General features: G+C 35.8%; 3 protein-coding genes across 7 annotated transcripts; 1 reads left to right on the top strand and 2 right to left on the bottom strand.

Moving 5' to 3' along the window:
• The first annotated feature begins 10,047 nt into the window (after nt 1-10,047).
• LOC145062036 (alpha/beta-Hydrolases superfamily protein) lies at nt 10,048-20,491 on the top strand. 4 transcript variants are annotated; one of them, XM_079009649.1, is made up of 6 exons: nt 10,048-10,288; nt 10,697-10,767; nt 17,847-18,484; nt 18,551-19,003; nt 19,216-19,275; nt 19,345-20,491. In XM_079009649.1, the coding sequence occupies exons 3-6, from the start codon at nt 17,873-17,875 to the stop codon at nt 20,278-20,280; spliced, it is 2,061 nt and encodes a 686-aa protein (XP_078865775.1). In that variant the 5' UTR covers nt 10,048-10,288; nt 10,697-10,767; nt 17,847-17,872; the 3' UTR covers nt 20,281-20,491. The 4 variants fall into 4 exon arrangements, with proteins under 4 accessions (XP_078865775.1, XP_078865776.1, XP_078865774.1 ...); XM_079009650.1 differs by lacking the exons at nt 10,048-10,288; nt 10,697-10,767 and adding an exon at nt 17,625-17,727; XM_079009651.1 differs by lacking the exons at nt 10,048-10,288; nt 10,697-10,767 and having other exon boundaries at nt 17,644-18,484; nt 19,345-19,761; nt 19,837-20,491.
• Nucleotides 20,492-22,160: 1,669 nt separating this feature from the next.
• Nucleotides 22,161-24,520, bottom strand: LOC145062282 (Zinc finger (CCCH-type/C3HC4-type RING finger) family protein). Its single transcript, XM_079009908.1, has 4 exons — nt 24,170-24,520; nt 23,433-23,553; nt 22,515-23,359; nt 22,161-22,377 (listed from the first exon to the last, which is right to left on the bottom strand). The coding sequence occupies exons 2-4, from the start codon at nt 23,470-23,472 to the stop codon at nt 22,273-22,275; spliced, it is 990 nt and encodes a 329-aa protein (XP_078866034.1). The 5' UTR covers nt 23,473-23,553; nt 24,170-24,520; the 3' UTR covers nt 22,161-22,272.
• A 10,435-nt stretch (nt 24,521-34,955) lies between these two features.
• Nucleotides 34,956-38,455, bottom strand: LOC145062982 (DEAD-box ATP-dependent RNA helicase 31-like). 2 transcript variants are annotated; one of them, XM_079010578.1, is made up of 9 exons: nt 38,251-38,450; nt 36,945-38,177; nt 36,811-36,866; nt 36,274-36,705; nt 36,091-36,177; nt 35,915-36,010; nt 35,623-35,838; nt 35,378-35,560; nt 34,956-35,302 (listed from the first exon to the last, which is right to left on the bottom strand). In XM_079010578.1, exons 2-9 carry the CDS (start codon nt 38,119-38,121, stop codon nt 35,075-35,077), a joined length of 2,475 nt encoding a protein of 824 aa, XP_078866704.1. In that variant the 5' UTR covers nt 38,122-38,177; nt 38,251-38,450; the 3' UTR covers nt 34,956-35,074. The 2 variants fall into 2 exon arrangements, with proteins under 2 accessions (XP_078866704.1, XP_078866703.1); XM_079010577.1 differs by having other exon boundaries at nt 36,945-38,455.
• Between the last annotated feature and the right edge of the window lie 29,790 nt (nt 38,456-68,245).

The following is a 68,245-nucleotide window of genomic DNA, read 5'->3' as shown; positions in this document are numbered from 1 at the left end:
TTTGGTTGCGCGAGGTGCAGTTTCTTGGGCACCTCGTCAACCAGAACGGGATTTCAGTACACCCGGCCAAGGTGGAGGCCGTGATAAGATGGGAGGTTCCGAAGTCTCCATCTGAGATTCGGAGTTTCCTAGGATTGGCGGGCTACTATCGGAGATTCATTCAGGATTTCTCCAAGATAGTCGTACCCCTGACACGATTGACTAGGAAAGTCGTGGTCTTTCGATGGGGGCCTAAGCAGCAGGCAGCGTTTGAGATTTTGAGGCAGAGATTATGCGAGGCGCCGATCTTAGCCCTGCTCGAGGGTGTAGAGGATTTTGTGGTATACTGTGATGCGTCGATCTCAGGTTTGGTCGCAGTATTGATGCAGAGGGGGCATGTCATTGCTTATGCTTTGAGGCAGCTGAAGCCACACGAGGCGAACTACCCGACACTTGATTTGGAGTTGGGGGCGGTGGTTTTCTCCCTCAAGATTTGGCGGCATTACCTCTACGGGGTTCGATGTACCATTTACACGGACCACAAGAGTTTGAGGTACCTCATGGATCAGCCGAATCTGAACATGAGGCAGCGTCGGTGGTTGGACGTGGTGAAGGATCATGATTGCGAGATCCTTTATCACCCGGGGAAGGCCAATGTGGTGGTCGATGCACTTAGTCACAAGGCGGCGCCGATCAGGGATATTTGCATGAGGATGACTGTGGTGACTCCCCTGTTGGAGAAGATTCGGGAGGCTCAACAGGAGGCTATGAAGGAGGAACATCGGAAGAGTAAGCGAATAGTGAGTTAAGTCACCTCCTTCGATTATGATAGTCGGGGGTTGTTGACACTACACCGTAGGGTGTGGGTGCCGTATCATGGAGGCGTGCGCCAGATCTTGATGGAGGAGGCGCACAAATCCCGATTCTCCATTCATCCAAGAGAGACGAAGATGTATAGGGATCTTCGTCTAGACTATTGGTGGACCTGCATGAAGCGGGATGTGGCGTGGTACGTCGAGCGGTGTTTGACCTGCAGGAAGGTCAAAGCCGAGCATCAGAGACTGCATGGCAAGATGCAGCCGTTGGACATCCCGTTGTGGAAATGGGAGGATATTACGATGGATTTTATCACAAAGCTTCCCCGGACGACGCGAGGAGTGGATTCGATTTGGGTCATCGTGGATCGATTGACCAAGAGCGCCCATTTTATTCCGATTCAGGAAAGTATCTCAGCCGAAAAGTTGGCCGATATCTACATCAGAGAGATAGTGGCGCGGCACGGGGTGCCAGTGTCAATGATATCAGATCGAGAAGTGCGGTTCACTTCCAGGTTTTGGAAGAAGTGTCATGATGAGTTGGGCACTCGTCTGCACTTTAGCACCGCCTTTCACCCACAGACGGATGGGCAGAGTGAGCGGACCATCCAGACTTTGGAGGATATGTTGCGGGCATGCATGCTAGACTTCGGTGGTAACTGGGATACCTATCTTCCCTTGGCTGAGTTCTCGTACAACAATAGCTACCACGCGAGTATTGACCGTCCTCCATTCGAGATGTTGTACGATCGGAGGTGTAGGACCCCGATATGTTGGGGTGAAGTTGGCCAGAGGGTCATGGGGAGCACCGAGGTGGTGCTCAAGACAACCGAGAGGATCCAGCAGGTTCAGAGCAGGCTTCAGTCTGCGCAGAGTCGGCAGAAAAGTTATGCCGACAAACGTCGATCAGACCTGGAGTTCCAGGTCAGGGATATGGTTCTCCTGAAAGTGTCGCCTTGGAAGGGCGTCATTCGATTCAGGAAGCGGGGCAAGTTGGGCCTGAGGTACATTGGACCGTTTAGGGTTGTAGCCCGGGTGGGCAAGGTGGCATATAGGCTGGATCTGCCAGCCGAGCTTAGCCAGATCCACAACACCTTCCATGTCTCCCAGCTGCGGAAGTGTCTCGTGGATGATTCAGCGGTGGTCCCATTTGAGGATATACAGGTTGATGACAGCCTGAATTACATTGAGCGCCCAGTCGCAATCCTTGACCGGAAGTCGAAGGATCTAAGGAACAAGAGGGTGGAGTTAGTGAAGGTGCAGTGGCAGCACCGAAAGGGGTCCGAGTGGACTTGGGAGCCGGTGGAAGAAATAATGGAGCATTACCCCCGAGCTGTTTCAGGATCGAGCAGTAGACTTCGAGGATGAAGTCTAAAATAAGTGGGGGAGATTTGTAGCACCTGGTTCCTGGTACGTAAAATTTATCTTAGTGTTTTTCATTTTTTTAGCCTTGGACTCGGCGAGTTGTAGGTCCGACTCGCTGAGTAGAGACGGGACCCGGAACGCGTTTAAGTTGGCGACTCGGCGAGTCCATATTCCGGACTCGGCGAGTCTTCGCTGTCTGATGAAACCCTAAATTTCAAGGGTTTGCACCCTATTTAAACCCTCTTATCCGCCCCCAAGATCGCCCCCTTCACCCTCAGAGCCCTATTCTTCGTTCAAGGCCTTGTTCATTGTGAGTTTGAAGCATTTAGTGTGTTTTCTTGAAGATTTGGAGAGGGAAGAAGAGTGGATCAAGAAGAAGAGGAGAAGACCAAGCATCTTTGAGCTATCTTAGTGTTTTCCTTGAGGTATAACTCGTTTTCCCTCTGTTTTCATGCTTTTAGTCCCTTTTGAGCTCCATGGAAGTCCTTCTTGAGTTTTTCCCAAGCTTGTTTTGTGCCTTATGGTTTGTAATAAGTTGTTAGCCTCTAGATCTAGGTGGGATCGAGCTCCAGGAGCTTAGATCTACTGCCTTTATGGAGCCATATTGCATGAAAGCCCTAGATCTACTCTTTTGGTGCATTTTGAGCCATAAAACCTTCATTGGTGAATATTTACACGTAAAGTTGGAAACTTTACGTGTTATTCATGCCCTAGGAACCCAGATCTATGAATAGCATAAGCTGGATTCAAGCAGAATCACGTGTATAGTATTTGCATGTGGCCGACTCGGCGAGTCGGTCATCTGACTCGGCGAGTTGAGCCGTGAGTCCCCGAGTTTCCCCCTTTTCGTGCTTGCGGGGTGGAGTGGTGAGTCGTGGGATAGGACTCAGCGATTCGAAAACTAGACTCACTCGTGAAGCAACTCGGCAAGTCAGTGCCATGACTCGGCGCGTTCAAGGCAATCTTCTTGCCTCAAGAACAACTTGGCGAGTTGTTCATACAACTCGGCGAGTAGGATGAAGGACTATTGGCCTTTAGTTTATAAGGAGAACTCGTCGAGTCAATGCTTAACTCGACGAGTAGAGACGGGTTTAGGGTCGGACAAGAGATAAGGACTCGGCGAGTTGGCAAGTCAACTCGGCGAGTCGGGCCAACTGACAGTTGACTTGACTTGGCTCGTGATTTGTTAAGGGTAAATGGTCATTTTACCCTAAGTTCGGTTAGTAGTATTTGACTAAGGGTTTTGTGGGATTTATAGTCGGAGGATTTCCGGAGCGGCAGCAGCAGCAACAGACAGTCAGCTTCCACGCAGATCAGTAGTTACATTGAGGTGAGTTTCCTTCCAGTAGTAACGGGTCTAAGGCACCAAGGCCGGCCCGTATAGACGAGATGTTAGTATTAGAGTGTGGGCCGAGCCCGTATCTTTTGGTTGAGTTGATTATGATATATGCCAATACGATAGAGTTGTCTATACTTGTTGTCTGTGTGATACTTGTATATTATGGGTTAGCAGCGGAATGTGGGCGAGGCCTGTATCTCTCTGAGAATGGAGTGTGGGCGAGGCCCGTATCTCCCAGATAGTGGAGTGTGGGCGAGGCCCGTATCTCCCGGCTAGCGGAGTGTGGGCGAGGCCCGTATCTTCATGAGTGTGGGCGAGGCCCGTATGTCCTAGCTGTTCATTGTATGTTTGTATGTTTGTATGTTATGAGGTATTATGGGGGAGCTCACTAAGCTTTGTGCTTACAGTTTTCAGTTTTGGTTTCAGGTACCTCTTCTTCGAAGGGGAAGGAGCTGGCGCGGTAGCGGTACATCACACACGTGCTCTATATTCCGCTTTATGCTGTCACCTGGGGACTTGTACTCTGACACTTTTATGTTTTATAAAAATGTTTTCCAGATATGCAACATCTTTTGTGAAATGATATGATTGTTGAATGTTTTATTTCTAAGGTTTTGCTAAGTACATGTTTTTAAAAATGAAAATTTTGGCTCGTATTTTTGGGATGTTACACCCTAATCCAACAGTCTCCCACTTGGATAAGTCTAAAATTATTATTGCGTATGACTCCAAAACCCGACAAGCAATCGTGGCTCTTAAAGCCGCTGTCGAACTCTGATCTAGTCAATGACTTGTCCATTAGATAAAGGATCATATATTCCTCCATTCTAGATATCATATGAACTGAGACATGGATTATAATCATTCTCTCAGTCCATTTTTTGTTTCTCGATTTTCGATTTATGACGACCGACTAATTGAACAAATCAAATCAGTCCAGGCTTGGCCAAGCACTTCGGGGTGTCATCACTAAATCATCGAGGGCCCACATATATCGCTTTTATTCCTTTAAGGGTAAAATGAATGGATAAACTTCGACTCATATGCTTGTTCTACTACTTGTTGAATCATACACAAATGCACGTTTTATAACATTGAGTTAGCAATGTGTTTTCGTGCAATCAATGTATAACCAACTCATAGTCAACAACTCATATCTCTAGGTTTGAAGAATATAAGATATTATCGTCTCATGATCACTCGTGATAAAATCCATGAAGTGAGTCAAATAAACGTGGATTTAATCTGATACTCAAAACTTATGAGCACTCATGAGTGTTGTAGCAACTCTTGTTATGTCCAACATTTTAGATATCTACAAGCCAACTTCATGATAGTCTTGATTCATATTTACTTCCAACATATGACCGACTGTGGATGGTTTAAATAGGGTGCAAAATCCTAAAATTAGGGTTTCCTTCTCAGCTGCCAACTCGCCGAGTTGAGGCACATCAACTCGTCGAGTTGACTCATTAAACTCCGCGACCAAAACAAATTCGACACGTCGATTTGAGGCTTCCAACTCGACGAGTCCTCCAAGAAAATGCAAATAATTGGAATTAAATTCATACCAGAAACCAGACGTTACACCTGTACCATTCTTCATTGGTCTAGGATGTGGGTTTGGAGGAGTCCTTGGAAAATCCTAGAACACCAAACCCATGACAATGAGTTTCAAATAAATCTTGTCATCCGCCTTGCATCATAGTTTAGTTCATAAGATCATTAGAGGTACATACGCCTTGATGCTTGTGATTTCTTACGGTTTTTGATTTGTTAGAGGGATAGTGGCATCACCCATGGTGGAGAGCTGAAGGTAGAAAGAAGTAGAAGAAGGGAGGTTCGGCCGACAATGGCTAGGATTTAGCCTTCAGCTTATGAGGATCGGAAGAGAAATAATAATAATAATAATAATAATAATAATAATAATAATAAATAAAGATACACTCATAGAGTGGGCTATAACATAAATGGGCTATACATTCTAATTAATGGACTATACAATCAAATACAATATCCAATACAATAAATATGGGCTACGTTAATACCTTGGTCATCCGTATTAATGAAGGACGATACAGAAAAGCTAGCCATATTTTACGACACGTGTCCTACGCACTGAATGCCAAGCAGGAAAGCGTTGTTTATGATTCCAGCTCCCAACGCCTTTCGAATTAAACAGCTACGGTTTACAGGCCATATATAGCTAGCTGCTGGTATTCTTAAAAAGACTGCGAAAAGGGGGCCACAATCACTAACCTACATTACATGCAACCGCACATTTGGCCCATGTTTCACTGGCATAATATATCTGGAATCCCCATAATGCCCTTTTGCTTCAATATACATTTGGATTATTCTATGGACGTCATTTGTTTTGTTTCAAGATTCTTTTAGTTTAAACTAAATTCGTATCTTATATTGGATTTATTTTGGTTTTGGAATTCCTTCTATATTTTCAAGTTTTTGTATTGCACACCTAGATGAGAAAGTTACTAGTTATATAATAGTGTTATTTTATATATATATATATATATATATATATATATATATATATATATATATATATATATATTCAAATGTTTCTATGTGCATTTACCAATCATTTTAGTTATTTTAAGAATATATTTATTGCATATTAAATGCTGAAGATTTTATTAATATTCATTATATCTTCAACAAGTAATATATATTAATTACTTTCTTAAAATAATTAAAATGATTGATCTAGAATCAATCCTACATGCATACAATAGATAGTTAGAACACAATAACATAACCGTGTGTATATATATATATATATATATATATATATATATATATATATATATATATATATATTTGATAATTGAAATATATTTTTATTAATATGCAATAAATACTTTAATTTGATTAAAAAGAACTCAAAGTCCGTTACAAATTAATTTGTTTAAAAGATATATTTGTGAAAACTACAAATAAAAGCATAGGGAAAATAACTTGACAGGCATGTTTACATTTAGGCAAAAAAAAATTGTATATATTTGAACATTTAATTTGTTAAATTTGTTGATATATTACCATTGTCATCTGCTTCACCACTCTCACCTGCTATAACATGTGACAATGGTAATATGTAAACACATTTAATAAGTTAAATGATCAACTATGAAATTTTTTGTCTAAATATGAACATTTTTTTTATAAATTTCGTAAGACCTTTTATAATTTTTTACAACATTTTTATAATATTTTTTCTATAAGTTTTTCTAATAAATGTTTTAAACTTTGCTTATAATTTTTTTTAACCTTTTTTAAACATTCATATAATTTTAATACAAGTGTTTTTAAACCAAATATTTTATAAATGTTTAAAAAATATCCTATAAGTTTTTAACTTTTTTTACATTTTCATACAATTTTTTTTATAACTTTCATACAATTATTTCAAAACTTTATTTTACAATATTTTTAAAGTGTTTCACAAATTTTGTATGACACTTTAATACTTTTTTATAGCATTTTAAAATACTTTCATTAAATATTAGTTTAAAATGTTGTATTAGAAAAATTAAAAGTTTATAAACTTCTAATAAAAAAGTATTAAAAAGTTGTAATAATTTTAAAACATTTACATTATATAGATTTTTTTTGTTTTTTTATTTGCTACAAAATATTTTTTTTAACTTTGTAAAAGACCCTCCATACTTATTGTTACATGTTTAATTTTATTGTTAGTTACTGTTTACTTAAAGAATATTATATATGCTTCAAATCAAAAGAAAAAAAATATATAAGAGGCTATATAAAATATTTCACAAAATTTTTTGTTTTGTTCATATTTTGGCAACTTTATTTTTTTGTACACATCTGACCATTTAACTTGTTAAATGTGTTCACATATTACCAATGTTATCTGTTATAGCCGGTGACAATGATAATATGTGAACACATATAACAAGTTAAATGGTCAAACGTGTACAAAAGAAAAATACCTAAATATGAACAAAGCGACAAAGATGGTTATCGTGGTAATTCATTCTTCCAAAAACCTATCATGCTCGTTCACCTTTATAAAGTCTTGATCGTATTCCTTTAGATTTAAATAATTAAATTAGCAAACTTGCTTAAAAGTTTTAGATTATGAAAAAGAAAGCAAATAAACTTACTTATTGACTAAACCTGTAAATGAGGCGGGTCTGGAGCGAATCACCCTTAATCCAAACCATTTAAAAAATTCAAAAACTTTACCCGTCCCGCTCCAATAACCTTCAGGGTTTTAAATAATCGAATCGATACCCGTATCCTCTGAATCAACAAATATCCGACCCATTAACCCGACTCTTTTCAATATTACAATTTCACATTTTTAATGTGTTCCACAAAATAATATTTATCAAAAAAGATAAAATGTTTACTTAAACAATATATACATTACTTAATACTTAAAATCCAATAAAATAATAATGACATTTTACTTGGACATACAATTGGATACTTTGGTGTTATATATATATATATATATATATATATATATATATATATATATATATATATATATATATATATATTGATGTGTGTGAAACCAACTAGTTTTAATCCTACTAACTTAGACACAAAATAAACACATGAAAGGCAATGTACCTATCGATTAGTTATATAGTTCAAGCAAGTAGGGTATCGAACAAAGGGAACGGTAAACAATTAAAATAAATGCTAATATTATCTAAATAAAACAAGTAATAGAAAGGGGGTTTCTCTAGTTTTGCAAGACTAGAAACTTACCAACTAATACTTAGACTACTTAACTAAAAACTAGATAAGCAAAGATTCAACTAAATTCAATAACTAAGGGAACTTCTGTTTAGTTCAACTCAATTGATCATATGGTTGATATTATGGTAATAGTGCAATGAATTAATTCTTTTAATGGCTACCAATTCAAGTAATTAGATTCACGTTCGCTGCACTAATCCTTAGAGAACAAACTAACTCAAACAGTGGTCAGTTGTCTATTTAATTCAATTCACTAGGTTATTTATTCGGGTTAATTTAGACTTGTAATGGTTAACTAATTTCGTCATTTAGTTAACCTCTTGTTAATGGTCATCACACAAGCTCACACATGAATTTACCTATTTTTCTTATTAATTCTAGTTTCATGTTCATTAATCCTAGACATATGATAAAGTGGTCACATAAACATATGAGGTTGACAATTAAAAGATGTTCATACTATTTAATTATCTTCCTATAAACAGAAAAATGGTTATCATTCACACATAAGGTTCTTTAACACGCTAGAATCAACAAAATCACCAATATTAAATCAATCCTACCATAAATCAAACCATAATCACAAAATCATCTATCCTAAACAGAAGTTATGAGTTTTTAGCTCATATCTACAGCAAATAACAAACTAAAAACATAATCTAATGACTGAAACATGGTTTATGCAAAAGATTAAGATAAAAGTAGTGTGTTATTGCCTTTGATCTTATTCCAAGTTGATATCTAGGTTGAAATCTCGAAAACCACAGCTTCTAAGAACCCTTCTGGCCTCCAAAAATCGTCCTAAACTTCCCCCATTAGTTAGGGTTCGAATGAGAAGCGTTTCTATATATATATATATATATATATATATATATATATATATATATATATATATTCCGAAAACAGGGGCTACTCGGTGAGTCCAGTGACCTACTCGCCGAATCCATCACTTAAAATCCCGTGTACGACAAGGCAAAGTCAAGAATCGTGAAACTTCTGACCAACTCGCCGAGTTGATGGCCTACTCGCCGAGTTCGTTTGGAATCAGCATTTTCTCAAAACAAGAAAGCTGTCCGAAATTGTGTCTAGTTTTCAGAACATTTTGAATCTCGTCAATCGGAGTTACGGTTCATGAGATATGGCCAAAACACTAACGAGGGGTCAAGCTGTCCAACAACATCCTTCTTTCTTCAAAATCCAAGATCCAAGCCTCCAATCGCTAGTTCCGCTTCCTTTTCCATCCGAGCATGTATTTGTTACTGAAAATGAAATATTTAAGCTAATTAGGCACCTTTGGTTCATTATTTGAGATAAAATTAACATAAAGTATTAAGATCATGCATGACTCTTATGACTAAGTATGCCTATATATATATATATATATATATATATATATATATATATATATATATATATATATATATATATATATGTGGGTTGTAAATTGAACGAATTGACAATGATTCATACTCAACCTATTTAATAAAAGGGTAAATGGATATGGGCCTTAAACGAATAAACGAATCAAAAATTAAAATTTAAACCCGTAAAATTTTTAAGGATTTGAAACGAATTAGAGTCAAAACTTACTCCATTGGTAATTCTAATTTTGACATTTCTTAATTCATGATTAAAAATGCAAAAGGGCAAAAAGGTCAAAATAATATTAATAAAATTGGTCAGGGTACGTGGCAAGCTCGAAAAACCACGTGAGGAGATTCTCTCTCTCTCTCTCTCTTAGGTGGCCATATAAAAAGTCTTACCAGATCTCACTAACCACAGAAAGAGTGTGACCCAAAATTTAATCTCTCCTTCCTTCTTGAGAGAGAAGAAGAAAATATTGTGTTTGTGGGTATTTTTCTATACATATGCGTATTTGAATTATCGAAAATTGTTTGAGAAACTTGTGAGACAACCGATAGATTGATCAATTCTAGAAGAAAAGCTTGGATCAACTCATCATAAATATATACATTCGATCGCAAGCCTGCTGCGGGAGTTCTCCATTGATTGGAGCTTTCGCAGCAGTGGACATGTAAGTTTTTCTCTGTCTCTCACCGATCATACATAAAAAAAAGACGCTTTTAATCGAGATATATACCCAACTGAATTGAGTGCTGATAAAATTTTGGAGCGTTCGTTTGGTTAATAATTTTTTTTTATGAAATTCGTCGTGATATTTTATGTTCATATTTCGTATTCCTACTGCGAAAGTTCTCCGTCGATTGGAGCTATGTATCGCAGAAGGACATGTACGTCTTTCTCTCTCTCTCTCTCTCAACAACACAAAATAAATAATGACAGAAACAAGCAATTCATGGAGATATATATTTCATGTATCGACCGATGGATCCAAATGATCGGAATGCTGAGTTAAATATAGGAGGTTGGGTGAAAATTGATAGTTGGTTTAATCAATTAATTGTTGGTGTAATTGTTACAGATTTGAAGTCCGATTCAATACGTTACGGAAACAACTTGAGTTTGATCGCAGATTGGTCTTCAAGGTATAAGGTATGTATTGGGATTTTGTTTATGAAATTACTGTTTGAGAAAAATCCTGCAAATCGATGGAATTTGTGTATAACTTGAGCGGTTAACAAACTTAATTTGTTTCCGTTGTGTCATGCGCTTGCTGCTAATCTATATTGATTGAACTATTCAATATGATATTGATGGGCTAGCAGCTAGCTGTTGTGTTGTGTGTATGCATGTCCCCACTTTAATGATGCTAATTTGATTCAAAATTCACTTGTTTTAATTTGTGCTATTAGTTATGCACGTAATTCTTAAGATGTTCGTGATCAATGTGTAAAACGTTTATTTAATAATTAATTAATTAATTATACAAGTTACTACTTACTTTTTATGAAAATAATATTTGTTTATTTAGTCGATTCTACATTAAATATTATTGTTTTCAAAAGAATTTGCAATTTTCTTAATACTGTAGTAGTTTTAACATGTAACTAGCAAGAAAATAATAGTCCTACTTGATTATTTAGTTGACAGAGCAATTCATCTGGATTCTAGACAGCAATTATTGTCCGGTTGTCACTAGTATATTTTTTCCTCATATAGTTCTAGTTATATACTAGTAGTATTCATTATGTAATAGTACTTTATAGTACTATGTTATATTTTGGTATTTTATCAGTGAAGACTTAAGTGGGACCAGATTCTCATAAGTCATATGTCTCGTGAGTTGTCAGTTTTATATGGAAGAAACACTGTTACGGGGCCTAATTATATATGGACCCAAATGCATCAAATACATATACAGATACCGCCCATGCTTTTTAGCATTTATTCTTGTTTCTATACTTGTTGACAATTATTATGTCTCACTTTATTAAAAGCTTCCAAAGAGAAAGAGAGACATAATTAAAATTAAATTAGGAAAACAGTGAGCAAAATTTTATAATATATACCCATAATATTTTTAGAGCTTTTCTTTTAAACATCGAAATTTATAGAAAGATAAAGACCTGCCTAAGAGAAGGAAAGTCGACAAAAAGGGAACACCACAAAAACTTATAAAATGTTAAAAGGCAACAAACCCAATTGATCCGTTTACAAACACCAAAACCATCCTTAAAATTGACCCAATTAAACACTATAATGATGATGCAATCCACAATTTTAGTTGCAGAGGAGTAAATCTTGTTGAATACTTTGTGGTTTCTTGTATTCCACATGCACCACAAGACACCATAAATAACAGAAATTAAGATTTTTTCTCTTCTTTACAACACAGACTTGACCAAATTTAGTCTACCCCCAAATGAAAGAGTTTTAGACTTCCAGTTGCGTTTTAAAGACATGTTGGAGCCAACCAGAACACCTAAATAAACAAAAGGAAAGGAAGTTGCCTCATAACCAAGAATATGAGCACAACTGACAATCTTGTTATCTGACACTCCGATTCCAAACACCATGGACTTATGAAAGTTCACCTTAAGGGCGAAAGAGACATGGAAGCATCTGAGAATCCGGGCCAACTTGATAAATCTAGAACTAGTCCAATCACCTAAAAAAGTGTGTCATCGGCAAAAAAAAGTGTGAAATAGAAGGCTCGTTGTTTGGGATTTGAACGCCATGAAAAGGGAAAGTTGAGAAGCCGATCTCATAGTCATGCTTAACCTCTTCATAGCAAGAATGAAAAGGAAATGGGAGAGAGGGTCCCCTTGGATAACTTGTGATGGACACACTCAATTATAAGTTTCCAGTTGCGTTTTAAAGACATGTTGGCGCTAACCAGAACACCTAGATAAACAAATGGAAAGGAAGTTGCCTCACAACTAAGAATATGAGCACAGTTGACAATCTCGTTGTTTGACACTCCGATTCTAAACACCCTGGACTTATGAAAGTTCACCTTTAAGGTTGAAAGAGACATGGAAGCATCTAAGAATCTAAGCCAAAATGATAAAGCTAGAACTAGTCCAATCACCTGAAAAAGTGCATCATTGGCATAAAAAAGGTGTGAAATAGAAGGCCCGTTGTTTGGGATTTGAATGCCATGAAAAAGGGAAAGTTGAGAAGCCGATCTCATAGCCATGTTTTATCCCTCCATAGCAATAATGAAAAGGACATAGAGGGTCCCCTTGGCAATCACCTTTGGAATAGGGAATTCCCTAGTTGGTGAGCCATTGATGAGGATAGATGCTCTCAAAGAAGCAAGGCACCCCTAACCCAAAATCATCATCGGTTCCCGAACCCCATTTGAGACATAATAAAATCAAGGTAGTTCCAATTAATAGATTCAAATGCTTTGTCGAAGTCCACCTTGAGAAGGTATACTTTTTTCTTGTCTTTTTTGCGCAAGAACAAATTTTGTTATGATCAACGGACCATCAAGGATGTTGCGCACTTTTATAAAACCTGTTTGAATTTAGTCAACCACCTAACTTTTGACTTTTTTATGCGATTTTCAAGGGATTTAGTAAATAATTTATAGAGGCAGCTGATGAGGCTAATCGACCTATAATCATTAAAAGTGAGTGGGTCTTTAGTCTTGGAGATAAAGGCCACTCCCCCTCTTTTGACCTTCATCATCACCAACTTTCCCTACCTATTATTCTCTTTCCTCTCACCGCCTTCAACAACCTGCACCATAACTATCGCACGTCTCTTTCCCTCTCTCCTTACTGCCCAATGTATCCTACAGAACCAAGGGCCACTACCGAACACCTTACACTATGTTTCCACTTTGACGAACCTAACACTTGTTCAATTTGAAGTTGAATTCCATAACAACATTGTAGATAGACCAAAACAAGATTCAATTCGAGACCACCATAGCCTCATGGTTATCCTAAGGCCACACCATATTTGTAAGTTTCCAGCGTCCGGAGTTGAACCCAAAAATAAAAATTGGAGTTGCACTAATCTTCGCCCAGAGGCCGATGTTGTAAAGGGGATATATATATATATATATATATATATATATATATATATATATATATATATATATATATATAGGGTTAGGTTATAATGTGGATGGACAATTATTGTATGGACTGTGGACAGTGCTATTCGATGAGAATTACTGAGAGAATAAGTTGTTTAGTAATGCGAATACGTTCAACCTTACAAAAATATCATCATTTTCATGCATTCTCATTAATTCTTATTCATTTTTGTTCTCACACATCGTTTTTCACTCATTTTCATTCTGACAGAATACGACTCAATAAACATTCTGACAATATTTCGACAAAATGAGAATAATAATAATAAGTATATAATAACCTTATAGATGATTTAATTAGTAATAATGTGTGATAATGACAATAGTTATGTAAGATTGAACGTATTAATATAATCAAACAACATATTTTCTTTGTCATTCTTACAGAATAACATTGCCCACACGTCCGTACAATAGATGTCAATCCACATTTGAACCTATATATATATATATATATATATATATATATATATATATATATAGAGAGAGAGAGAGAGAGAGAGGGGGAGAGAAAGAGATGGATGTCGGATTATAGGCAAAAGATACATAAGAGAGAGTCGTTTGCATATGAGAGAGGGAGAGTCGGTGGTCGGAGGTGGAGGTGTGTGAGAGGAGGTCCATCGTGAAGGGGTGGTTAAGGTGGTTCCAATGCCATGCCAGAGGTGAAAGGAGGCGGAGTAGGTGGTGTTGGACTTTCATAAATGGAAGAGACAGAGAGAGTACTAAGGTCATGTTGACAGACTAGCTAATGAGCTAATTTTTAGCTGATAAACTAGCATATGAATTAATAATGTTTAATAAAAATAGTTTATAAGCTAGACTAGAATGTAAAATGATATAAATGGACTTTTAGATATATAACTAAAAGAAAAAAAAGACTAGATATAATTAAGGACACATTTGGAATATTTTTTAAAAACTTCATAAACTTATCAAAATCTATCTCAAAGTAGTTTATTAAAAGCTAGCTTATAAGCTAGTTCATAAGTTAAAATAAACTACTTTTATAGTTTTATGGAACAGTAAATTACAACAAATAAGCTTATAAACTAGCTTATTTTTGCTAAATGGGGCGTAGGTGAATAGCATAGTTGATGGTTTATAGAAAGCTTTTAGACATCTTTTCAATCTTTTATAGAAATAGTCCCAGAGATGATAGTAATGTCAAAAATTAGAAAAGACAAAACTAGTGGTATTTTAATCATTTCATAAATACTTAAAGGAATGGTATAGATGATAATCAGAAGAGAGACTAAAATAGGAGGATTTACTAGACATAAGGATTAATGGTGTTAAATTTCCAAAAATATGACAAACCTACGTAAAGATGTATACCATAGTGACCAAAACTATAATTTACTCGGAAAATATGGACTCATTATAGGCCTCTAGTAGGATCGATAATTATATAATTTGATTGGATAAAAACCTAGGAAGAAATGACATCGGATTATCTAATATATGAAACTAAATTGCTTGCAAAAACAAAATAATGAGTGAACTGATAAACTAATTATACATCTCAAACTTAATGATAGTTGTTATGGTACAAAAATAGTGCATATTCTTTAACATTTAAAAAAAAAAAAAAAAAAAAAAAAAAAAAAAAAAAAACACGTTTTATGGATAAATGTTTAGCATAAGTCATGTATCAATTATTAATATTAAGATAATCTTCCCCTCCTACATTGATTAAATAGCTATATTTTTAATTTATATATCGTATTGCATGTAAATGTTTAAAATATGTTAATATTGAAAGGAACAATTCAAATTGGAACCACAAAAAAATTAGGAACGATGAGAACCAATCATGTAAAATATAATAATTTTAATTTTTTTACACTTGAATATTGTTAGAAAATAACGAAACATATCAAAATAATAACTTTTTCTACTCTACAGTTAAATATCAATATCGGTATTTTTTATAATATAAAAATTATTTAACAACATTCACAGAGTTTAATGATCACCATTTTTATTAAACTGTAAATGATATAACATAATTTTACTTTTGCTTTAAAAAATATGACAATATTGATATCCAATTTTAAAGAATGAGAAATTATTAATTTTAATATGTTCTTTTTATAATCAGCAAGTGTTAAAAAGAAAACTACAAAATAAAAATTATGTCAGCATTAAAATGTGAGTGACCGGTTCTCATCTTTTTGTGGTTATTTTTATTGGAACTTTTCCCTAATATATATTAAAAATTCTATATATTTTGAAAATGGACTATATTTCGTATGGGTGTACTGATAACAAAATCCCAAAACAAAGGTATCTAGAAAAATACTTGGAACTTGGAAGTGTTAACTGTTAAGAACAAGTTTGAACAACTCTACACCTAAACATATACAAATCTTTATCTTATCTTTGGAGAAAAGAAGGTCCAAATGTAAGAAGACTAAATTGTTTGTAGATTAGATTATTACAACTCCAAACACGAAACAGTATAACCTTGGTGGAAACAAAGTAACAAAATAAAGGTATCGTTATACTTTGACTTCTTATTCTAACATTATACAGCTTTTTATTCTAACTTTTATTTGTGCAACACTTTTACACCTGGAAGTCCCATTTTATATTTACAGAAAAAAAACATATATAATAATACATATTCTCTTTCTTAATAATCATTTTTTGAGTAAAAAAAAAAAGTAAACAACTAGTTTGATGAACCCATGCATAGTCTTTTTACGGAGGGACAAGATTAGGTATCTGATTGTATCGCCATGGCAGAATACAGAATTTTTCCTTTTTGTAGTTGTTGTAAATTCCTTAGAATATTTGTACGGATGACCTCCTGAAGTGTGAGAAAATGTATAGTATTCGACTCAGGTAGCAGTGATGATTGGATTTAGTTTTTATATAAATATGATGATGATGATGATGTGATTTGTTTTCACTTGTCCTGTTATATTGGAACAAATTAACGGACGGATGCTTCAAGCAAAGAGAACGCTAATACTAAAGTTTCGTCACATTGATATCAACTCCATACATGCTATACTACTACTAGTATAGGACAAGACAGCTACCAGACAAATAAATTAGAGCATTCTCTTTGATTGGTAGTTGCTCTTGCTTTGTTACTGGTGTCGTACGGGTAAAATTTTCAGGTTTCGGGTAGAACGGGTATTTCCTTAAGAAAATAATACCCGATACCCGACCTATATTGTAATTCGGGTTTTCGGGTTTCGGGTATTCGGGTTTGAGGTCGGGTCGGGTAATTATCGGGTATATCCGAAAATTTCTTAAATAACACTTATTGATATTTTTTTTTATATGTTGGTTGGTTTAATAAAAAATTGGGTGGGAAATTACTCCATATAATTAACAAGTACATCTATAGTAACAATACAAATTATTATGTACTTTTTTAATTACATTACGTGCGATAGAGAGAAACTGAGAATTGTGATGACGGTTCAGGACTTTAGCTTCAGTGTCGTATTCCCTTTGCAAGTTTGCGTTGACTGTTGAGCCGTCGTTCATAAGAAGGAAACGAACAGTTTTGTTTTATTTGAAGTGTGCGTACGCGATTGCATTGTATATTTGGTATTATTTAAAAAACGAATTTGGGTATTCGGGTATACCCGAAAATAAATATTCATACCTAAAACCCGATCTATATTATTATCGGGTTAACCTATTACCCGAATGTTCATACCCATTACCTGTTCTACCCGAATTCGGAACGGATCGGATGGATAGAACGGGTTTCGGGTTTTGCCTATTACAAGTAATCCACGTCTCCTTTTTTAACCCATCACCCAATTTATAAACGTCACCCGGTCAAAGTTTGGAAGTGTGTGATAGTTTCAAGGGTCAGACAAAAACAAAACCACCCCGATATGTCTGTTTATATTATTATTATTACTAACTTAATTTAGTATCTTATAAGAAGCCGAATCATCCTCAGAATAAGTGTTGCTTGCTTGCTTTGGTGAAATAAAAAAAGGGAACTGATCTATGTTGTCGGTGTTTCCGAGGTTCCGGTTTTCTGTATATAATCTTTTATGCCTTGATTGTTTTGGGTGCAGAGAATAACATGAGAACATAAACATGTGTTAATCAAAGAGAGTGTATGTTATGTTATGTTATGTTTCAGGGTATCTGAAGAATCAATTGTTGTTGATGATGGCATGCAGTAGTAGTATATCGGTTTCAAGCCAACCGGAAAGCCCGATAACAGGAAAGAGACCACACATCCTTAACCGCTCAATCTCGGGTCAAAATTTAAGACAACATGCGAGAATTCAAAGAGCATACTCCGACAACAATCTATGCTATTCAGCTAAGGCCTCCATGAATCAGCCTAAGTTGAAAAACAGCCCTTCCATGGGAATTTTCGACTTCAATCTATCGCGTTCTATCATCCCCAATTCCCTCAAGGCACTGCTGTTTGAGACCGATTCAGAAGAGACACATTGTCATGAATTGACAGATGTGAGCAGCGATATAGAAATGGAGAAGAAAAGAGCTAACTGGGTAGAGAGGTTAATGGAGATTCGAAGCCGATGGGTTCAGAAACAACAGAGTAATGAAATCAATGGCGACAATGAAGAAAAAGAGTGTGATGATGAAGATGATGGATGTGAAGTGGATTATAGCGATGATGAAGGTATTGAAAGCATCAATCAGGAAACATTTTCCCAGCTGTTGGATAAAGTTTCTTGGTCTGATACCAAAGATTTCTCACAACTGGCTTTTCTCTGTAACATGGCCTATGTTATCCCAGAAATCGAGGTATACATATCTATATAGTCTTTCCAATATTGGGTAAAAATATAAAAAATTGTGACATGATTGTAGGAGGACGACTTGAGACGATACTATGATTTGACATTTGTAACGTCTTCGCTGGAGAAGAAAGGTTTAGCTGAAGCCATGGCAGCTGACTCGGTTTGCTTACCTGTGAGTGTGAGTGTGAGTGAAAAGGAAATGAAGCGAATAAACCGTACTTCAGCTTATGAGATAGCAGCCTCGGCAGCAACATATGTAAGATCCCATGCAGGTGGGCTTATAAACCTCGTGTCTGAACCAAAACACAAGGAAGATGATGTTGCGGATTACTGTCCAAATCCAAGAGTCTACAATTCAGAGATGGCTGCGTATATGGCAGCTTCCACTATGACAGCAGTTGTTGCAGCACCTGAGAAAGAAAAACAGGAGGCTGCAAAGGATCTTCAGTCCATTCACTCCTCTCCTTGTGAATGGTTTATTTGTGACGACTCCAGTATATACACTCGCTGCTTTGTCATCCAGGTAGGTACTTTTTTTTTTAAATTGCAGGCTAATATCGAAAGAAGAATTTATATGTCTTTAATAGATAGAGTGGGCTCCCTAACTATAAAAGGAGTCGATGGCTTTCAAGTATTTGTTATTATTATTGGTTTAAGTGTGAATCAAATCTTTGGAGAAGTTATTACTTGAATCAAAGATTATTAATCTGATTTGGGAATTACTGGCAATTGCAGGGTTCAGATTCAGTGGCATCATGGCAAGCAAATCTCTTCTTTGAACCGACTAAGTTTGAGGTAAGCAAATCAGGTGGTTGAGAATGAGAAAAAGCATATATATAATAATGAAGTAGAAAAATGTTACAGGGAACAGAGGTGCTAGTTCATAGGGGAATATACGAGGCTGCAAAGGGAATATATGAGCAATTGATGCCACATATTGTAGAGCATGTGGAGAGATACGGTGAAAGAGCAAAGCTTCAATTCACGGGGCATTCTCTTGGGGGGAGCCTGTCGTTACTGGTGAACCTGATGCTGCTCACCAGGGAAGTTGTCAAGGCCTCGGCTCTACGGCCCGTCGTCACCTTTGGTTCCCCCTTTGTCTTCTGTAACGGTCAAAAGATTCTCGACCGCCTGGGGCTACACGAAAACCACATTCACTGTGTCATGATGCATAGAGACATCGTCCCCAGGGCTTTTTCATGCAACTACCCAAACCATGTTGCCCAATTACTCAAACGTCTATGCCCCACCTTCCGCTCTCATCCCTGCCTAAATAGAAATGTAAGTAACTCCTTCCTTACTTCCTCTCCTCCTGTCCTATACCAATATCTCTATCTCTTTGCATACATCATGCAGAGCTTGTTATATACGCCGCTTGGGAAAATGTTTATACTCCAACCGGATGAAAACTCGTCGCCACATCATCCTTTACTCCCTCCTGGGACCGCTTTGTACGCTATGTCTAATAATTCTAATTCTGGTTCCACCAAGACCAAGGCGGCTAATGCTATTCGGGCCTTCCTAAACTCCCCACACCCAATAGAAACGTTACAACATCCAACAGCTTATGGGTCCGATGGCACAATCCTTAGAGACCATGACTCAAGTAACTACCTAAAGGCGGTTAATGGAATCATAAGACAACACACAAAGACCTTCAAGAAGAAACCAACATCACGACAGAGGAACGTTATGTGGCCATTGTTGACTTCACAATCTCCACACTATTGGAGTCAAGAAACAAAGCTCAAAGTTTCGGTTTCAGATCAAAAGAGGCTGATTAGTACAGAGGTGGCTTGAGTAGTGTTGCTGTTAGGTAAGCTAGGGAAAACTACACTAACTTGATTGGGGGGGGTGATGTGACAATGTTCATAAAAAGGTTTGCCTTCAAATTTGTTCAACTAATTACATTATTGTATATTGTGTTCCATCTTTCTTATCTTAGCCCCCCAATTCCCATTGTATGTATCAGTATTACCAATAACTGTTAATAATGAAATCCCCAGTATAATATTAGCTGTTTTCAATTTCCTATTGAGTATTGCTAGCCATACATATCATCATATTTTATATGCATTAGCAGTTGTGCTGTGCTATGGAGACAGGACGATTGATAGTAGTGTCTCTGTAAATGAGACTCAATACAACTAGTGTTTTACCAGCCATTTTTGCTGTGTGCTCTAAAACTTTCTTGCTTTATGGGTGTTAGATAGATCTTGTTCCACAACGTTTTTTATTTTGAGAAAACAATATTTAGTGTAAATAAACATCAAAACAAAATCAGTTTACAGATTTTTTATTATTATTATTAATATTACGGTTTTGCAAAGAAGAAAAAGGTTTGTTCAAGTAATTGAGCTATTACCGGAAACGGGTAAAAACCATCCCAACAGCCAGCCTTGAAAATGCAGGTAAGTAAATTACATATTTTATATGGCTCCTTTTTTAGTACAAGTCAAAATGCAAATGCTCTTTTTTGTAATTTTTTTTAAAAAAAAAGTACCATGTTGAATAAAACGGTATAGACGATAAAACATAATGTTATTTGGAGCATTGAAAGATAAAAACATAATCCTAATAATCATTCACCAAGTTATCATGTTTATTCCGCATACCTCTCTGTCTAAGAAGCTCTTTTGAGTCCCTCTTATTACATATAGCACTTTACTTTCATTTCTTCTTATTACAACACAGCATTGTACTTGAAAAATCTGCCCATTAATATTATAGCTATTTGTAACAACGGGGTGGGTTACCTTTTTTTTTTTTTTTTTTTTTTTTTGTATAGGTCATCCAATTATTCAATTCACGACATTTCTTTAAAATCTCAAATGTGGACAAAATTAAAATAAGATGGGTATGAGTTGGCTTTCCTGAGTAGAGCAAATTCTTTATTTTGTGAATTTATCCCACAAACCAAAAAGTACAACATGGGAATAAGTAAAAACTACCTTTGTAGTGGGTTGTGAAGAACAGAACAGGGATTATAATCCAAATCAGCAGCTTGCTATATAATAGCTAACGGGTATCGTATATTTAAAGTATGATAAGAAGAAATGTTATAAAAGGACACTGGACAAGGTTGTAGAAAAAGAATAAACGAAAGTACATTGATAATCTTGCCCTACCAGTTAAATTATGTAGAGCTACAAAGGTACACTATTGTTTCCAACTTGCATACAAAAAAACAGAATTCTGTCATGTTATGTATGTGTTTTATTGTTGGTCCTAAATGTAGAGTTGGGAAACCGCCATAGACATTTCAAAGGTGACTGTTGAAACCCAGAATAGATGCATATAAGAGATTCAACCCAGCCAGCATGCCCCTATATATATATATATATATATATATATATATATATATATATATATATATATATATATATATATATATTCAGAATTCAATAGAAAACTCAAGATCCAAATGAATGGAAAGGGACGAGTGTGGGAAAAAAGAAGATAAAGAGAATGAGACTGTATGAATCGTATTATGCACCTAGCTAGCTTGTTTACATATACATATAATTAAACAACTTTAAAAGGTTTTAAAATGAGTGAACTATGTTTACTGCAACCTAGCTATTGTACTTGCTAAACAAATTTTAAAGACTATTACATACATGTGTAGTGTTTGTTAATTTAAAACAGAAAGCAAGAGCTGCAAGTGAAACTCCATCATATAAGTAGTATTATCAAGTAAAGATTGATTAACTTCAAAAAGTTGCATAACACTAGTAAAGTACATAAGATGTATCAGAAAGCTAACAGAAAAGGTTCAAAGTTACATGTTCGTTATTTCCCTCCAGCAGCCATCCTCTTTCTTATTTCATGCGCAGTGTTGAATATCCCAAGTGTAGGCTGGTTGCACACATAGCACTTTTTCTTCTTTGCGTGATGCTGTACAATCACAAATTCCAAATAAGTCCCCTCCCCTCCTTGTAATTGTATGTATATATATATATATATATATATATATATATATATATATATATATATAGAGAGAGAGAGAGAGAGAGAGAGAGAATCAATCATACCTTTAAAGCACAATGCTCACAGAAATAATGCTTGCACTTGGTCATTACAGGATCAACAAACGGCTGCCTGCAGATAAAACAAGCAAAGGGAAGTCCATCCTCATCTTCATCATCATCATGCTCATCATCATCATCATTGTCGTCGTCATCATCATCATCGCCCTTCAATGCCAATTTCCTCTTTCTTGCCTTCTCTGCTTCATCCCAGTCTCTCTCCATCTGCCATCCAGACTTATAATCCCCACGGTCATGCATAAACTTACAGGAATCACCATACCCACAATACCCTGTCTCCTTATAATCCTTACAAATGTCCGGCTGATAATCAAACCTAGCAGAAACCCTAATATGAGCAGAAGCTCTCAGTGGTCCATGTGATCCACCTGCTTTCTCACTAGCAACAGTTTGCTCCCGCCTAAAACCTGCCTTGTAATCCGTGTATCCATGAATACCTTTATACAACTTCTCATCACCATTCCCCTTCCCTTTCAAAGCCTGGTCTGCTTGCTTCAAAACTCTTTCCCGAATCGCCCTTGCATCCCTAGAAAAGTCCGTCTCTGTTTCTAATGTTGCAGTGGCTCTACTGTCGTTTTGAACTTGAATTTCTTTAGAGGAGTCAAACTGGAAAATTGTTGCTTTTGTGTTGTCAGCCTCTGCTTCTTGTTGTTGTTCTGATGTTGCGGATCGCTTAGATGATCCAGTAGCAAAATATAACTTATTGTCTGCTGCCACAGCCTTTTTCTTGTTGATCACAACAGAAGGTTCCTCTTCTTCATCCATTTCATCATCCTGAGCTCTTTTTCGGATGTTTTTCTTCTTTGATGGTTTTCTAAAAAAGTTGCACACTGTATAAAAAAAAAAGATCAGATTCCATAGACAGTGAATGGGATTCGAAAACAATCAAGATAAACAACATACCTTGTTCGGTGTTTGGTTGTTCTTCGGGTTTTTCAGCCATATGGATCGATTACAACTTAGAGTTTTGGATATTTGTAGTCGTGAATGATGCCACAAAATTGCTGTTATGATGGTATGACAGCTGTAAATAGATGATGATGATGATGATGAATTAATTAGTGTTTGGTAAGAATACAGAACAAGTTTTTAACCAAGGTTGATCGAAATCCATACAAAATGACCAACATCAATTCAAAATAAACAAAGTTTCTTTCACAATTTGTTAAACATGAAGACATAAATTGTTAAAAAATAACCAATAACAGTACACATACTTCAACCCTAAAGCAGACTTTGCTAACTTCAAATAAAAATAAAAAAGAAAACAGAAATACTCCTAATGCCATATTGCCATTTGAGCCAAAATGGCATCAAACCTTGGCCATTGGTGGTTGTAAATGTTCTTGCGAGGAAGAAATCGAAGAGAGAGGGTGAAATCACAGCACTTCGTTGATTAAGGATGTAGAGACCAGTCTGACGAAATTCTAGGGCATGTATAGTTTAGCCCAATACATTTCTCCTAAGCATTTCATCGAACAGGTAATAGACCACACTGAACAGACACACATTAGGTAGAAAAAGGGGAAAACAACATGATTCCAGCAAAGTCAGAGAACAAAAAAAATCGATTCTATTGACATAAGAAAACCATTTCAGCGAAAAGGGACGAGTTTTAGGGTAAGAACAAAAAACCTTACCTTGATGGCTGCTGATGGCTGCTGACGACGAGTTTGACGGAGCTGGATGGAAGCGCTGGCGATGCTGGCGGAGACGGTGACCGGTTGGTGGCGGAGTGTTAGCGGAGGGTAGGGTAAAACAGATATGAAGAGGGAAGGTTGCGGAACACTTCTGAGGTTCTAAATTTCGAATAACAATTATTGAGGAACGCCAAAGCATAGACAGAAGTGGGCGGTGGTGTCGGCGTCGCTGGCGGAGGGAGGCGGGGGATGGTTGCAGATCGGACAAGGAGTGGCGTCGATGGAGTAGAAAGAAGTGAAGAGGGAAGGTTGTTGAAACGCTATCAGGGGCAAAAGGGAATACGCGTCCTTTTTTTTAATTCAGCCTTACACCCCGTTTATTTTTTTCTTTCTCCCCTGATGCTTCCAAAATTAGGGAAAATGACCAGGAGGTTAGGACATTCGTTTTAGGGAAAATGATTTAGGAGGGTAACTAATTTTTATTTGTGTTCACATATTGGCAACTTCTTTTTTTCTGTACATAATAAAACAACTAACTTGTTTTAACTGTTTAAATTACACCAATATTACCGGCTAATACATGTTTTAACCGGTAACTCAAAGAGAAAATGACTTAGAATAGTAACTACCTCTTATCCGTGTTCACATATTGACAACTTCTTATTTTTTGTACATAAGAAAGCAACTAACTTGTTTTAACTGTGTAACATCCCAAAAATCATGAACAAAAATTTCGTTTTTAATTTAATACTAAAACCATAATTGTCAAACCATTAATTTAATACTCCGGCATCGGGCCTCGCCTGGCATCAGGCCCAGCCTGGCATCGAGCCCCACTCGGTATACAGATCTGTCTCTCTTACGTCCCGCCTGTCTTCGGGCCCTGCCCGCTAAACACATACAATCATATAGCATGCTAACACATAAAGAAACATACTCTACTGTATCCTTGTCCTAAGAAACATACTCTGCTAATAATGAGATACAGAACTTCGTCCGAACTCAGCTAGTTCCAGCCAGGGCTTCAGTAGTGCAGGGTGAGTCTCCTCACTGTGTGAATGGGTCTAAGGCCACAATGCCAGCCCATGTAGTCTATGAGTAGGAAGACTCGGGGGTTAGCCCTAGGCATTGTATGCTAGTATGTTATTCCAGACCAAGGTCTGATGTCGGGCGGGTGCCCGAGGAATGTTTGCATGTTAGATTATATTTGTTGTCTGTGTGATACTTGTATGTACCTGATAAAGAGGTGAGTGTGGGCGAGGTCCCGTATCTCATCACTAGCTGAGTACGGACGATGTTCCGTATCTCATTTTTAGCAGAGTATGTTTCTTAGGACAGGGATACATTGGAGTATGTTTCTTTATGTGTTAGCATGTTATATGATTGTATGTGTTTAGCGGGCGGGGCTTGAAGACAAGAGGGGCCTAAGAGAGACAAATATGTATACCGAGTGGGGCTCGATGCCAGGCGGGGCCTGATGCCGTACGGGGCCCAATGCCAGAGTATTAAATTAATGGTTTGACAATTATGATTTTAGTATTAAATTATAAACGAAACTTTTGGTCATGATTTTTGGGATGTTACACAGTTAAAACAAGTTAGTTGCTTTCTTGTGTACAAAAAATAAGAAGTTGTCAATATATGAACACGGATAAGAGGTAGTTATCCTCCTAAGTCATTTTTCCTTTGAGTTACCGGTTAAAACAAGTATTAGCCGGTAATATTGGTATAATTTAAACAGTTAAAACAAGTTAGTTGCTTTATTATGTACAAAAAAGAAGAAGTTGCTAATATGTGAACATTGATAAGAGGTAGTTACCCTCCTAAGTCATTTTCCCTTCATTTTACTCCCTTCCTTTTGATAAAATCGAGAACATTAATTTCTTTTATTTCCCTTTCACTTCTATTCATTTATTTTCTTTTCTCTCCTTAAAATGAACTCGGGAACAGGGTGTTAGGTTCTAGGTTCTACATCTGAAAAAAAAAGGCTTTTGTTAAATTACTAATATTACTAGCACCGGACAAGGAATAACCGTCTTTCCAATTTCAGCCATGCGATCCTCTTCAATGTCATCATCAACGCATAAACTCGCTATTTACAGGTTTTCGGCGGATCCTTCTTCTCCCCACGTTCTGTACAATCGTTTGTTCTCCCTCTACCATTCTCTTCAACTTTTCCCCATGTTCGGTCCCTTGTCTCACAAACCTTCATCCCCCACCACCATCTCCCCGTTCCCCCTCTTGTATAAATAGCAAAGGAAACTGATGTATATCGAGCTGCGTTTATGGGTTTGTATTCCGAACCAATGCGACATATCGATTCCCCTGCTTCGATGACTCACCATATAGTATTGATATTGCCATAATTGCTCAATAAAATCAAGGTAAGGCCTTAATATACACTAAATGCTTGATATATTTGGTTTTTTTAACATTTCCAGTCTTAGGGCAAATATTTGTGGTTTGTTTATTTGGAACATCACAATCCTTAACATTCCAGTCTTAGGGCTAAACTCTCTGCTCCTTCAACTCTTCCCAAATATTACGGTCGATTTTCATCCATTCATGTTCTTCATATTTGTTTTAATTACAACGAATTGTACTTCTTTTGAAATCTATAAATTTTTTTGCTTGATTTTCTCTTTTTTCCAGCAGACTATAAAAAAGTAGCACAATTCTTGATTTTTGGACTATGATTCTTAACAACTTTTAAACAGCTTCTTGATTCTTGGTTAGGTCTTTTACTTTTTGGAATGATTGTGGTTTTAAACAGCTTATGTGATTTTGGGTATATGTTATGGAACCTGATATCTTCATCTAATTTTCTCTTCAAGTCATAGATGTACTTACAAACTAAATTTGGAAATTTTTGCAGCTTAATATTGGTCCAGGTTAAGTATACATTTTTGCTAAGTTTTTACTTCTTGACATTTTACTCTTACAATTCTCAATTCTAATATTTATATTTTTGTATGAAAAACAGAGTTAATGTGTTATTGTATCAATATCAACAATGTTCTATATAAGCTTGTGGTTTGTAAAGGAATCAATGTATGTCTCGAAACAAGGGGTTGATTATGAACTTATATTTTAAACGTGTGAATATACTCTTGATCAAAACACTTATGTATACTAATTTTATAAGTTTTTAGTCTCGAAAACAAATTTATCAATGTATTTATAGATTTCATATAGTCTTAATTCAATATATTGAAATTCCTTATATTTTAGAGATTTTACTATCTTTTTAGTCTGATGGGAACCAGTTGTATTTTACTATACTTCCGACTCTTAATAAGAAATCAAACCACATTTTGTGTTTATTTTGGTTTCAGGCATGAAATGTTGGTAATAAAGAAAAATATATGTTCAAAGCTTGAGTTACTAGGCTTAGCAGGCATATGTTTGGGTAACACATTAAGAGTCTAAGGTGAGCATTTATACTCCCGTCAGCAAATCATATTTATTTTTATTCTGGTTTTATCGACCTAACATTATCATTTTTATTAAAGATGGTCAGGAGACCATGAATTCTTTACCAAGTAAGAGTCAAAAGTATAATATTTAACTTATAGGACTTAAAGACAAAGTGCATGCACAAATATCTAGGTTCTAAAAACGGTTTTTAAGACTTAAGTTGTGTGATGTTGAGCTGTAACATCCCAACCGCCAGGTATCATTATCACTCCATTTAAATTTCATGTTTTAAAGTCTACTCGACGAGTTGACGTTGTGACTCGTCGAGTAGCAGCGGGCCAGGACGCGTCAATTAATGAGTGACTCGCCGAGTCGGCATGGGAGCTGGCAGTGGAAACCCTAATTTTCAAGGTTTTTGCACCCTATATATCGGACCATTAGCGCCTCCCACTGTTCTTTATCACCCCTTGAGACCCAGAAACCCTAATTTCCGTGAGTGAGAGCTTGGAGAGTGTTTTGGAGCTTTGGGAAGTGACTTTTGGGAAGGAAATTTGTAGATCAAGGGGCTAGCATCAAGACTTCTGTGTGGATTCAGATTCTACTTCATTGTGGGCACGTTTTGGAGGTAACCAGCTGTTACCTTAACCTCTTTTTCTTCTAGAATCATTCATATGTGGAAACTAGGGCTTTTTTAGTTATTCATGAAGGGATTTTTGGTATGGAAGCTTGACCTGAAGTTGAAACTTCAGATCTGAACCTCTTTTGAGTCCTAAGTCCATAAAGTTTCCAGCTCTTGCAAGGATGAGACTCTCCTAAGGTGTAAAGCTCCATTAGAAGCTTAGATTGGTCATTTATAGCCTTTAGGGCCTTGCATGCGCGTAAAGTTTGCAACTTTACGTGATAAACATGCCTTAGAAGCTTGGATCTGTAACCTGGAACCTTGGCATGGCTTAAAAAGTGTCTGCGTGGATGAAGGTCTGCAAAGACTCGGCGAGTTGCATAGTCAACTCAGCGAGTCATATAAAGATGGTCATGAACTAGCTAAGTTGATGAACAAACTCGACGAGTTCGTTGAAGATTGCCTTGAACTCGGCGAGTCAGTTAGGGTTCTCCCAAATTCTTGGCCACATATGAACTAGGCGAGTTAAAGGGGAACTCGACGAGCTAATCAAGGATTTCACGACTTCTCGAGTTCAGGAAGGACTCGATGAGTCAGTGAACTACACTCAACGAGTCAAGTCAACATGAACTGTTGACTTTGACTGTGGGCTTTGACTTTGACCAAGAGTTGACCAGTTGACTTTTGAGGGTATTCATGTAATTTGGAGATTTATGAGAAAGGGTTTTATGGTAACTATAGGTAGTGGAGTTCGTTTTGGTGATCCGAGAGTTGAGCTTTCTAGTTTCAGGCGGCAGTTGCGAGGTGAGTTCTCCTCACTATATCAATAGGGTCTACGGCACCAAGGCCGTCCCGTTATGATTTACATCCTGGTTTAGGAATGGTTGCTATGTTAGATTACATCCTGGTTTAGGATGGTTGCTATGTTAGATTACATCCTGGTTGTAGGATGGTTGCTATCTTAGAGATCGGTTAGATCTATACGACTATCTGTTATTGTACGCTAGCGTATGATATTTGTGTGCACATGTTTATTGGTTTGGGGAAAGGGTTGAGGCAGATCCTACTGTGTGCAGTAGGCCAAGACACCCTGGGCAGACCGGGTAGACTGCAGGCCTGGGTCGGGAAAATCTATTCAGGTCGAAGGCCCAGCGAGCGGTCCGGATAGGCTGACGGCCTCGAGGAGGGCGGACCAGACATGCTGAGGGCTCGGAGAGCGGTCCAAATAAACTGAGGATCGGGAGTCGGTCCAGTCAGACTGATGGCTCATTATGCATGTTGTATATGTTTGTTTGTATGTTTATATGATATGGTTATATCTATATGGCGTTGGTATTTTGGGGATATCTCACTAAGCCTTCGAGCTTACATTTATCGGTTATTGTTTCAGGTACTTCTGACGATCGCGGGAAGGCGAAGGCGTGATCGTACCGCTCCTCACCTTTTTATGTTTTCATGATTTAATTCTGTGATACTTTGACTACATTCTAGTTTGAAAACAAAATTTGTAATGATTTTTATGGGTGTTACATGAGCTATACAGGTGATTGTTATGAGTAAACTATAGTCGGTTTGGTTTTTGGTTTTTAAAACTGAATAGCCTCGAATGCAACAACCCAACTTCATACATACAATGTTTCAATAAATTATAAATTGTCAGTTTTAAAAGAGTGAATTACTTTTCTGGTCCTGAGTACAACGAATTTTGCAATTTTGTCCCAAAAAGATCTCTTGTAATTTTGGTCTTTATTTTAAAGTTTTTTTTATCGATTTTAGTCTATGTGTCCAAATTTGGTAATGATCGTTTTACATTTGGACCAAAATTGAATAGAACGATATTCCACACCACATGGAACAAATTTGTTATTCTCTTCTATCCTTTAATTAAGGTTTATAACATTGCAATATATATATATATATATATATATATATATATATATAATTTATAGCAAATCAAAGGGTAAGAGAATTATAAAATTGATTCCTATGGAGTACATATGCAAGAAACCGAAGACCCATCCGCTCATCTTCTTCACGCCCAGCGGCGGCTGGAATAAGAAGAGGCCCTAGGGTTGTGAAAAATGCAGAAGCAGGGCTATAGAGGGAGAGATACGAGAGAGAGAGAGAGAGAGTGAGTGAGTGATTGTAGGAATTGCTAAACATAGGTAAACAATCAATTACCATTTTACCCTTATGATAGTTTTAAAGTTACACTTTAATTCCGGTAATTTTAAGAATTTACATAAATGGCCCATTCAATAATAGCCTTAGATTTAGTTTTTTAAATGGTTCAGATGTGTTCTCGCATTCTCAACCTTTTAGGTGTTCTCATTTGATCCTACTCCTATATATATATATATATATATATATATATATATATATATATATATATATATATATATATATATATATAATTAAAGTAAGAAGGACCGAAAGTAATCTTTTTAAATTAAAAAGGGATATAAACTGAAAATATTTGTTAACTTGAAGGGTAAAATATTAAAATTATTTAATTTTGATATGTTGATTGTTCGAGGGGGGTATGAAGAAAATCAAGAGGTCGTTAGATAAATTAAAATGATTTATTATTGTAAGTCGCGTCACATCAAATTGAGTTATAAATTCAAAATGGTTTTTGAGGTGGTTTTTGACCCAATTTTGGGTGCCCATATCAACACCCACCAATAACTTTATGGGTTTATTAAATCATTTTTAATTATTCATTTTAATTTATTAATAAAATCATAAGGGTGTGATTTGAACCTTTCAAATTACTAGAGTTTTAGAATTTAACATTTTAAAATTAAACTTTTAGTCAAATTTTAAATTCCAAAACTTGAGGGTAAGTTTTGAAACATTTCAAAACATTAGGGATCAAATAACAAATAATTCAAATTAAACAATCAATTTCATAATTATCTATATTTGACCTAATCTTATTTTAGTCACTAGATAATTACCAAATAATTTGAAATAATCCATATTTATCATATAAACAACCAATATTTAAAAGATTTGAAATTATCTATTGTTTTGGCAAGGATAATCATTAATTTAAGATAAAAAATCGGATTTTAACTTCAAAAAACGAATTAAACATCAAATCCAAGTCAAAACAGCAGCTAAATCCCGAAATACCCTCTGCCTGACGAACTGACTCGCCGAGTAGGGCCAACTCGCCAAGTCCAGATATTGACTCGCCGAGTTGTGTCGGGCAGAGGAAAAAAAACTCGATTTTAAGCAAACAAAATAGTTAAGCATCACATACAACTGAAACCAATCAAGTCTCTGATACCACTGATGGGTTTTATGCATAAGAAACAATCTTATGTGCTCATACAAACCCTAATGCTTGGATCTAGGTTTCTCTATTGTACATGCTTTGAATCCAAGACTAATAAACTTACATCTAACATGTTATAAACTGAATTAGGGTTTAGAGAATTACCTTTTATTGTTATATAGCAATAACAATCAATTCCTTGCTTGGATTGGCTTTAAAAGCTTAGTGACTCAAGTGTTGCACCTCTAATAGAGTCACAAACACCATATACAACTTGGATGAAGAGGAGAAGAAAGGAGGTTGCCCAAAAACGACTAGAAACCCTAGAGAATCAGTTCCACACGTTTTTGGGGCCTAAGGGGTCCTTCATATACTTGTGTGGGTTGCTAGGGTTTTAGTCAAAACCCTAATGGACAGCTTAAACTCTAAGCATCCCATGAAGCCTTCTAGATAAGGCTATGGACGAAAATATGATGGGCTTCCATCATAATTTCGTTCACCCCTTATTCCTTTAGCATTCCTTAGCCCAATAACTCAATTATCCAATAATTGCAGTCCAGTCCCCTAAATTTAATTAATCTCTTTTAGCCACAAAATTAATTATCAAATAATTATTGACTAATACTAATTAAACAATATGATTTCTCCTTTAATATATTATTCTCATAATATATTAATAAATCATATTTAAACCTTTCTCTCCTTAAATCATCCTACATATTACTATGGTGAAGGCAACCCAAAAGGATCATGCTCATAATCGGGTCAAGTACATACCAAAATAGTTATGGACTTAGACACTAATTCAACAGCAGATCCAATAAGAACTCTGCAGTTAAGCGTGCTCGAGCGGGAGTCATACGAGGATGGGTGACCCCCTGGGAAGTCCTCGTGCCGAGTGGCCCAAAGCGGACAATATTGTGATACGTGCCAGAGGGCGATGTTACAAATGGTATCAAAGCCAGGGCACAAGTCGATGTGTTCGACGGGGACGTCGAACCCTATAATGGGGGGTGAAAGTGGGTTAGATCTGATCCCACATCGGCTGTGAAGGAGAACTAAGCATTCCTTATATGGGGTGTGGATACATTCCCTATCACAATGCGTTTTAAAGCCGTGAGGGCAGCAGATCCCATAAGAACTCTGTAGTTAAGCGTGCTCGGGCGGGAGTAGTACCGGGATGGGTGACCCCTTGGGACATAAACTCCATCCTAAAAGAGATATAATAGAATAACCACCAAGTTTAAGACTTATACCTCAAATGAGAACCAAAAGTTGGTGTAGTTCTGGATCTAAAAGCTCTATCTTCTCCAAAAAGTCTTCAAGAATGAACACCTTCATCAAAAGCACCAAAATACTCTTCTAATGGCCTTCCAAGCTCCATAATCACTCAAGTATGGATTACGGTTTCGTAGTAGCTGCTTTAGGGTAAGAGGGAGGCTAGTCTTTGAGACATATTGTTCTTTTTATAGTGTCATACCCTAAAATTTAGGGTTTTCGTCTGAATGGAGTACACCCTGCGTACCTCTTAGTACGCCCGACGTACTCACAAACCACCCGCGACCATGCAACTTTATACGCTCGGAATAACCTAGCTTACATTGGGCGTTCCCATCCGGACACGTGCATGCATCCCTTGCATGCATGGGACTTATCTACCAAACATTCCCTTTAGGGGCTAAATTTGTCAAAACCTTCAAAGTGCTATAACTTCTTCGTTCTAAGTCCGTTTCCGATGAACTTTATATCCACAAAAAGGTGACGAGAAGCCCTACTCTTCTAACAACTCCTAATTACCTAAAAACTTCTCGAACAAGAACCCAAAATCCCTAGAAGACCGAGGTGTCAAATTATGATTATACCCTTGGCCTTCGAAGACACAATCAACCACTTGGATCCCGTATACCCTAACACCCACATCTACAATGGGCCAAATCCTCTCTTTCCCGAGGCCCAAACCCTTATGAAAATTGATGATTGGGTCGTAACCCCTAGCAACGGAACACTTTCAGAACCAAGTGTTACAATTGTCCTCGTCATCGCATCATCAAAGGTAATTTAATTCTTGTGCTTCAACTTATTGTCACTTTGTCATATTGGAACTTGAAGTTTCTCCTCCATTGCTAATGTATGACAGAAGGGTATGATTGTCATTTTGCCATTTCAGTTGGTTTGGTTTGGTTGTTCATGCAAGCCAATGTAGAATAGATGAAGGATGATAATGAGAGAAAGTAAGCACATCATGGTGTGAATGAAGGATGAGCCATATGCTCTACTCTACTATATTGGTTGGTCTACAACTATAAGCATATGGGGAGAATGAATTTTTGATTTGATGGTGGCATGCTCTGTGTTGTGGTTTTGTCATATGTATACGCATAACTATGATTTGATATGATATGATGTTCAACAAGGGGAGGAGAGGTGAGGATATGAAGTCACTTTTCTTGATTTTTTTTTTGTTGTCGGCTGCTGCCCTATGAAGTTTTAACTCCACTAAACTCAACTCTCTCAAAGTACAAGATTGGTTTTCTGTTACAAAGATTGACATGATACGAAATAAATAGGTTTAGGTATCAACCTGGTTAATTAAACAGGTAAAATTAGAGTCAAGAAGTTCAACTTGAAAATAACTTTTTTATTTACATGCAAGATTTTCATTTCTCTTTCAATACTTAGAGGTGGTTGGAAGTGCTTTTTTAACTAGAAAAGTGTTTTTAGATAAAAGTGTTTGTTTGCTTATAGTGGTGGTAAAAAGAGTTTTTTAAAAAGTGTTTTGATAAGCATTTATAGCGAAAAAGTCAATAAGCCAATAAGTTAAAAAATGTTTGGCTTAAAAAGTGTTTTTGAAGTTATTTTAGCTGAAAAGTCATAAGCTTTTACATGTTTATTAAAAAGTGCTTATTGAAGCTTATGGAAAAGTTATTTTGAAAAGTGCTTTTGAGTTTGTCAAACATTTTTTTTGGCTTATTAGCTTTTCAAAAACCCAATAAACAAATAAGCATTTTTCAATCGCAATCACAAACACCCCCTTAGGAGTCGAACTTGGCCACTCCACATCCTCTTTATGACCTTGCACCTCTTCTATGCCTAGCCAATTCTTACTTTTTCCACTTTGCCCAAAAAACTTACTTTGAACTTTGCCTCCCAAACACTTGCTCTTTCTGTTTTTCACCTCTTAAACTTTCAACATGTTAAATGTTTTACCCAACCACGACACATCACATTTAGCCGCTAATACAACATGAAAACGGATTAACATGACGCAATCATTAAACGTTTGAGGTTAAGATCCAGCTCTCACTTGACCTGTTTAATATTTTAACTGTTCAACAAGGCTCGTTTGCCATGACTATAGAATACACACACACACTTGGTGACCTGCCTATTGATAAACTCGTGGTATTTCACCAAAATACAGGATGACAACATAAAAAGAAAGAACAGGAAGTAATTTACAATTACAGTCACAGAAATGAACGGTTTGTTGATTCAGATAGAATTTGAATATTTCTTGCGAAAACAAAAGCCTATAAAAAAGACGAACTTTATAGATAGGTGTTGTTTATAATTAGTAAGTAGGGTACTACTTGGTGCGTAAACCAGGAACATTCTTGAGTCCCATTTTACCAAGAACAAGTCTGGAAATTGATGGTGGAACATCAAGTCCCATGCTTCTACTGAACTCATTTGCCAGCTCCACAAGCCTTTGTTTATCCTTACCAACCGTCTTATTGGAGTTGTAATACCCGAGCCATGCCTGGTATGCAGATTCTTTATTTTTCATCTCCACATACGACAATGCTCTCTCCACCTACCACCATAATTGTTAATACACAAACACCAAATTTAGGCTTTCTATGAGAGAGAAATAAAACATGAGACAGACCTTTTTGTTTGTGTCTGGATCCAGCAGAGGCAGCTGGGCTTTTGAAATTGGCAAATCCCTAAGGGTGGACAAGAAGAATTCTTCCCATGGTGCTACCAACAATATCCCTTCCCCTTCCTTACCTTTCCGCCCTGTTCTTCCAAGCCGGTGTATGTACTGAGCTTTATCAGCTGGAAGCCCAATCTGCATGCAACATCATTTTAATAATATATATATACAATAACACACTGCCACATAATACCTACCTGAATCACAAGTGTCACATCTGGATAATCAACTCCACGTGCAGACACATCTGAAGTTACCAGAATAAGACCCTTTGATCTCCGGAATTCATCAGAAACCTGAGTCCTGTAACTTTGGGACTTTCTAGAATGTATTTCCCGCACATTTAACTTCAGCTGACTAAGCAGCTCTGCCACCAATTTCGTCACCATGGCAGTCGTGCAAAACACAAGAACCTGCAACCAATTATCAAATCATCATCATGTATCAACATTCAAAATTAAAAAATGTTACGATGCAAAACATGCATACCTTATAATCACCGTCATCTGCTATATGATCTTTCAGAAGGGCGTACAGCAGGGAATACTGCTTGTCCAATGGAGCAACTAGATATTTTTGTTGGACCTTGATAATACAGTATTTAAAAAACACAGTTTAACACATTGATACTAAATTAATGCCATGGTATTGGAATTGGTACCTACCTGTGTATGCGTCTCTTCGCCACCTTCTTCGACTGCATTGATATATTCATGATCTCTTTTCAAAGCAACATGACAGATTTGACGAACCTTGACATCAATCAATCAAAAAAATTACTTAATACTTATTACTATTAAGTTTGCTTGTTTTGCAAGAAATGTGAAAAAAGAAAGAAAGAAAGAAACCTCAGGTGGGACAGTGGCTGAAAAAAGAAGCGTCTGTCTCTGTTTGGGCACAGCTGCTATGATGGTCTCGATGTCTTTACGGAATCCCATGTCCAGTAGGTGATCGGCTTCATCAAGAACCAGAACCTTGACTCCCATGATCCGTGTGGCAAATCCGGATGTATTCATGATATGATCTTTCAGCCTTCCAGGTGTCGCCACAAGGATCTGACACGGGTTTGCCTGGATGCGTCTTTGTTCTGTAGCAAGTCTCGTGCCTCCGATCACAACTTGAACACCCACGGAAGGATGGTATTTCAAGAGCTTATTAGCCTCCATTGCAGCCTGATTTGCAAGCTCTCTGGTTGGACATATCACAAGGACTACAATTGGAGGCCACTTCTCGTCACGCCCAACAGGTGCCAACTTCACAACCACTTCAATTGATGGGAGCTGATATATATATATATATATATATATATATATATATATATATATTTCAAATAATTATTAACTTTTTTAAGAAAAGAAAAAGGTAATTGGGAAACAGTGTATTACCAAAAATGCAACAGTTTTTCCAGTGCCTGTCCTAGCCTTGGCCAGCACATCCTTCCCTGCAGAAAAAGGAGACAGAAATCAAATTACTGAAAGTTTGAATGAATCCCACACCAGTACTAGTGTTATGCACAAACCTTTGAGAATGACAGGAAGTGTCGCCTCCTGTACGATGGTCATCTTCTCATACCCAGCATCCTTGATTGCTTTCAGAGACAATGGTGAAACAGAACATTCATCAAACCTGGTCTCACTTAGATAAGATTCACTTGCTGTTGCATCATCAGTTACAACTCTTGGGCTTGCGGAATCTTCAATCTTCAGTCCAGACATGGAATGCCCATCATCCTCAAAATCCTCATCTTCTTCTTCTTCTTCATCACTGCTCAATTCTGTAAAGCTGTCGGTTAATTTTGTTTCATCCTCCGAAATCATTAAACTTCCTCTTCCCATGCTTTGGACACCTGTCCTTACTCCCCCACCACGACCTCTTCCTCTACCATTGCCACTGAAACTATCATCTCTTCTATTCGAAACAAATCGATCATCTTCTCTCTCGGTATCACGCACATATGGCTCTTTTCCTTTAGAAAAGGAATCAAATGAACCCCAAGTTTCCTTCCCCTTATTTGAATCACGAGAGACACCACCATTTCTCCTCTCTACTTCTCCCGCATATCTCCCTGTTGAACTACTTGGCCCTCTCCCTCCTTCAAACCTATTCTCCCTCCTAGACCTAAACTCTTCATCCCTGCTTCCAAATTCACCACCAAAACGCCCATTTCCTCTTGAACTACCACCAAATGAACTCCTAAGTCCACCTCTTGGACTGGTACCGAAAGAACTCCTGCTTCCACCTCCTCTTGAGCTACCACTAAAAGAACCCCTATTGCCACCTCCTCTCGAGCTTCCACCAAAAGAACCCCTATTGCTACCTCCTCTCGAGCCACCCCCTCTTGAGTTACCGCTGAAAGAACCCCTATCGCCACCTCCTCTTGAGCTACCTCCGAAAGAACCCCTATAGCCACCTCCTCTTGAGCTACCATCGAAAGAATCCCTATTTCCACCTCCGCGATATCCTCCATTATAATCATCAGATCTTCTATTTACAGCTGAACCACCCCTTCCTCCTCTATCACTACTCCTCCCATCATCGCTCTCGCCATAAAACTGCCTTTTCTTAAACGAGCCAGACTCGCTAAACCAATCACTAAGATCAGATTCATCCTCAATTAAGCTCTTAGTAGCCCTAATTTCAGAACCGTGGTTCGAAACTCTAGTAGAAATATGTAATTCCAGCTGGGGAGTTGTCATCAATTTCGGAAACCCTACGTTGTTGGAGGATGATAGAGATTGGTACTTTAGTCTATCTGAAAAAGCACGAGTGAGAAAAGGGCTGGCCCTGGATAATGAGGGGTTGGCTTTCATGGTGATAAGAGTTACCGGGAGTGAAGAACAGTTCAGCAGATGGAGGTCTGGCACCGAAAGGAGTTTTACTGGCATGCTACGGCGGAAATGGAAACCGGAATTGCCGTAAAGAGGTAGCTGTTGTGTCCGGAGAACTTGTAGAAGCGACGGAGATAAGGTGTGAATGGGGTTTTAGGGCCCTCTGAAAGAGGGTTTAAGATTGCAAATGATGCAAGATAAGGTTAGTTATAGGGTGCAGTGTGGGGTGTTGTAGAACGATATGATACACATATACACCACTATAATTTAATTTTATAATTTAATTTAATATTCCATAAACTAATAAACTCTATAAAATTAATAATATGTCTCATTCCAACTTTAGAGTAGTAAAAAATTAAACCATAAAATAATAAAATAATATTTTTTTTAAAATCCCAATGTAAATATATTGTTCCCAACGAAACTATAAATTAATAATTACTAAAATATTCTAAAATTCTAGAATTATCTAGTAAAAAATAATCTATAATCATTTGTTTTTTTTTATGAACTTCAAATCTATATTGAGTTCATCTTTACATTTCTCAATTGTATTTAGAAGTTATAGTTGATATGATTTTAAAATTTATCATTAGACATTTTATTCAAATAGGTAAAGTGAATGGACATGAAAATTTTGAAGGTCGATGCATTAATTTGATAGTTGCTCACGAATATAAGCAAACTCTTTAAATTAATAATTTATTAACTTATTTATCGATATAATAATATCTTGCTAAATTAATAAAATGTCTAAGTCCCAACATTATTAATTTATAGAGGTTTTACTATACCTATTGAATAGTTATCGTTTTAAAGTCTTTTTTTTTACAAAAATAGCGGGTTTTAAAAGATATAAATATTTTTTTTAATATAAATAATTAATGTTTTTAGATAAAAATAATTATTTTGTCCGGAACAATGTGGTTTACTCCTTTCTAAGTGAAGTTTGAAACCCAGAAGCAACATTTTGGACTGTCATTTCGGAGTATTTGTATTTTTATATATTTAAAGTGTGTTAATTTTTATTGTTTAATTATGGTTTATCGGCTGTTAACTTTTATATGGTTTTTGAAACCCTTAGATATATTACAAAAAGATTATATAACCTTAAATATGTTTAAATAATAATATAATTGAAGGGTTTTTGGTATACTACAACATCTTATGGTGCACATACAACCCTAAATGTTTTGGATTTATGTTTTCTCTAATTATACATGCAATATTGTTTCCAAAGCATTAAGTTTACAACTAGCATACAATTGACATAAACAACATAAAATAGAGTTATAGAGTTACCTCTTTGTTGTAGCTTGTAGTTTTGGCCTTTAAGAACTCAGTGCCCCAAATTTTGCACCTCAAATGGTTCACGACACACCTAGGACAAAGGATGACTTTTGAGAGAGTATCTTGTACACATAAATCAGCTCATAGAACTCCAAGAACACTAGTGCACCATTTTGGATGCTAAGGGGCTTCTTATATAATGTGACGATATGACAACCCGTAAATTTCTATCTTGTAAAGTCAATCCAATCAATCAAAAGTCATACTTGTTTCTATTACCTTTTAGCCTTGTTAAGGGTCATTTTAATGAGTTCTAAGTCTAGTACACTTAAGGATTGGATGTTGAGAAGTGTTAGCTTATGATTAGAGGAATGCGATCGAACCAGAAAACCCATCAAAGGGTGTTCATGGCCATGAACCCAAGTGTAGTCGTGAACCCCTCTCCATATATGTACCTTACTTTCATTTATTCCTCATTTCTGTGACATCCCCATTTTCCAAGCCCAGAAAGACCGATTTTGTTTATGCTTTGTAAAAATCAGAGTACTTCTTTTCATAAAAATGTTGCGAAATGTGTTCCCAGAAAACACGATAAATACGTTATCAAAACATTTTCGAAAAAACATATTTTATTCATTTTAAAACGTTTGGGATGTCATCGTCAATACAGAAACATAAGCATAAACAGAACTTACATTCATTTACACTAGTGATCTATATCTCCTTAATCTCTCAGTGTAATGTCACTTCATATCGACACTTGTGATATAAATAAACTGAATGGGTCAGGTTGGGAAACCTGGTGAGTACATAGGGATTTCAATCCCACAATGTTATATCATATATATAATTTAGAACTCATAAAACATACAGTTTCACCATATATGTGTAAGCAACTCTTATCCCACCCCGTAGATCCGCACAACGAGACTATCCATACTCTCAAACCTAAGATTAACCGTTTTACCTAATCCATACTCCCGGATTAGAAATGAACGACTTTACCTAATCCATACTCTCGGACTAGGGATGAATGTCTAATCCATACTCCCGGATTAATGACAAAAAATTGTAACTAATCCATACTCTCGGACTAGGGACGAATGACTATGTCTTAATCCATACTCCCGGACTAAGGACGGATGACTATGTCTTAATCCATACTCTCGGACTAAGGACGGATGACTATGTCTAATCCATGCTCCCGGATAAATAACATATACTAAAGTTCTATTCTCTGAGTATAACTCACTTGTACTCGTAAGAAAATACTACCCAATATTCCTCATAATTAATTTAGGTCTACTCTTTATCCTAAATTATCATATATAATCAGGTATGTTCTTTAACACGTATTTTAGGCAACATCAATTAACTCACACATAAACATATAATTAATACTTCAGTCAATACTTGTATTAAAATCATGTTCATGAAAGGGACTATGCACTCACTTGAAAGGTGGTGACTTAGCACTCAGACAGCGCTTCGATACTCTCAAAACAATTTTTCCTTCGATAAAACCTAGTATCAATACCACTAGGGTTTAGTCTAACGATAACCGCGACAAATTAATAGTCTGACTATTATTATTGTTATATAAGCGTTAAACGATACTTATATAACTCATAATAATAGCCCAAATAATTATTTTAAGGACCTAATAACATTACTATAATGAAACATGAGCTATACTAAAGATAGGTTAGGCGTATCTCACTTACAGTGGGTTTTCTCGAAAACTGGGCTTCGCTGGAGCAGCTTTCCCAAGCCGAAAGGCTCTTTTCTCTGGACTTTGGGAGCCTCGGGGCTTCCTTCGGGTGCTAGGGAGGTTTACCTAGACTTTAGGGGGGGGGGGGTTAGGGGGTTTAGAGAGAGAAACTAGAGAAAGAAAGAAGGGTTTGAAGGTGTGAGGAAGTGAGGGAACCCAACACCTCTATTTATAGGGGTGCTGAATGATGGACTCGCCGAGTTGGGGCATGTGGCAGCCTTCTGGTGGTGCCACGTCACCCTCTATCGCGTATCAGCCTTCAAACTTAGAAAAATCATAACTCTCGCATACGAGCTCCGTTTTCGACGTTCTTTTTTTCAACGCGTAGGTAAAATCAAGATCTACAACTTTCATTTAGACTCCGTCAGCTAATTCTAGACCGATCTCAAATTTAACAGTAGGAGGCGTCTAGACTGTTAAATGACCGCGAAGAATTCGTAACTTCTTCATATGGACTCCGTTTTCGTCTATCTTTTTACCGTTGAGATCCTATTAATGAGATCTTCAACTCTCATTTAGGTCGCGCAAGCCAAAAACCGCTCAAACTAAAATTCGAGTTTCGGGACGTGCATTGTTAAGCCGAATCTTAGAAAAATCATAACTTCCTCATACGAAGTCAGATTTGGGCGTTCTTTTTTTGTATGTTCTTGGTTTAACATATACTACAACTTTCATTTAGATTGCTAAGGCTAAAAGTCGCTCCATACTAAATTTACTATTTACGCTTCCCGGTGTCGTGCCGGTTTTGCCGTAAAACTTCGACGTGTCATAACTTCTTCGTTATAACTCGGATTTTGGCATTATTTATATGTACAGAAACCTTGAGACATATTATACAACTTGGTTAATACTATTTATTATAAATAATATTTTTCCGAAAAGTCGTTTTCGACACTTATTGCCTCTAAATTGACTAGCCCGGATCTACGGGCGTTACAATTTCTTCCATCCTTGGCCGTAAACCTCTCAAATTCTCTCAAGTATCATCCAACAAAGGCTCTTGTTTCACCCCCAAAACATAAGTGTCTCATACCTTCTTGTTGTTCCTTGAAAGCCCTTACCTTTCCATCTTGATTCATCATCTTTACATCACTTTTCCTCAAAGATCTTCAAGTTTGGGCCGTGAACCCTTCATGTGTTCATTATTTGTGCTGTGAACCATCATCATTTGGGTCGTGAACCTCAAGTGGGTCGTGAACCATTCTTCAATATTGGGCCGTGAACCTCCATTGGGCCGTGAACCATTCAAGCCCAACCGTGAACCTCCTTGATTGGGCCGTGAACACCCCTTCAACCTCCTAACTTGCTTCTAGCACTCTTTTGGTGAGTTATTCTTGCATCCTAGGTTGTTTCCCAATCACCTTTGTAGTTAGATTCACTAATTACTTGCCTATATGTATCAATATATGTCATTTAGGACTCGTTTGTGCCTCGAGACTTCATTCGTGGAACTTATCATCCTTATTCGAATCTTCAGTTAAATCACCTACATAAGGTGAGTTCATATCCCTATAATCAATGTTTTAAATGTTTTAAATGTTTTTAGGGGGATACAAGTTGAACACAATAGCATTGTGTTAATATTTACTTGTGATAACCATCACATTGAAGGATTTATTATGCTTTTGTAAGTGATCAAATATATTCAAAAACTCTTTTTAAAAGATGTTACATTGTTGTATATAATACTCCGTTTTTAAAGTACATACATAACTCAGTAGATAATTGAGTCTTTTATACAAATCATGGACAGTTCAAAACATACTAGTAAACTATAATAGGTATAGTTTAGGGGTTCAGAACATACTATAACTAGAACAGGAAGGAACATACTATAACAAGAACAAGATAACAATAATGTGAAACCACTACTTCATGGAATAGCAATATACTTGTTGTGTCATGTTTTGTAACCAAAGTCTCCTGGAGGGAGAGCGTGAGTTTGTGTATAGATCTATACGGGATTGACATCCCATACCTTGTTGCTAGCTACAATGGGACCTGCAGGTCTACGGGTGACAAATGTCATACCATTTTTGACGTCTTTAGATCATCGTGTTTCATACTAGTCAAATCAAGCATGGTTATAACCTCATCACATTTTAATCTTAATTAACAAATTGGTTTTAAGGTAGTTAGTGTTTCAATAGTTATTTTATACAACATTATTGTACACTTTTATTTTCCCATTACATTCATATAGTGATACTCTCACATAAAAGGTAATGCAAACTATTTTCTAGTAAGGATAGTCATAAACTTGGGATAACATACGTTCTTACAAGAGAACAAACAAACAAAACAGTCGGGTCTTGGTAAATTCAGTTATGAATTAAAGGGGGGCTATAATGCTAACTTTGTGATTCCTCGGTAGATACATTAAGGATATATATTAATCGGATCTGAAAGGCAGTAGGATGTGTGCTTTCCGCTTCATTTCCTGTTCCTTGTTTGGTTGTGGGCTTAGAGCATATTCACACAGTCTACTATATATATATATATATATATATATATATATATATATATATCCTGTATACACCAAGTAATCATAGGGAGTAACAGGTATGGGTCAGGTCATAGCATACAAATTCAGTATACCGCTTTCTAGTACAAAAACATACTTTTCGGATAGAACATTAAGTAGGTGAAACTAGAAACTTATCTGTAAAAGGTTTGATACACATTATTAAACCAGTATAACTTACAGGACCTTAAATGGCTAATTTTATAATACATTAGCTTATACATCAGGGTTATATATAATTAATATCCGATAGACAGTGGAATGTGTGCTTTCCGCCTTACTTACTGTTCCTTGTTTGGTTGTGGGCTTAAGGCAGATTCACACATTTATCTGTCCGTTCGATATTAGATTATATATAACTAGTATAAACTAAGTGATTATAGAAGGAACTATTGTGGTTACCATTTTACTAAAGGAAATATATGATTTTCTTAAGGAATATATTCTTCAAATATAAAGAACTATTGCAGTTAACTCCGTAAGTACCAAATGAATACGCCAGGGTTATATAAAATGAAGATCTAACAAACAATGGGATGTATGACTTCCACCTCATTTCCTGATCCTTGTTTGGTTGTGGACTTAGGGCAGATTCACACAATCGATTGTCAGTTTACTCTGGATTGTATATAACTTGTATCCATTTAGTACTCTTAGAAGGAATTGTAGAGTCATTTTTACTTATCATTCACCATATCAGAAAATATAGGATTTTCTGGAGGAACAGACGAACTTTTTTAAAGAACTTACAATTTACTTTTCATAACTAAAATACTTATGAACTCACTAGCTTAAATGTTGATATACTCTTTCAAAATAACTTGTATTCTCAGGGGAACTAGTAGACATGTACGCGCACTGGGATTCAGAAGATGGAGTATAGTAGCTTCATGTCTTGTTTTGTTATTTACTTTTGGAGTCAATATTTTGTGAATCACATACATTGTAAACACTTTAATTTTAATGTAGTGGTTGTTTGTTACTTTGATTACTATGATGCATGTGTTGTGATACTACATATGACGTCCTCTGCCCCCGAACGTTTCCGTTGTTCCGATTTGGGGGTGTGACAGACAAGATTAGGGTTACACCATGTAAACCCTAATGTGCATGACCTTCCATATTCCTTATGCTCCATGGGTTTAAACCTCCATGGACTATCCATGGGTTATGACATTGGTTTAGCCCAACTTGAAGAACTATGAATCATTGGCCCACATTATAAGAATCATTGATTTACACAATCAATCCCCATATATTTAATTAGTATCTTTTGATCATAAAATTAATTCCAAATTAATTCTTGATCAATACCAATTAAATCATATGATTTCATATTAATATATTAGAACGTATAATATATTAACAAATCATAAATAACCTCTTCTCAAAAGTCCATCCTATCAAATTGTCCTGGTGATATGCAACCCAAATGGATCATGTTACTCTCGAGTCAAGTACATACCAATTATAGTTATGGGCTTAGACACCTAATCCAACACTCTCCCACTTGGATAAGTCTAATAACTATTATTGCAAGTACAACTCCACAACCGACTAGCAATCGTAGCTCTTAAAAGCCGATGTCGAACTTTGACCTAATCAATGACGCGTCCATTTGATAAGGGATCATATATTCCTCCATTCTATATATCATATGGATTAAGACATGAATTTTAATCATTCTCTCTGTCCATCTGTTGTTTCCCGATTTCCGATTTATGACGACTGACTAATTGAACAGATCAAATCAGTCCAGACTTGGCTAAACGCTTCGGGTATCATCATTAAATCATCGAGGGGTCCACAAATATCGTTTTTATCCACATGGGGTAAAAGGAACAGATAAACTTCGACTCAAATTCTTGCTTGTACTTACTCATCAAATCAAACACAACCGACTTGCAATTACAACTCACATGTCTCCGTTTACATAAGTCAATGTGAGTTGTAGTTGCAAATCATCGAGGGGCCCATAGATAGCGCTTTTATAACACCAAGTTACTGGTGCGTTTACGTATGTCAATGTGAAATCGACTTGCAACTACATGAATCCAATACTCGAATCTTATTCCAGAAGTACTCATGAACACTGCAGCTAACTTGTGTTATGCCTAAACGCCTTTAGACAAATCTACAGACCCATTCATGACAGTCTTGCCTCAATACCTACTTCCAAATTATGATTGACTGTGGATGGTTTGAATAACCTAGTTATTCAGGAAGTCAAAACATGCAAAGTGAAACACAAGAATAATCGAATCCAATATGGTCTCAGAACTTATGAATATAAATAAAACACCTTTTATTTAATCACCATATTGATTACACATTATTCATTGTATATAATGTTTCGATTAATCAACTTAATACTTGAATTAAAACAATAGCTATGCCATGCTCCAAGCATGCACACTATGTTTGTCTATGGTCATTTCTTTTGTGAAATAGATCAATTGAAAATTTTCCAATGATGCTCATTTGACAAATCCAAATCCTTATTGCAAGTGCAAGAATTCCAAATTCTTGTCACTACTAGAAAGTGTTATATTCTAAACTATCATGCAATGATTCTTTTGTAATGTCTAGGTACCAAAAGTCACAGAGACTTGACCAACGATATTACAAAATATTCCTTTGGAAATTGTTACAAGATAATTCTGTGGAAATGAAGTCTCAAATTCAAAGTACATTCCTTTGAACATCCTTCTTGCATAAAAGTGTTGGATTAGTGTCTAAGTCCATAACTATAATTGGTATGTACTTGACCTGATTGACATGGTCCATTTGGGTTGCATGGCATCGGAATAATTTGGATAGACTTTTGTGAGAAAATAATATTTATGATTTGTTAATATATTATAAGTTCTAATATATTAATTTGAAATCATATTATTTAATTAGTATTGATCAAGAATTAATTTGGAATAAGTATCTGATCAAAAGGAGACTAATTAAATATATGAGGATTGATTGTGTAAATCATTCATTCTTATATATGTGGGCTTATGATCTATATTTCTTTATGTTGGGATAAACTCATGGATACTCCATGAAGGTTTTAACCCATGGAGCATGAAGAATATGGAAAGACATGAGCTACATGGTGTAACCCTAATAGCCACCATATATAAGGACCCCATGGCTAAAGAAATTGGCACTAGTGTGTGTACACATGAGGGCTAGCCGATTTGAGCATAGGAACCTTTTCTCTCAAGTTATTCCAAGATGTTGGTGATGTTGTGTGGACCATTTGAGGTGTCACACTTGAGGCACTAGGCTCTTAAGCTCCATGGAATCAAGCTACATGAAAAGGTATGTCTTCTAACTTGTTTATATTACCCAAGTATCAATGACTGTATGCTAGTTAGTGTAATACATTGGAAAGTTCAACTTTTCATGTATAATAGAGAAAACATAGATCCAAGGTATTTAGGGTTGCATGTACACCATAGGAGTGTTAGAATGCTCAAAACCCTTCAAAAAGTTACTAGCTTTCTTATCTATTCTTAATATACAAATCCCAATATGGAAACATTCCATATGACAACTCATTATTAATAGAATCCTATCTGTTCATAATAATGTCAATATGCTCCATCCATTACTGTACTTCAAACCGTCTTAAAGCGACTAATCCTTAGCGAAACTTAGATTATCCTTAACAGTTGTTTAATCACTTTAGTCATTACCGGTTCTAGTCCTTTTCACTCTTAATGCACTAGGCATTTGGAAAATTAGAACACATGAATATTACAACATATGCAATCGATCCTATACCCGAAGCATATGGGACACAATTCATAATGTCTTACATAAAGACATGATACTTGATTAGTCTTTTGCTATAATATTTCTATTTGCCATGTTCTCACAATTCGAACTATGAAGAGGGATGTCGTAATCATAATCGAATTTGAGAACGCAATCAAACATTTCCATATAAAATTTCCTTATGTCGAATCTTTTCAACATAACATTCATATATGTCCTTGACTAAATTTGATTAAAACTCAATCTAAGCTTTTAGAATTGAAATGAAGTATAAATTCCTCTCCCTTAATTATAGCAAAACAACTTTTCAAACCCTGCAACTTTGCGAATTGAAACTTCTATTTTCTATAATTAACATTGCTAACTTGTAAAACTTACCATAATAATTATGCTCCCAATAGCATAATTATTAACTTACCTACATAACACTTATGCTTCCACTAGCTTTGACATGTACCCAGAAATCAGTTGGACTTCTAGAAATCAATACTTATTGACTTTAATTACCAAAGTTCAGATTTCTGATACGAGATGCTTCGATAAGACTTTATCTAGGCTTCTCAAACCACACACCTTTCCTTAGATAGCTCACATGTGCGTCTTAACAATTTTAGAACTTACAACAATAAGTCTCAAATGTTTAGAGTTTTTGCCATTTCTCTTAATTCAAATTACGAAGAGGGATGTCGTAATAATAATCGAATTTGAGAATGAAAATATCACAACTGTTATCCTTAAAATCTACTTAGTGAAAGCGTTTCCTCACAATCATTTTCATGAATTGGAGAGAAACCTTATGACACTTAGATTTTTATGGTGTATGTGTTCCTATCCATGTGAATTTTTCATAACCATAATCACAAGACAAGGTTAGTAACAAAACCAAATTTATATGGACTGAACTTGTTCAATCTTAATTTCTTGCCACCTGGCAGCTCAAGGGCCTACCATTGCTTCCTAGGTTGTTATGCAAACAACTGAGAACTCATAGAACTCACATGCGTAGTCAACTTTAACTGGAATGAGCACAGACTTAAGAATATGTCAACACGATAGGTCACATACCTCAAGTCGTGTTCTAGCGATAAACAATAGGTTTTATTTTTAATTAGTTCTTGAAACTTGTCAAGATCTTTAAGACTCCCACTGACCTCTTGACATATAAGATTTTCTGTCAAGAACCATTCCTTGACAAACAAATATTCAAGAGTTAGTGCGAATTCTTATCAAGATAAACACTTCACACAATTGGTCTTAGTTGGTCTTTGTCCTTACCAAGACATCACAACTTGCCAGTTTCAAATGTACAAGAGTAGAAAAATTTTTACTCTACATTTGATAATTGTTATAAACCTTCTTAATTTAGTGTCACTCAAGGCACAATCTTGGAGTATGACTCTAAGAATTGTTTTTGGAAGGAAGTATGACTCATCTTATTGATTTAACACATTCAGCAATCCATGATTCCTCTTCTTAGCCATACAAATGCACTAAGATGTCCTTAGAGAATCAATTGTGACGTGGTTTTGATAATCATTAAGATGATCATAAAACATGATACTCAAGTGCTCTCCCATCTTTTCAGATTGGAGAAACTTCTATCTTTCTATCTAATTTGATTCTTCTCATTCATTCTGCCATACATTGAACTTTTCCAATTATTCAAAATTATACTTAAACTTATAAGCATACCCATATTTACTAAACTTTAGTAAATCATGACGGATAGTCTTATCGAACTTTGTGGAGGACCTGACCAGCGCACACCCAGTGTACCCAATCCCCTAGTCCTTCACTTGACTTATATACATGTGAACAAGGAATTAGTCTTAATTTCCCAAAGACGAAAATTCTCATTCATCATACAAAAGATGTTGCATGGTTTCAAGTTTCTATCCAATTGAATCTTGAGTGATGAGAATCTTTCCTTATTTGGTAAATTTTGACACTTCCACAGATGATAAAATCAAATCCATTTTTCCAATATTGCTAGAAACATACAAACATCAATTTTTCATAAATGCCATTGAAAAGATAAATATAAATCAAGATAAAATCAAATTTTTATTTATTTATAAAATGCGGAAAAACTTTTCCTTACAATGCAATTACATATGAAAACTATGTTACAAAATATTTCCTAAGCAATCTATCATAACTCCTAAGCAACAGCTCAAAAATCCGATCAGCGACCAGATTCAACTTGCTCTTCCTTTAAGCTTCCTTTCCTTTCTTTGATCCTACAAAACATCAAAATGTAATTTCATTTCATCATGTATTAATAATCTCCAAACAAGAACTTAATAGAGTTAGATAGTGGACTTACCTGAAGTAGAACCATACAATTTGACTAAAGTTCCCAAGTAGTCAGGGCAACTTCGATTCCAATGTCCCTTTCCTTGGCAATAGAAACAAACAGGTTTATTGGGAATGGAATATGGAACAATCTCAGATTTGGCCTTTCCCTGATGATCAAAACTTTTGACCATGGCCAATTCCTTTCCTTTAGGAAAAGGAATCATTTATGGGATATCCATGTCATTTCCCATGTCATCTTGAGAGGTAGATCTTCCATTCAAATTTGTTTGAACATTGCGCCAAATAACTGCTTGAGTTATATGACTCGGGAAGTGACTGAAGAACCCAGTCAATGGCCAACTTCCTTAGGAACACGACACCCAACATTCCCAGTCTGTCCATGTGTGACTTCATATCCAAGAAATGTGCACACACGGACCTTTCATCCTGGTGTTTGCTATCCAACAGGGCTTGAGTGACCTTGAACTTTTCAAGTCTTCGAACTTGTGGGCCAGGGAGAATAATTGGATGAGGTGGAGGAAGTGAAGTTCCACTACAACACAAAAAAGGGATTTAATTTCACCTCGGCCGTCTTGTGGAATATCATCTTTATAAGGAAAGCTTTTTCCAAAAGATTTAGGAAGACCATAGTTGTCTGAACTAGACATCTACAAGGGAGAAATTCAAGTTAGTTGATTTAAGTCCTTAATATAACACCCAGATGAAATATTAAGGCTAGGACCCAACACAATATTTTACAATTCGAAAGAGGGATGCCGTAATCCAATTGCAAAATATTTGAACATAAGTAAATGCCGATTTACCAATTTCCACAATAAAAAACGAAATTGACCATTAGGTTTTAAATGGATTGAAATTCCTGGATCATTTGAGATTCGTTGAACTTTTCAATGGCATGTTTAAATCTCGATTGTGCCCTTCAAGTTTGTGACTGGGATGCCGAGGATCACAAACAAGGTGTGAATAACCATGCAAATGTGCTAGATACTCTTAATGTTACAAACCACCTAATCAATGTGCCGGTTAACCACACACGCTCCATTGATCTATGATTAGCATCAAGCTACCCTTTGCCACACACTGTCATTCCTAGATTAGTGTGTCGGTTAACCACACACGCTCCACTAACGACTTAACAAGGTTCAAAGTGCAATTTCATGGAATAACACCATATTCACATTTTTCCTAAAGTAATTAAGATTGGGGATTTAATAAAAGTTTAGTTACTTTATAATTTTCATTATACTTTTATTGAGAATTAATGTCTTGTCAAACCCGTTCGGCTAACGACCCTCCACCAGTTAGGGAAGCGGTGGGTGAGAGTGGACACCTATTAAACTGCCATTTTATAGGTAGTGACCTTATACCTCCTTATAGACCGACTTCGTGAATGAGACCTACTAACGGTAAGACTGACTTGTCTTATATATATATATATATATATATATATATATATATATATATATATATATATATATATAATTATTAAACCTATAATAATATAATAAAGTATAAGGGTTGAATTTTAACTTTTAAAACTCTAGGGTTTGGAACTAAAGTATTCATAAGTGAAACTTTACAAATTCCAAAACTTGAGGGCAAGTTTTGAAACTTGTCAAAACCTTTCATTTCTATAACTTATGAGTTTAATGTGGTTTTTATGAAAAACTTTTTAAGTTCCATAACTTGAGAACAAGTTATGGAAGACTTTTAAAATGAGACTCTTAAAAATCCATAACTTGAGGACAAGTTATGGAGTTCATAAAAAACTTTTATGAAAAACTTTTCATTTTCCATAACTTGAGGACAAGTTATGGAGTTCATAAAAGACATTTAGATCAAATATTTCAATTAACACCATAATCAAATAATTTTTCTATGATCTAGATTAAACTCATAAGTCAAGATAATTCACATAAACTATTTACAAGAAATTAGTCTATCATATAAACCAATACAAATCTTGAAACTATGACAATTATCTTTAATTGGGCAAACATGATCATTACCTTATGAAAAAACACATTTCATGGTTCAAAAAACAGTTTGGGTAATGATCATAATCCAATTTCTGGCCAAAAGTCGAAAATCTGCCCACTGGAGCACCAACTCGGCGAGTACATGAATTTGACTCGTCGAGTTGGCCATTTTATGAGGCGACTTTGCGAGTCACCCAGTGGACTCGGCGAGTTCACTAGGCAGAAGGCAGAAAATTCAATTTTACACTTTTAAAACCAATAAAAACATCAAGTATAATGGAAAACAACCCTAGGCTCTGATACTACTGAAGGGTTTTGGTATACTATAACATCATATGGTGTACATACAACCTTAAATGCTTTGGATCTATGTTTTCTCTAATTATACATGCAATATTGTTTCCAAAGCATTAAGCCTACAACTAGCATACAATTGACATAAACAACATAGAATAGAGTTATAGAGTTACCTCTTTGTTGTAGCTTGTAGTTTTGGCCTTTAAGAACTTAGTGTCCCAAGTGTTGCACCTCAAATTGTTCACAATACACCTAGGACAAAGGATGACTTTTGAGAGAGTATCTTGTACACAAAATCGGCTCATGGAACTCCAAGAACACTAGTGCACCATTTTTGATGCTAAGGGGCTTCTTATATAGTGTGGCATGATTAGGGTTACACCATGTAAACCCTAATACATGTAATCATACGATATATACCAATCAAACAAATTACTACAACATATGAACATGCTACATACAAGGATGCATATTGTAATACAAAGTATAGTGAGAATACTCACTTTGCAGTGTAACACCAGCAGATACGGGCTAGCCAATTACAATATATTAAGCGTTAAAAAATGATATTTTTAGAAGATTATCTAGGATAAATAATCTTAACCAAAAATAGTTAGGGTCAACAATCGTAACCTATTTTACGTAATAAAGAAGAATTGTATGAATATTATATGTTTCATGATTATTATAATATAATAAAATAGGAAAAATCAGTTGAATCGTCTGTAAATCGTAAAAATAAGTGCGCCAAAACATATATATATATATATATATATATATATATATATATATATATATATAAAGTACACGTCTTCCTGATTCCGAAAATATAAATTTCGTAGAAATCCAACTCCGTATGAATTATATATGATTTTTATACGATATAAAAGTCAGCCGCGCACAACGAATGTATGACGTAAAAAGCTACGAAGAGAATGGTTGACTTTTAGCTAATGCGCCCAAAATGAAAATCGTAGTACTCCTTAAAATATGAATTTTGAGAAAAGGAATGCCAAAAACGGAGTTCATACGAGAGATTTATGATTTTAGCAAAATCATTTAATTTTATAAAAACATCGACAAAAATATAAATTCAAAATTAGCCGACGGAGTCTAAACGAAAGTTGTAGATCTCATCGACATCTACGTGTGGATATAAAAAACGTTAAAAAACAGAGTTCATATGAACGAATTATAATTTTTAATAGCACATTTACGTATTAAAATAAAGTGTAAATCATATATACGTTTACATATATATACATATGTATATATCATTAGAAATGTATCGACGATGCGGTCGTTATATGACTAGTATTGAGTACTTTCGACATTAGTTTAGTACAAATATCATTAAATCTAATTAAAATAGCATTATAAATGGGTGTTTAGTCGTTTAAATAAGTATAAGGTCCTTAAGTAAATATAGAGGGTAGTTTTTGAAAATTCAATTACTATAAATAAGAGCCTCTAGCTCTCATATTTCTTGCACCATTCTCTTGATTCAAGAGTCTTTCTCTTCTTATCCCCCGAACATTTCGGTCCCTCATGATTCGACTTCTCTTTCTGTAGTTTTTAGTATAGTAAGGTGAGCGTTGAAGCGCTGCAAGAATCTTTCTTAGAAAGATTCTGCGACGAAGTTCTGCCCCTGCAGAGCCTGGCTCCTAGGTAAGTAAGTTATGCTACCCTACTTTAAATATAGTTTATAATATCGTTATTATGGACCTATAAATAAAATTTATCAGTGATTCAAAGTCGTTATATTGATTCATCTACTTACGGGGATGATGTCTAGGCTGTGATTTAGTGAGGTGTTTAAAGTGAGATTTCCAAACAGTATACTTCGTATAACAAACGGACCCTACCTCCGATATGATCCTACCTGGTTGTTCCTTACTTGATAGATCATGAAGTAGACTTTGAGTTAATGATGAATCTAGACTAATAATTAGTCGCAATAAAGATTAGACTAAAACTTAGCGATAATAATGCTAGGTTCCGTCGAAGGAAAATAGAATTGTTAAAAGCGAAGTGCTGCCCAAGTTTGGAATCATCACTTTAACAAGTGAGTGCATAGTTAGTTTCATCTTACATATAGGTATGAAGTATTTTATATAAATTACGTTCTATGTGTGGATATTATCTGTATACTTGTTATCTATGTCGGATGAATGATTTTATACATGTTTTAAATGATTTAAACTGTATATGTATTTATATCTACAAAATATGTTGGGTAAAATATGGGTAGATGAATGATGAGGGATTAAAGCTAATATAGAGGAACATTGGCACTATGGACATAGTGCCCTATAGGTGAACATTGGCAGCTATGGACCTAGTACCCTATAGATGAGCATTGGCAGTTGCAGCACAACCTGTAGATGTTTTTGATCTACTCTAAACATCCTAGCAGCTACGCTCTACGGATAGTATCGGCAGCTGTACCTAATAGAGAACATCATAACCCTAGCAACTGCACCCAAAGGACAATTTCGGCAGCTGCGCCTAATAAAGAATGTCATAATTCTGGAAGCTGCGCCTAAATGATAATATTGGTAGCTGTGCTTAATAGATAATATTGACAGTTGTGTCATTGGCAACGATGGACTTCGTGCCTACTCCTTAGGACAATCCTTAGGACTGAATGAGTGAACGATAAATGATTCTTAGGGGAGATCCTTAAGAAATAAAGAAGATAATGGGGATGGGTAATTGGGTTGATTGTTTAATGATTAAACATAATTATATTATTGTGGGTTGAAAACCCTATGTACTCACCAGGTTTCCCAACCTGACCCACTCAAGCTTATTTGTATCACATGTGTCGATATGAAGCTACTTTACACTGAGAGATTTAAAAGAGATGTAGATCACTAGTATAAATGAATGTAAGTTCTGTTTATGCTTATGTTTCTGTATTGAAGACGACATCCCAAATGTTTTAAATGAATAAAATACATTTCTTCAGAAATGCTTTGATAAAGTATTTATCATGTATTTTCTGGGAACAAATTCTGCAACATTTTTATTAAAAGGGTACTCTGATTTTTATAAAGCATAAACAAAATCAGCCTTTTCTGGCCGTGAAAATGGGGATGTCACATGCAGTCTTGCAGATAACAACGCAACTCTTGCCAATCCAAAAACCAGTACTACAGGGCACCTATACAACAATCAAGACAAATTCAATACTACAACCCAAAACCCTCAAATTGACCCAAAGTCAAACTTGGTCAAAAAGTCAATGGTCAAAATTAAAGTCAACAATCAAAAGTCTCGCAATCGGCTGCCATGTTGTGACTAAGCTTTTGCTACGTTGTGGAGGCCTCATGACAAAATATTTGGGAGGCTACCAGTCATCATGTCGTGGAGGCCATCCCACCACGTCGTGGTCGCTTTTCTTTGGCCAACATAATCTTTAAGCGCTGAATCCTTTGACCCACTCATCCAAAGTTTCCAGAATGCTTTCATACTCCTACAATATCCTAAAAATCGCTGATTTATATACATGCATGTCCTATGCATGTCTTGAGCTAAAGTTAGGCCAAAATGGTGAAAAGATGTCAAAACCTCATGCATAGAATCAAAACCTTATAACTCTTTAGATCTAGAACTTATAACCACCAAGGGACCTCAAGGATCCATAAAGTTGCCAACTTCATGGAGCATAACCATTCAAAATCTCAAAAACAAGGCGAAAAGGGACAAGAAGCCTAGATCTAGAAACATGAAACATAAAGCTTGGAACTTGAGGACTTACAAAAGTCCAGAATATGAATAAGGATGTGATGATCAAGTGAGCTTGCTAGATGTATGCACCAAGGGCTCTTTCTTCTTCTTCAAAACACCAAAAATGCCACCAAAAACTCTCAAATGACAAAATGGAGGCTAGGGTTCTTGAGGTGAAAGGGAGGCGATGGAGGCTGAGGGTGAGCAAAGCCTAGCCAACACATCCCTTAATTGGGGTTTAGCAATCTGACCAACCCCACGTCATGGCCAACATAATGCCACGTCGTGATATCTTAAATGAATACGTGATTATTCTATACATGGCCACATCATGGCACATCCTTTACCAAATCGTATCCAACACAAAGTTCATATAATTAAAATAAAAATTTAAAAGAATTGTATATGAAACTTGGTGTTACATCTCACAATCCAGTCAATCACTCAATGACCAAGCACACTGATATTAGGTATCACTTCTTAAAATATAATATTTAGAAAGGTCATATTCAGCTTCATTTTGTTACTACAAATGAAGAGACTGCAGATGTGTTCACCAAGGCTCTGGATCAATCCAAGCTCTTACACTTCTTAGGACGACTTGGCATGCTTAATCCAAATTATCTATGCGTTTAAAGTGTAAATTTGTTTTCTTTCAAAACAAAAAAATGAAAAACACCTTAAAACATCAAAAATATTTTTACGTTTTCTTTTGAAAACGCCAAAAAAGATTTTTTTTCTTTAATTTAAACAAAAGAAAACACCAAAAAAGATTTTATTTTTACTTTTGTTACGAAAATGCAAGTTGTCATCACAACCATGCATCTGAAGAAGGCTAGTTGCTTAACACTTTAATGATTTTCCAAAATACCAAATTTTGTAGTTCTTCAATTTGCTTCAGTATACAACTAATATTGGTACCTTAGTGACAATTAACAAACATCATTGTTATACTTTTCTTAGAGTTATGTCAGGTACTAATGTTATGTGGGATAATTTGAGGCGAACTCTAATATTTAGTTAAGCCAATGTGTTTAAGTATATTTTTGGCTTCCTAGTCCTAGTGAAATCATAAGACAAAAACACAAACATGTGTAGTTTGAAGGACATAATACATTTTACATTGTGAATATCTAGTCCCAATAAAAAGCCTATCAGTTGAAGATTTATCTCGTGTCTCTTTTTTGTTAAAATAAAGGGAGTCAAGTTCCAAGTTTTATCTGTTTTAATTTATGCAATTTAAGTCTAGTTATACATATTAAACTAGTAACATTTCAGGAATGGAACCAATCAATGGCCTTTGAGACTCGGTGAGTATCCCCCTGGGGATATTTATATATATCCACCTAATTATAAAAGCTTGGATGGATGGTGAGAAAATCGTTACATGAGTTTCATCAAAAGTCACGGGTTCTATTATTGGCCTAAGAGATTTTGAGTACTCCAATGAATTTGTTAGAAAGTCACGAACTATGGAATAGTAGTAACAAAGTTAAAGTTATTTGTTTTCTCATTTGTATGAGAATTGAAATGTTGAGAAAAATATATAAAAAAAATCCACAAAAATATAAGGAGAATGCAATAAATTTGGATATATTTGTAGGACAACTATTATATATATAGTATTTTTCTTTTTAGAAGTCTTGTCATTTGGAATTTGCCATTAACTTTTGAAACGAAAGGGGGTAAATAAAAGGGCATAGCTGGTAGGAATGCAAAAATGAATATTGTTCAAAATATGCGAGGAACGTGTATGTGAATTGTAATTATTTAGGATTTGGGAAATAATTAGGATTTAAACACAAATATATGCATTGCGGTGAGACATAATTGTTGGATTGAAAATGGGTTATTCTGTGTAAGGTTAGCGACTTCAAAAATAATCAACAAAGGAAATTCTAAACAATGAGAAGTGAAGGATCATACACGTAATTTAGTTACTTGATAAATCCGTAAGTAATAGCAACATAATATAATAGTTATATCCACAATGCTTCTAATTTCATCATGCTTGTAAGTCTTAATTTCTTTTATGATTACTCCTTCCACATGCACACACTTCACTTTAAAGAAATATTACCTAGTGTTGCACATTAATGTCTTTTTCTCAGTTTCTCTATCCACATGCACACACATCATTATAAATGATAGATTCTTTAGTGTTGTATATCAATGCTTTCTGTTTATCTCATGCCTTAGAATATAGGAAAGTAACTAAGTTAGTTAAAGGATAACACTTACTTGGTCACGAAACATCTTTAGCCAAGTGGAGCATCCTCTTCCAAGGAAACATGTTTAGTTGTTTAAGGGTCATTCTCATATGATGTTGAATAAGAAAAGGGTCAAAAGCATTCAAGGACATACTTGTAGCATCTTTGCTACATATGGAGCATCATTAATTACTTAGAGCATCCTTGATACATATGAGCATCATGGTACTTAATGGAACTTCTTGGTCACAAAGTGTGAATCATGTACACATGGAGCATCTTCATTAACTTGGAGCATTTACCAAATTGAAGAAACTTCATTCACTTGGACCAACTTGGATCAACTTCATTCACTTGGACTATCTTGGAGCATCTTCACTAACTTGGATCATCTTCAAACACTTGGAGCATCTTTAGTCACTTGGTGAATCACGTCCATATGGAGCATCACAGATGTGTCATTCATGTTTTTAATGTGTCATATACTCCAAGTGGGCCATGCATGTCTCAAGTAGGCCGTACACGTTCCTTGTGAGCTATGCATATCTCTAGTACCCCAAGTTAACATCTCATGCTCCACCTTTCCTTTCTTGATCCCAAAGTCATCATTCTTTTCTATGTATACCAAGTTGATATCCTCCTATTTATACTAGGGTGTCTTCTAATTCTTCTAAGGCCATAACCGGCCCATGCAAAACCTAGTAGGTATGGCCCATGAAACATCCCCAAGCTGAAACCTATATATAGGTCATTCATGTAGAAGAAATATCTCCAAAACCCTACTTGGTGCATCACCTACATTCTCTCACCATCTTATTTCTTGGAGCAACTTTTAGCTGAAACCCACCCTTGGCATAATTTCTAGTCAACATCACCTTTGGATCAACATCTTCAACTCGTGAACATCTTAATCTTGCTCCACACTCCTTTTTGCGCCACTCAAGATCACGGACCCTTTGAGATTTTTTTGGCATGCCATCTCTTCTCGTGAGTATCATCCCTTGTGAGCATCATATGATTTTTTTGTGAGCATCATATTTTTTTGTGAGCATCATATTTTTTTGTGAGCTTCATACAAATTTTTCTGTTGGCATCTTATTTTTTTTAGAGTGTCGTACTCATCTCCCAAGCGTGTCATGCAAAAAATCTAATGCACCATCCTTTTTGAGTCTTTCAATCTCATTAATTGTGTGCACCATTCCATCATGCGCCACTTAAATTTTCTTTTGTATTCAATATTTTTTGACCCCTTGCAAACCTAATGCGCCAAAAACCCATAAGATGTGCCATCTCCATCCCATTGATGTGTCATCTCCATTTTTTTGGTTGCCATCTCCACCAGATCAATGTTCTTTTTTGTTGGTCCATTTGATTAAATGAGTGGGATAAGACTTATAAGGTGGGAAAAGGTTTTCTCTTCCTCTTATGTGGGACAAGTCCCACATTGTCACATTGTATTTTTGTAGAACAAACTTCCAACAATACCCCACATTTTTTTTCAAACTCCAACTTTACCCCACATTTGAATAGAAAATAAGTGAATTTTGATATTCAAATAATGGAAGTAGGATATGACATGCATCTGAATAAGTTTTGTAAAACTTGAACCTTTCATAGTGAATACTACTTGGATCTACTTTGTGGGTAGTGAACTAGAGTCTTAAACTAACCATGTTTTATAGTAGAATAAAAAAAGAGGTATCACACATATCATATCTAAACATGGTTCATTTCTTACCGTTGTGTTCATTTCGGTCGTGAATAATCCTTTCTTCATGAGACTTTTAGAGAGCTTATCCATATCAACTCCCAAATATGCGACCTTACATCCATCTCACATAGGTAATGCTAATCTGGAACAATTCGTACTATTCCACTATAAAAGCTATCGACATTATTTAGAATAAAGATTCATCCCTATATCATCAACAGAAAAACACAAAATAAATATCATAGGAGTGAGCATACCTTTGTGTTAGTGTTACTTTGATTCTTCCCCAAATAGTTCTCCTATTGAACATAGACCATGGGATCTCCAATGTTACTTGGTTAGGTTTCCTCCAGGCGGTGACTCATTGTGTTGGCTTTAAGCCCATTCCCTTCAATTTGAAGAAAACTTGCTCTCTACTAAGGCCATTTGTCAAAGGATCAACTATATTTTCCTTTGACTTTATGTAACTAATGGAAATGATTCCATTCTGCAACAAGTCTCTTATTGTAATGTGTCTACGCCTAATGTGCCTCTACTCACCATTGTATATCTGACTTTGTGCTCTAGTGAGAGCAGCCATGCTATCACAATATATACCAATTGCAGTAACCGGTTTAGGCCACAAAGGAATACCTTCTAGGAAGCTTTTGAGCCATTCAACTTCTTTAACAACTTTGTCTAAAGCAACAAACTATTCTTCCATTTTAGAGCGAGTATTCATAGTTTTCTTAGATGATTTCCAAGATGTTGCTCCACCAAGAGTAAACACATATCCACTTGTGGATTTTGCCTTAGAAGTATTGGAAATCCAATTTTCCTCACAATATCCTTCAAGAACACGAGGATATCTCGTGTAATGAAATCCATAATTCATTGTATGCTTTAAATTTTGAAGCACTCTCAGTAATGCATACTAATGATCTTTCCCATGATCGTGGGAGTAGTGGCTCAATCTACTTACACTATATGTCAAGTCCGATCTAGTACAATTCATAATATACATCAAGCTACGAAGAACTTGAGTATATTCTAACTAATCTACACTATCACCTTTATTCTTCTTAAGATGACAAGAAGGATCGAAAGGGGCGACAATCGGCTTATCATCATAGTGTCCAAAAATTTTTAGTACACTTTCAATATAATATGATTGAGTAAGAGTGTATCCATCTAATCTTCTTTGAACTCTTACACCAAAGATCAAATCTACCACTCCTAAGTCCTTCATGGAAAATGAGGAGTGTGGCATTTTCTTGGTCTGATTTGTTACATCCAAATTAGTATCATTATAAGTATATCAACCACATACAAGCATATGATGACACAAGAATTCTTGTATTGTTTGACATAAACACATTTATCACACTCATTTATTATAAACCCATCAGAAAGTAATGTGTTGTCAAACTTCTCATCCCATTGCTTTGGTTCATGTTTTAGTCCATAAAGTGATCTAACCAATTTGCAGACTTTGTTCTCTTGACCTTTAATCACAAACCCTTCGGGCTGATTCATATATATCTCTTCATCTATTTCACCATACAAGAAAACAGTTTTCACATCCATTTGTTGTATTTCCAAATTGTGAATGGTTGCAATTGCAATCAATGTATGTATTGATGTAATATACATTCTTGTAATATGTGAATAGGCATCAAAGAAGTCTTGAACTTCCTTTTGACGATACCCTTTAGCTAATAAAAGAGTTTTGTACTTCTCAATGGTACCATCAGGCCTAAACTTCTTCTTTAATATCTATTTGTGCCAAATTGATTTTTGCCCGGGTGGCAAATCTATCGGTTTCCAAGTGTTATTTTGCACAATGGAATCAATCTCGCTTTTTATTGGCTCATTCCATTAAGGAGTTTCATAAGAATCCATAGCATCCTTATAAGTTTTGGGTTCTTTATTCACTATATAGTTTATATAATCAGATCCAAAATCTTTGGCTATTTTCCCCCATTTGCTTCTTCTAGGTTCTAAGTTCTCTTCTTGAACCTTTGAAGAACTCTCTTCATTTGACTGCAAACTTTTTTCAAGAATGGTTTCATTCAGTCCATCATCTAGAGGTCTTTTCCTAGAGCAGGAAACCTCTTTCCCTTTATCCTTAAAAGTAAAAATATTTTCAAAGAATTCAGCCCCTGCTGATTCCATAATGGTTTGGTTATGGATATCATCAACATGTGTTTTATACATATGAAACCTATAAGCTACACTATTCATGGTAGGCCCAAGATAGATGCAATCTATGGTTTTGGTCCAAGTTTAGTCCTCTTAGGAAGAGGTACTTGTACCTTATTAAGGCAACCCCACACTTTCATCCTTTTGTAAGAGGGTTATCACCTTTTCTACGGATGATAGGGTGTTTTATCACTCTTTTTATGAGGAATCCTACTAATAATTGAATTTGTTGCAATACATGCTTCTCCCTGTTGATTATGTGGTGCTTCAGAAGTAACTAACATTAAATCAATCATGTTTTTCAATGTTCTATTCTTCCTTTCAGCTACTCCATTTTGTTGAGGAGTATATGGAACAGTTATTTGATGTATAGTACAATGTAAAGAACAAAATTCAACAAAGTCTTTGGACTCATATTCACCTCCTCGATTTGACCTTAAAATTTTAATCTTTTTGTCAAGTTGATTTTCAACTTCGGCATTATAATTCTTAAAAGGAATCAAGGCTTTACCCCTTGTATTTAACAAATAAATATAGCAATACTTGTTGCAATCATCAATAAAAGATATATAATAATTATTTCCTCCTCTTGTAGGTGTTGCTCTGAAATTATATAAATCAGAGTGGATTAAGCCAAGTATTTCATTAGATTTTTCAACTAATTTATGAGGATGTTGTGAAAATTTTGACTCTACACAAACCTCACATGGTTTTATCTAACAAACATTTAAGTAACATGCCAAGTTTTGCTATTCTTTGAATAGAACGAAAATTGACATGTTCCAATCGGGAATGCCACAAAACCGAAGGATTATACACATACATAGAAGAGGGACTAGTAGTGCCCATTATTTCATTAACATTAACATTATTTATATCGTTGTTTGGTGTTTCAAAACTATAGTACAAAGGTAAGACATTGATTTTGAAGAGACCCTCACTAAGGTATCCTTTTCCAACATGCTCCCCACCCTTGGTGAGAACAAACTTATCAGACTCAATTACAAGTTTGAATCCCTTGTTACTATGAATAAGACCAGAAATCATATTCTTAGTGACTTTAAGAACATGCATGACATCATTTAAAACAAATTATTTGTCAGAAGTCAATTTTAGCTTCACTTTTCCCTTTCCTTCACTTTTTGCAGTACTACCATTCCCCATAAACATTAGTTCAGAATCAGAGACTTTCTGGTATGTAGAGAACATGGTTCAGGAGTTGCAAATGTGCCTTGTGGCTCCAATATCAATCCACACAAATGATAACCATATTGGTTTGAATAACAACAAGAAATTGATTTGGTGATTCAACCATGTTGTTTTGACCAGAAGTTCCTCCACTAGAATTTCCACCACTGTTTCCATTGTTTCTTCCACCATTGTTTCCTTGACCCTTCCTGAATCTGCAATCTTTGGCCTTGTGTCCATTTTTTCCATAGACATAACATGGACTCAAATTCTTCTTGTTTGGGCCATGATTTTTGCCATCTTTGGAAGAGTTTTTTTGGAGCCATTCTTCCCTTTTTGTTGTTATGCTTTGTCTTGGAAGTACTTGCTTCTCCAAAAAAGTTTTCACTTGGTTCCAAGGATTTTGCATCTACCTTCTCATTCAATCTATTATCTTCTTAAACATGAATTCTCAACACAAGTTGCTCAAAACTCATATCACTAGTCATGTGTTTAAGATACAATTTGAAATTCATCCAAGAAGGAGGAAGTTTTTCAATGATTGAACCAACAAGAAAGTTAGAGTTTATTCCCATTCCTTCAACTTCAATATCATGTACAATTTGAAGTTCATCCTCTTGTTTGAGGACAGGTTTGGTATCCACCATTTTAAAATTCATGAACTTTCTAATTATAAATTTCTTGTAACATGCCACTTCTGTTTTGTATTTATTTTCCAATGATTCTCATATCTCTCTTGTAATAGTCATGGTAGAGTAGACATCATAGAGATAATTATCCAAGGCATTCAAAATATTATTTCTACAATTATATTCATTTGTGTTCCAGGATTCCTCAGCCCTTTGATGTTTTGTCAAATTGGATGTAGTGGGTGGATTTGTTCGTTCTGTAGTGGTTACACCAGTGGGAGGGGATGGAGAATCATCAGTGAGAACATTGGAAGCATGAAGAGTTGTTAGATAAAATAAAATCTTCTGTTGCCATCTCCGAAAATTTGAGCCTTTGAATTTCTTAGGATTTTCGACATGTGATTTGATGATGGAATTTTGATCTATTCTTCAACTTTTGATTTCTGTCTTAGATTGTTATGACAAAAATACACAATAGAAATAATACAAACGGAATTCAATTGAATGTAATATACAAGAATTAGTTTACAGAAAACATACTTGAATGTTTATAACACGTAAAACACAATCATGAAAATGTACAGATTGAGACCTGCTTTAACAGTGTCCTAAGAGAGAAATTGCCTAGGTATGAGTCTGTCTTGAGGATACACCAATCAATTCAATAACAAATCTTGAATATGTCGAAAATCACCATGATTTCTTGCGATATGAAGAACAAATTTTTGAGAGAAAGTGTGTGTTTCATTAGCCTTCAAATTCTGTTTGATTCCATATATTTATAGGCTTCCAATTGTGGTTATAAACCACCAATCGAATATAACTACTAAAAACTGTTAATCAGTTAAGTCTAATTAACATAATTTTACTAATTAAAATTAATTTCATAATAATAAAAATATATTATTCAAGAAGAGCCCCAAGGCCCAAGGCCCTATATTTGACAATTAATATATAATAAATCCAAACCTTTTACTAGCCCTTTTTTTCCTAGTCCAACACCACAACCTAAACCTAATATGTTTGACCATTAGTTGGTTCATTTGATTAATTGAGTGGGAAAAGGTTTTCTTTTCCTTGTATGTGGGACAAGTCCCACATTTTATTTTTGTACAACAAAGTTCCAACAATACCCCACATTTTCTATTCAAACTCCAAGACTACCCCACATTTGAATAGAAAATAAGTGAAATTTGATATTCAAATAAGGGACGTAATATATGACATGCATCTGAATAGCTGTTGCAAAATTGAACCTTTCATAGTGAATACTACTTGGATTTACTTTGTGGGTAGTGAACTACAGTGTTGAACTAACCACGTTTTATAGTAGAATCAAAACAAGAGGTATCACACATATGATATCTAAACATGGTTCATTTCTTACCGTTGTCTTCATTTCGGTTGTGAATAATCCATTCTTCATGAGACTTTTAGAGAGCTTATCCATATCTTGGACCATTAATATATAAGAAATCAAAGCTTTTTACTAGCCCATTTTTTACTAGTCGAACACCACAGCCCAAACTCAAGATGCTTGACCCATTAGCTGGTCAATCTCATTAAATGAGTGGGACAAGACTTATAATGTAACGCCCGCAGATCCGAGTTAGTCAATTTATAGACGATAAGCGTCAAAAATGACTTTTTATAGAAGATCATTTAGAATAAATAATCTTAACCAATTTATATTATATGTCACAAGAGTTCCGTACATATAAAGAACGCTGAAATCCAAGTTATAACAAAAAGGTTATGATCCATCGAAGTTTTACGGAACAAACGGCACGACACCGGGAATCGTAAAAAGTGAATTTACGATAAAATACTTTCTAGACTTAGTGATCAAAATGAAACTTGTAGTACTCATAAATACCAACGCATGGATATAAATAACGTCGAAAACGGAGCTCGTATGCGAAAGATATGGACGAAGCTTAGTCTCTACTCTTCGAGCGCGATAAATACGATACAGTTTTTGTAAATCTGAGATAGAACGAGAATTAGCCAACGAGGTCTAAATGAAAGTTGTAGTACTCATAAATACCAACGCTTGGATACAAAGAACATAGAAAATGGAGCTCGTACGCGGAAGATATAGACGAAACTTAGGGACTACTCTACGATAAAACTCTTATAAATAAAAGATGAACTCTTCATAATTTCTTCACCCCATAAGCTTTTATTTCTCTCTCTAACTTCTCTCTAGCCTCCCTAAACCCCTCCCAAGTCTAGAGAACCTCCCTAGCACGAGAAGGAAGCCCCGGAGTGCCCGACGGCTCCGAGAAGAAAAGCTTTCGGCTCGGAAACGTTGATCCAGCGAAGCCCGTTTTTTTTAATAAAAACCTGTTGTAAGTGAGCTACGCCTACATTATTTCTAATACAACTTTTATTTAAATATAGTAATGTCATTAGGACCTTATAATAATTATTTGGGCTATTATTATGAGTTATATAAGTGTTGTTATAATATCGTTTTAACCACTCGCGGTACGAGAAATCTGGTTTAAAGGGCCGCATAGGGTTGTTGGATTTCAGAAGTGCTATATGCCAAAATGGTCCTGCCCTCCGGTGTTTTATGTCCGGCCCCTGTCTGTACATAGTGGGTGAAGATTATTGTTTAACGCTTATATAATAGTAATAATAGCTAGACTATTAATTAGTCTCGGTGAATATTAGACTAAACCCTAGTGGTAATGAGACTAGGTTTTGTCGAAGGAAATTGTTTTAAGAGTAACGAAGCGTTGTCTGAGTTTGGAATCACCACCTTACCATGTGAGTGCATAGTTACTTTCATATTACACATAGATATGAAGTATTTTATATAAATTATGTGCTATGTGTGCATATTGTCTGAATACTTGCTGTCATGCTGTATTTTATATCTACAAAATATGTTGGGTAAAGCATGGGTAGATGAAATAGTTGTTGTGTGACAAAAACAAAATGATGAGAAGTGATATAGACCATGAGATAAGGATGAGAGGTGAGCCATGAGAGAAGCCTTTTACCCAAGTGTTGGCCCCGTCATCTAACAGAGTATGGATGGCAACCACGGACTATTCTAGACAGTCCAATGGAACACTAGCAGGCTCGCAACTTGTAGGTGTTATTTGAACTGTGTATTCACCAGCTGTACTCTAAAACTCATTGACATGTATTGCGACTGGATTCTCGGAAACGGTACTGTCTATAAACAAGATAAAAACCCATTGACATGTATTGCGAGTGGATTCTCGGAAACGATATTGTCGATAAACGAGATAAACCTGGCAATTATGGATTTAGTGCCTGTTGAGCAAACCCTGGCAACTATGGATTTAGTTCCTGTTGAGCTAAACCCTGACAACTATGGATTTAGTGCTTGTTGAGTAAACCCGGGCAACGATGGATTTCGTGCCTATTTCTTAGGATAACCCTTAGGATTGAATGAACGAGGAATAGCTAATTCTTAGGGTAGAATAAAGTAGATATTGGGGATGGGTAATTGGGTTGATTGTTTTGATGTTTAAACATAATGGTTATATTATTGTGGGTTGAAAACCCTATGTACTCACCAGGTTTCCCAACCTGACCCACTTCAGCTTATTTGTATCACAGGTGTCGATATGAAGCTACTTTACACCGAGAGATTTAAAAGAGATGTAGATCACTAGTGTAAATGAATGTAAGTTATGTTTATGCTTATGTTTCTATATTGACGATGACATCCTAATGTTTTAAAAATGAATAAAATACATTTCTTCAGAAATGATTTGATAACGTATTTATCATGTTTTTCTGCGAACAAATTCCGCAACACATTTCTTTAAAATATACTCTGGTTTTCAAAATAAAACATAAACAAATCGGTCTTTTCTAGCCGTGAAAACGGGGATGTCACATATAAGGTGGGAAAACGTTTTCTCTTCCTCCTGTGTGTATTTTTGTATAACAAAGTTCCAACACATCAAACCCTAATAAGTCATCAATCCCTTGGTACATTATCCATCCGATCAATAGGCTTTTGTGCAACTTCGATCAACCCTAACCCTTGGCACAACTTTTTTACTAGTGATCAATCCCTTAGGACAACACCTTTTTTTGGTGCATCTTACCCTGACTCATCTCCAATCTTGCGCCACACTCGTAAATCTCTTGGAGAAACATCACAACCGACGAATACTTGCAGAAACATCATATCCATCGTGATCACCTCAATCAAGGATTTGGCACAACCTCTCATTCTCGAGAATCATCATCTATTTGCGCCATATCCATCTCTTTTTTCTCCTTGGCGCATCTTCAATCAGAAACATCATATTACTCTCAACACCATTAATGAACACCTCTCTCTTTTGTATACACAAATTGGCACAACATCTGAGTCCAAGTCAGCTTCAAC

The sequence above is a fragment of the Lactuca serriola genome, chromosome 7, assembly GCF_051521515.1.
Source record: "Lactuca serriola cultivar US96UC23 chromosome 7, Lser_US96UC23_V15, whole genome shotgun sequence".
Classification (NCBI taxonomy): Eukaryota; Viridiplantae; Streptophyta; class Magnoliopsida; order Asterales; family Asteraceae; genus Lactuca; species Lactuca serriola.
The sequence above is the reverse complement of the archived record's forward strand: the minus strand, read 5'-3'. Positions and strand labels throughout refer to the sequence as shown.

Coding starts and splice junctions, on each gene's coding strand:
- LOC145062036 (XM_079009648.1), top strand. CDS start 17,828: ATGTTATGTTATGTTTCAGGGTATCTGAAGAATCAATTGTTGTTGATG. Junction 19,004..19,215: donor CTCGCTGCTTTGTCATCCAG/GTAGGTACTTTT, acceptor TGGCAATTGCAG/GGTTCAGATTCAGTGGCATC. Junction 19,276..19,344: donor TTGAACCGACTAAGTTTGAG/GTAAGCAAATCA, acceptor AAAATGTTACAG/GGAACAGAGGTGCTAGTTCA.
- LOC145062282 (XM_079009908.1), bottom strand. CDS start 23,472: ATGGCTGAAAAACCCGAAGAACAACCAAACACCGAACAAG. Junction 23,360..23,432: donor ACAACCAAACACCGAACAAG/GTATGTTGTTTA, acceptor TTTTTTATACAG/TGTGCAACTTTTTTAGAAAA. Junction 22,378..22,514: donor GTGAGCATTGTGCTTTAAAG/GTATGATTGATT, acceptor GTGATTGTACAG/CATCACGCAAAGAAGAAAAA.
- LOC145062982 (XM_079010577.1), bottom strand. CDS start 38,310: ATGCCAGTAAAACTCCTTTCGGTGCCAGACCTCCATCTGCTGAACTGT. Junction 36,706..36,810: donor GAAAAACTGTTGCATTTTTG/GTAATACACTGT, acceptor TATATATATCAG/CTCCCATCAATTGAAGTGGT. Junction 35,303..35,377: donor ATCCAGACACAAACAAAAAG/GTCTGTCTCATG, acceptor TTATGGTGGTAG/GTGGAGAGAGCATTGTCGTA.